Source organism: Strongylocentrotus purpuratus, unplaced genomic scaffold, assembly GCF_000002235.5.
Source record: "Strongylocentrotus purpuratus isolate Spur 01 unplaced genomic scaffold, Spur_5.0 spur5_scaffold_1, whole genome shotgun sequence".
NCBI classification, from domain to species: Eukaryota; Metazoa; Echinodermata; class Echinoidea; order Camarodonta; family Strongylocentrotidae; genus Strongylocentrotus; species Strongylocentrotus purpuratus.
This window is the reverse complement of record NW_022145594.1, coordinates 37,633,774-37,705,862: the sequence shown is the minus strand read 5'-3', so window position 1 is coordinate 37,705,862 and position 72,089 is coordinate 37,633,774. Positions and strand designations below refer to the sequence as shown.

Genomic DNA, 72,089 nt, shown 5'->3' with positions numbered 1-72,089 from the left:
GCGATATTTTGTATTCACCTTCTCCATTATGTTTGTGTTTGAATGCAATGTGGAACGGCTCTGTTTGGATTATATTCATATTCAATGTTTTGTTTATCACGGTCTGTGAAGAGTAAGGAGAGTGTTTATTTATAGAGTATACTCCAGGTAAGGTTTGGCTATTTGCACACGATACAACATCTTATTTCTTACGTTTACTTGCACAAATGAAAATCAATTAAAACTTCAGAAGGTTTACAGAGATGTGTATTCGAGCGAAATATTAACAGACTAACAAATAGTCTTACCCCTTGAGAATATTTCCATTTGTGTGTTTTTCATTACTAAAGAATAAAAGGTAGGCTGGTTGAATGAGGACCTCTGTTGCATACAATACGATATGAGCTTTAATATTTCACACTCTCAAACAAAACTTAGATCTGAATTTAAACATTTTATCAAGAACTTCAAAAATTACAAAGCTTGATAAGGGTATGAATAATTTAGTTGATAACTGCATGTATACTGGATCATTCGCATCAAATTTGTCATTAATCCACGTTCTGAACTCCCTTGCTAGTTAATTATTTATTAGACAAGGGGCATCTTTGAAGTGGCATCACAGGGACGAGTGAGGGGGCGAAGCAAGCAATGAAAAAAGTGTTGGAGGGGTGCTTCCTCCTACGGTGAGAAATTATTTCATTTTGATGTTTGTAATCGTGCACTTTGGATCGTATTAATGGTATGTTTTATCGACTAAAAAGGGTCTTTATGATTTACAAAAGGTAAAAGTTTTGCTCTATCAAAATAAGCTGTACATATTTCAACTCAACATAATCATTCAACAGTAGATTCCTCACCTTTTGTTTGTGTTTTTAAGTCGCTTATTTCGGGAAAAAATCTGCTTATTTGCGAGATGTTCAGCTATCCGTGTGTAATTGTGGTTAAATATAGATTTTTTTTTTAATTATACCCTTGAAACATGTTAATTATGTCAGATTTTATCTCTCTAACGATTGATATGGAAAGTGAGAGTACTACTAATAGGTGTTTAAATATTCAAGTCACAAATTGGTTATAAATACTAATAATGATTATAATAATGGCCCGGGCATAGTAGGTGACAAGCAGTAAACAGAAACAGACTTAAAAACAAGTATAACAACCATAAAAACTACTGTCGAAATCAGCCAAAAACACGACGACAACAAAGGATATTCCTAATAAATTCAGGTCAAGTTTTATGTTTGTATTTCCCTGACCGTATTTCAACCCACCTCCTTAGTATATACAGGGGTGTACTACTTTATGTAAAGCCGTTTACATCAATAATAAGGTATGATATATCTTATTTCTTTGCTCTCAGGAAAAACAAAATTATGTAATATCATCATCAATAGTGATCTGTCAGTATGACAGGTTCAGTGACCCAAAAGGAATTCTACATCAAGTGTCTCTCCAAGTAACTTGGTCTTGAGCTATCCGTTTTAGCATATAATATCCTGGTGCTCCACATTCTGCGATTAAAAATATAACACCATTATATAAGATACCAACAAATATGTCGTTTTTTATAATAGATTCTTATAAATAGTATTTGTCAATATTATTAAGTGCAAAGTGTTTCACTATCCTTCGGGGCTTTGGGTTTGATCATCCCTAATGATGCTCACCTCTACGCGGTAACTTCAACTGCCTTGTTTGCTGTTGACTTCATGCTTAGGTGAAATGAAATTCAGATCATTGTCGTCCCGTTAAAAGAAAAGGCGGCCCGATGTATGCAGGTGCATTGCATGTAATGATACTTCATGTGTCTACTCATGTGACTACTCTAATTGAGATGCAACTTATCCGCCGCATGTATATAATTGTCATAGAACAGCTATTATCATGGTAATAACCACAGTATATATTACGACTAAAATTACTCTTTTATTGGACTTCGTGGCTCGATATATTTTCGCCACATTGTTTTAAAAAAAATTGTCATAGTGATGGGACGATTGAAAGGTAATCAAATCGATTATGCCACCTAATTATTAAACGAAATTTGTCGATAAAATAGCCACCATGAATTCCGATGAAGGACACGAGGAGTCTATTCGAACAGGTGGTCGAAGCATGGGGGGGGGGCTACCAGAACCCTCCCTGTCCTAAGGTAAACCAACTGGTCAGTCGACTGAAACAGGAACAATAGAACTTGACAATGTGCCATTGAAACACGTATAAAAGAAGCGTTGTTATCTAAACCAGTCATGGCGGCATAAGTAACCGCCCTAAAAGAAGCAGTATTAGGGACTTTTAGATTTGTACGCAGAAATAGTGGACTGCTATACGTGTGACGTCATACGTGTGACGTCATATTAGTATCTATATCCAAAAAAAAGGGCACGGGTTTGGCCGGACACGATAGAGCTACGGCCACAGAAAGAAAGCAAATTCCCTGAACTTTAAAGGGCGCTTCTTCTTCTTTTTTGCATAGCCATTTGAGCATGAAATATGGCATGGTTATGTACAATTATGAGATAAGGATACTGTGAGAAATTGAGACGAAACGGAATTGGTATGAGAAAGTTGTGACAATTTTAGATTTTTAGGCGTCCATTTTTCAAGAATTTTAGAGATTTTTGATGGAGTAGGTTCCGGATTTGAAAATCGAGTATGAAGTTGGCATTTTAAAGTTGAGGTTATACATCGCAGATGAAAAAAAAAAACATCTCTCGGACGATCTAGAGGAATATGTTAAAAGTCTGTAGGATCTAGGATAGTGAAGATAGGAAGGAAGAAAGAAAGGCCTTAAAACGGACAAGAATCGGACAACTGGACGTCTGGACTGTTACGCATGAGTACTTGGGGGGGGGGGAATGTAGTGACCTAGATTGCACTACGAAGTTTGAAAGGAATCTGGCTTGTGGAAAGGAAATAACTAGAGAATAACAAGCGCTACGTGCAAAACGAATGAGATTTCCGGACGAGAACAAGAACCAGAAGAATATTAATATAGAAGAATGTAAACGAAAACAATGCAATGACGAAAAATTTCATTGCGATTATATCTAGCTTTAGAATATATTCGTATATCACGGTATTTATTACGGTTCTGCTACACAACATGATGCGTTTAGAATATGTTGGTTCTGTAAGGTGTCATTGCTAATAACTTCCAGATGCTGTTTCTTTGCAAGTAAGCTATTTGTTGCCTTTATGGAATAACATTATTACGTCACGAATTAAACAAATCACTTATTTCCTCCTTTTTAATGCAGGTGTGAATTGTGCTATACCAGATGGTTTTGTGTATACCGACTTACAAAAAAATGTGGAGAAAGGAGATGAGCTTGCTCTAAAATGCGAATTTTATGGAGCGCCATCTTCCGTTAACTGGACGATAGGAGGTGAGTCCACGAGGCCATCCAACCTGATCAAATGGGTGGAAGGGGGATCCACTTCCGGGACATGCGTTCTTGACGGGGTCTGCTATATGAACGATGACTTCTCTCTCATCATCAGAAACATTACAGTTTCAGATCAAGGAACGTATACATGCATAGTAACAAACTACGAAGGAATCCTGATCCACAATTTCACAGAAGTAAACGTCTTTGGTAAGCATATCATTCTGTGTACATTTTGAAGTATGACTGAGAAATAATCCTAAAGAGGGTTATTTCATAACAGTCTCCATGCTGTAAAGTAACACTACCCCTGCATGTTATCATGATAGTTGTTGAATGTAACAAGTATAGATGGAAGAAAAATATCATTTTTCATATACTACAATATTTACCTTTATATTAATAGTTATAGTTATATATTCAAGCTGAAAATTTAAATTAGAATAAATAGCTTTGTGTGTTACATGACAGTTCTCCTACATGAAGACATGATTTTCCTTGATAGAGTCATAGTGTACTATTTCATTTTCAGCTCCTCCGATGGAACCCTTTCCCCTTATCGATGAATGTCGAGGAATACTTCCAAATGATGCCGAACAAACCTGTAGTCTTTCAACCTCTGATAACATCACCATCACCTGCTCAGCCTCAAGCTACTTTCCAGACATCGATCTCTTCTTCTCACACGGATCTAAACAGATGGATGCAACTAATGTCAAGGAAGATGTTAACATGGACGGGACGAAAAGCAAGTCAATCTCCATCGTCGCTGAACCGAGTGAAAGTCCCTTTGTTTGTGTCGCTTCTGATATCCCGGGATCGCAAGACCAAAAAACAGTGACTGTGACCGTGACCTTTATAGGATCTACCACTTTATCTCTGAGTGGAGTTGGTAAGAATTCAAGACGAAATATCTTTGTTGTCTTTTTATTCGACCAGTATTCGACAGTTGATAAACAATGTAAAACTGTTGTCACCTGTGGTATCAGTAAACAGTATCCGCACAAATGTTGGATATTATACATTGAACTTAATTTCACTCATTTCAGATGACGTTTGACTGAATGTAAGCGGGTTTCACCGCATAAGAAAACATTAAACGTGGTTTTAACTGCTCATCATGCACTCTGAAAACTGTAGTGTGAAATCACAATTTTAAAGGGCTGAGGATTGACCACTTTTTTTAAAAAATGTCAGATCAACACTTTTACCATGTTATGTCTACGTGTAGAATCAACATTTATGCTGTAGGATCCAGAATGTTAAGAGTGTTAATCTAATTTGATCGAAATGGTGATTTAACATTTAAGTATTTCGAGTCTAACAGAAAAGTGATCGACGACAAGTTTGATTCGTTGACGATATTATTTAATCTATTTGCAGTTGTACCAGTAGTTATCGTTATCATTCTTATACTGGCTGCGATTTGGTGTGCAGTATTGTGGCGTAGGAGGAGCCAACGGAGGAGTCAAGGTATGTTTATATATATTTAGATATATATGGCTCGTCATCCCTGGGTTGAGTTATGAACACTTATCATAGTCAGTATTGGAAAGAAAAGAAAATATCTCGGAGTGCAAAACGAATGGACAGGGTTTTATTTGTATAGAGTTATATTTCCGATTTTTCTATGACTACGATGTTATTTATTATGGCGATGATGTTTGAATGGATGCAGTTATATTTTAATATGATACCTTGTTTTTGGCAAACCTTTGATCTTTACGGAATAGAATCTGAAACAAAACAACTTTGAAAGAAAGTATCACGCTAAAATGTTATGGGGTACTATCAATAGTTTCAGATTTCTTTATCAAAAGCCAAACACATCAATGAAGTAAATAGGGTGTGTGCTGCCAACATATTTTAGAGTCGGAAGTAACATCGGAGGATTCAAGGTATTTTTATATTGATGGCTCGTCATCACTAGGTTGAGTTATGAACACTCATCATCATCAATCCTTCAACGAAAAGAAAATACCTCACAGAAGAAAACGAATGAAAAATATTTATTTGTTATGGAGTCATATTTTTTTTTTCTCTGACTACAATGTAATTTGATATGGCAAAGACGCTCAAATACATAAAGAAATATACTATTCTGTTACGATGTATTTGGTGAGCCTTTGATCATCACGAAATAGAATCTGATTCGAAACTTTGAAAGAAAATATAATTCTCAAATTTTGGGGGGTAATATGATTAGATTAAAGCCTAATTTGCTTATCAAAAGACCAACAAATAAATGACATACGTAAAGGTCTACGAGCACCGAAATAATAATTCTATAAAAATGAATACACCAAATAGAATTGTCTTGAAACTTTATGGCAAATAAAAATGACAAAGAATGTTTCATTTATATATTGCATCATATCATACTTTTAATGCCCTTTACAGGGACTAAGATCAAATATACTTTTCACCGCGAATTTCTAAGGCTATTTTCCTTTAAAACTTTTCTTAACGTACAGGAGAAGGCGACCCAGAATCCATGCAACTACAAGTAAAAGGTAAATCCTTACATTTATCTATCATGAACAAAATTAAAAATGTAATTTCTTTTGTTTGCAGATACACACACAACCACACACATGCACCAAAAACACGCGCACAAACACACACACACCCTTGATTAATCAATTATGCAATGAACTGATATTCAAACGATGAGAGAGGAAGGTCATAAAGCAGGTACGTGCGTTATGCAGGATAAACATTTATATTGCCTTTCAAATCATTTTTAAAAAAACATAAGCTATCAAAATAATTTTGGACATATTGTCAATATACAATCGTAAGAGTTTTTAATTCATCACTTGCTTTTAAAATGGACTTGGATGCAAAATTTCTCAATTCAAAAGAAATTTGACTATTTATCAGTCCCAAATTATATTCGACCACACAACTCTCGATGTCTTTATAATGACGTGACCCGAATTGGCGGTTGAATAGAATTTGCAGTGATTTCGTAAGTTAACATATTGATAGGCGTCAACAATTATAATGATGATTACTTGTCCATCCAAGATATCCGTCTCTTCTAGGATCTATTGCCGTTTACTCCACATAGTTTCACACGTCCAAATTTCTTACTCAGTGTGTAAAATTGAGATATAACGCATTTGCCATTATAGCCGTTCTTCAAAGTATTCATATACAAGTATACTTCTGTATGTATTCAAATTCACAGTTAAGCCTGACAGCAACGGTTTCTACAAACAGACGATAAAGCAAGCTTACCCTTCTCAGGAGCAGCTGGACCCAGAAAAGGTTTCTAAAAATATTGCCTGACAATGTATGAAACTAAACCGAATAGATAGAATTCATTCCCATTAACGAGAACTGAATAACCTCATATTTGATACAAGGACATTGAATTGATAACAAGTTCAACAAACCATATTTCTAAAGATTGAGGTGTCATTTCCCCAAACCTCAAATCGACATGAATTTTCAAATTTTGAAATAAGGTAATGTACTACCTGCCAGACCCTGACCCATATATGTTGCTCTAGTCATGCTAGTCTTGTACCCTTTTCTCAAAAGTAAAGATAATTGCAGGGCCATGAACATATCCGTTCCTTGTCGTTTTCGTTAATACCTGTAGTTTGAAAACAAATCACGGAGTCACACAGTTGCAACCACACATCTGATGACCAACTTTTTGAGAACAAATGTAACCGGATAAACAAGGAGGGGCGTGACGCCCTGGTTCCCCGGGCTTCGTCTGTGACTCTTCAAATTACTTTTTGTGTTAAAGTGAAACATTAAACTCAAATTTCCGTTACAAAAATCTGAAATGAATGTAGTCGTGAAATAAAATATTTATATCATAATGGCCAATAAGGTTAGTTCATTGATTTACAGAATTGTGGCAGTGCTTAAGGGATTGTGTGCTTCACAATATGTACTCCATTGATGAGTTAAACATCCCAGCAAGCTTAGTCGAGGTTTAAACCTCCGTTATAGACTGTGTACTACGATCAGCACAGGACTTGTTAAGATAACGATAAATTCTGTAATCAATTATGTGAACACTATTTGCTGAAAATTGATCAATGTTAAAGGAAATTAGTTAAACATAACTTTTTATATATTACAGTGATATATAAATTCAAAAATATTTTGTCGATTTCAGAATTACAAAATGGACGATAAAGAAAAGGGTCTCATGTTCCTTTTTAACATGACTAAAGACAGGAAGGGATCAGATGTCGACGTTCGAAATATTCAACACGTGTTCACGGAAATAGGATATGAGATCGAAACCCATTCGGATTTGACAGCTGAGGTAAGAGCATGTTTTTTAGTAATCTAATGGCCTTTTATTGTTAATAATATAACTTAGCAACGTGAAACAGAAACAACTTAAAATCTTATTTAGCCTCAAATTTGTTTTGTCATAAAATTGGATTTTCTATCCGAACCATAGTTCTCCATCCCCACATGCAAACAATAATGCGATTGGAATTGAAAATGTGTCAAGCAGTTGATCACTTTTCTCCCCCAAAGTTGGAATACTAACCTCTCGTCATTAAATGATTGTGACAATTAGATGTATTACTGATATATAGAGATGTTGTCATTTCACAACTTAATCGATCAATAAAAATTGCTCAATAAAGATTCATGAATAAACCTCTGTGAGGATATAATATAATCGTATTTCTCCTAAGCAGAGATGAATCATAAGGATCAAATAATATGATATTACGACAAAATAAATGTTAATATGAATTTGCATACAGTTTTAGAAACTAGGAGAACCAATCCCGACTAGCACTTGTGCTAACTTTTGGTTCTCCCTTTAACAACATTTTAAGTTTTTAAGTTTAGAAATATCCTTTATTTGAATCACTTATACGTTATTGGAACTCTGTGAATTTCAATTCCAGCCACAAATCTCTACGTATTATTAAGTTATAGCTAATTCACAGGTTTTGATATGACATGATATATGATTAACTTAATTTGTATGGTTCAACTATGGATATTTTCTTCTTTTTTTTAACCCATGTACATGGATATGTATACGACATGTTATTTTTGTTACCCACTTGAATACATTTTGTAACATTGTGTTATGTTGTTAACAAATTCAAATTCAAATTCAAAATATCAAGAATAAATCAAATTATCACATAAAATTCATAAAAGGAGGAGAGAAATGTTGATTCGAATTAAATTGAATTGAAATTGTTATTTCAACTTCAGGGGCAATAATGTATACATTTATTCAAAGTAATAAATAGTTTGCCTAATTCTACATACATCGTTGAAATTTGAGTTCTAGGTAACTTCAATTTGAGAGAAAATAATCTTTACTTATGAAGGTAGACGGGTATATCACCTTAAACCAACAAGTTAGGTTACTTCTTGCTTAAACGAAACAAAATTCCCTTTATACAATAATGTAATTGGATGTTAAAAGGGAACCCAAACCTTTATACTAAGTTACTTTTTTGTAAAGTATAAGATATTTGAATAAAATCAGTGAAAATTTGAACGAAATCGGGCAAGAAATAAGTTAAAGCTTTTTTTAAATGACTAATCACTAGAGGGCGATATTCAATTTGATGACATCATTTGCGGACAACTCTCCATTCCTTTTGTACATCAAATTTCATGTTGTTCCTTCCTTCTTGTTATTGCGATAATCTACTTCCCGGAAAGCAAGGTACAGAATGAAAAATGATATTCTACTTCACATGTTAAGAAGCCGGATCAAGAACACAAATAAATACGAAGAAATCGAAAGAATTGTGAAATTTGATATACAAAAGGCATGGAGAGTTGTCCACAAATGATGTCATAAAATTAAATATCGCCCTCTAGTAACTAGTCATGTCAAAAAGCTTTAACTTCCTTATTCCTTGTCCGATTTTGTTCAAATTTTCACTGATTGTATTCAAATATCTTAAACTTTACAATAAAAGTAACTGAGTATGAAGGGTTTTGGTTCCCTTTAAAATAAATCTAAACTTCAAATTTAATCTAAACTTCAATGACTATTAAACGCTTTGTTTTCGTAAATGGTTATGCAGGACCTTCAAGACAAGCTAGAGACGTTCGCGGGTTATGCTCGCCATCACTACATGCCCTCTGCAGTGTTCGTGATCATGGGAAACGGCTCCTCGACAGGCATTCATTGCACTGATGAACCGGTTACTTATAAGTTTATCGAGAATAAGGTTTCTAGGATGAAGTACATGAAAGGAAAACCGAAGATGATTTTCTTCCAGGGTAACCGTGAAAGTAAGTGTCTACACTGTGAATAGGTTGGGCAATATATTTCCCACACTTTGCCCAACGTTGTGCCAATTGTCAATTCAACCATCTATTGGGCAATATTTTGCCTAGTGGTATTGGTAAACGTAAGTACCCTACTTCACACGTCTATAATTGTTTCGTATTTTGTCCAAAATGTGGGCAAACATATGACCCTTCAACTGCACGACTAAGGTAGCCTACTGGTTGGGAAAATCTTGACCTCCTGTCGGGCAAAATACGAAACAATTATGCATGTACTTAAGTTTATCAATACCACTGGCCAGAATATTACCCAATAGATGGTTGGGTTGGCTATTGGCACAACGTTGGGCAGAGTGATGGAAAATATTGCCCAACCTTTTCACAGTGTATGTCTTTAACTTTATATAAATGTCCCATGCTCCCCTACCCCCTTCCCTCTCTCAGAAGGTGTCAATATTTATCGAATGATGCGATCATGGTATTTGTTCATCACTGTGTTTCTATTATAGGTGCTTCATTCCCGGGTCTTTCAATTCTCTCTTCTCCAGCAATTTTCCGAATTTTCTAACCAAACTACTCATCTTCTTCTCCTTTGCTTCCTCGAGCCCTCTTTCCCTTGATTTTCCTGTCATTTGCAAGGGTTTCCAAGTGTTCTTCCTGTATCAAGCGTCCCATAAATCTCATCTTCCGAATCCGTACGTCACATATTCGTTTTGTTCAAAAGGCTCACTCACTTGTTTTCATTTTCTTTAGGCTTATACAGATTGTCGCTAATATTCAGGGATCCATTTTTAATTGACCACAATATTTTCTTTTTCTATTAAACGGGAAAAATGAATGGCAACTGCGCGCAACAGAGAAGCTATAAAATACATAAATTATACTTGTGACAATTTACGTCATCATAACAACAACAAAAAGGCTGTGATTTTCCCACGTCTAATCTAAACAAGCCTTTAGCGTTTGAAAAGAAAGTGTGTAGCTTATGGTCCCGCCATCATACTTGAATCACCATTCAAATAAATGCACACATCCGTGGTTTTTCCACCATAATATTTTTCCTTACCATGTCATTATACCTATGCAGAAGCAAAGGAAGAAACTGAAGCTGACATCGACATGGAAATATCAGACGCATCCGACCTTCTCGTTGTCCATTCTACAACATCGGGTAAGAAGTTTGATAATAATATAGATTGTAAAATTAATAATGATAATGATATTATTGTTTTATTATTACATAATGTTCATTAGAAGTTTTCAATGGTAATTTGTAGACAGACAATGGTGCGCTTAGAACAACCGTATTTAGCGCCTAATAAATGGTGAGTGTTATTATCATTACTATCAATAATAATTATAATACTAATAATAATAGTAATATTTGAATTCAGGGTTTGAATACCATGCAACTACGATGTATTTTAGCGGTTCATATATCTTGTATTTATTACACAAGTCTTTGGATTCAGGCTTTTCCGCAAACAATATATGTACATTCTCCACGCCCTGGAACTTGGAGAGCATTCCATCCAGGTGCAATGATACCGGCGCTATATAAATATCCATATTATTATTATTATTATTATTATTATTATAGACGCTCACTGTACTTAGATAACTTCAAACATTTTACCAGGAATTCTCTTACATCTTCCTGATTGTACCATCCTACTGTGTTCCCATTTCAGACCTGGGTGGGGGTGGAGATTTAATTAATGTCTTGCCAAAGGACGTTAGCAACGGGATGGGATTTGAATCCTCAACCCTTGGGTTGAGAGTGAAGTGAACGAACCACTACCCCTCGACTCCTCCTTTATTTAAGTTACATTTTAAATGAAGAGTCATCTACCACTATTGTAGAATCCTTTCTAATACATAGCGGGAAGTTATTTCTCTTGATTCCAGTTCATTATAAGGCTTGTTTGATTTTTACTCCATTTTGTCTTTAGTTTCATTACACAAAAAGTTTCTTCAATAAAACAAAAAAGATAAAGGATGTATTTCGATCAGCCACGTGATTCCTAAGTTTAGGGCTTCTGTAAATGCGCCTTATCTGAACATGCAGGATAATAACAGCTAACGTTTCCTAACGATTTTCGCAGGAAACGTTCCAGATAGAAGCGTAATCCGTGGTTCAAGGTTCATTCAGATGCTATGTAAGGAACTCCTTAAGAATGCCCATGTCAGTGACTTGTCTACCATGTTAGAGCAGGTAAGTTTCTTTAAAGCAGTAGAGTATATAAATTATGGACTATTAAGTTTGTTTAAAAAACTCACGCACACACGACAACACGCCCACATGCATGCAACCGCCAATGCGAACAACGTAAACACTTTAACATCTTAACTCTTTGGATAAGTGAGGAACAATGTTGACTTTCTGTTACACACCAACTAGTATTTGCCCAGCCCTGCTGACAGAGGGCGTTTACATGTGTCATCATGTGTTATAGCGATATAGCGAAAGGGGACATGACATGTCATTTAATGCAAATTTCTTTTTTAGTTTTTCTCCATCTTTCCAATAACATTATTAATCCTCTGGCTGGTCCAGTATTAGTGACAATCCGCTATTTCAGTTCTGGACGAAAATCAACTTTGGATTTGTCTGAATTATGTTACTATTAAAATCAATTAATGTATATATTATTATGATAGTTTCGTACAATTTGATGACTTCGATGTATTTAATATTAGACCTATCTGCACTTATCCTCTCCTTTCATAATGCACCGACTCTATTTTCTTTCTACAGGTAACACGAAAAGTCGGGAAGAAAACCTTCAACCATAAATATGATAAAACTCCAGAAGTTATTAAACAAGGGATCTCGAAGAAGATATATTTTCTTCCTAAATACCCCCCAGAAGAGACTGAATAGTCCAGCAGAATGGTGCTGAATATGGTAGGAATTGTGCACTTTAAAAAATGTTATGTTGATAATAGCATGACATTTGGTATGGAGATAACGACGTTAATGCTGAATAAAACTTGCCATTGTTTTGTTTGTGCCCATTCTTTTTTTAAATACGGTGCCGCATTATACGTTTCTTCGTAACCAATTATATGAAATAATATTATAGATCTACCTTGTTTAAAATGCACGCAAGTTCTTTAGGTGCCCATTATAATGATATCAATATTGTGTGAATATGAAAATTAATGAAATCACTGAATCGCTGGCAACGAGTTAGAAGTTTTTAATTATTGTAAGTCAAAATTGAAGTATTTTAAATGAATTAAAGATGTGAAAATGGAGATCTAAATAACTCCCCACACCCCGGAAAAATTAAATTTAAATAAGAGAAATGTCCAAAATATATGAATGTGCAAAAAGGATTTATTTACCTTTTATTTAATTCAATTATTGGTAGGGCACAATTTGAAGTGTTAAACGGGCTTTTGCATAGCACAATTTATGCGTTTTGGCATTGAAAAATCTAATGTGGTAGGGAAGAGTTTATATGCTGAAGGCTGTATTATTTCTTATTCTTTATTAATTGCTTTTGATATTGTTATGCACTTTATTGGAATCTTAAAATCTTACGATGTTAAGGCTATACCTTCGAGTCATTGTCTTTTCTTTAAACATAGCCATGGGCGTGAACAAGATGAAAATGTTGTGTTAAAACATTTGATTATTATATGCTTTGGAATGAAAGCAAGAAAAAAGGAAGATTTGTATATGCTTTATCATTATATTCATGTATTTCGTTCATGTTAAGTTCTACAATGATAAATGAAAGTTGTTAACATATTATACACTGACCTGTTTTGTATTCTAAAACGTTTGGCATACCAAATTATATCTTTATACTACGGTATAAGCATAAATAATCTCTGAAAACTTGTAAATGCAAATAGTCACATCTTAAATAAAACCGACGGCCATTTTTAATTTGACAGCCGTCTTCAAAAATAATGTACCATTCTGTAATTTCATATAAAACTTACCTATCTTCCAAACAATTATGTATATTTAAGCCGACGTGAACCTGACTTTGTTGAGAATCTTAATGAGTAACAAATGGAATTAATGAGAATTGACATTGTGTGGATTAATATATCAAAACTAAACTCAAAAGTAAACTTGAATTGATCAACAAGGAATGCTTAATACCCGGTGTTGGCCTTCAATTTATGGGCACGACGGATTGCACTGAATCAATAATTCAGGGACAAAACTTTATATGCATGCCATATGTAATGCTTTAATTAAATAAGTGCATAGTAATACTACTTAATCATTTCGCCTGACTCGACTCTGCACACAGAGTTGAACATCAAAGGTTGCTGCACCAACATTTGTTGTTATTTTATCAATAATCTGTTAAATATAACCATGACACTTTAATACTGTAAAGCTTTGTACAGATAAAGTAGCAAAAAGTAATTAGAAATGGAACACGTTATTTGTGTTTTTACAGTTTAATTTGGTTCTCCTTTTGTCAAACGATGCACATGAGAGACAGTCCATCTATGATCTCCTGTGGATTCAATTGTAAATAGCTTTAAGTAATGCTAAAACACGAATATAGCCATACATGTATATACACTGCCTTTATAAGCTAAGGCCATTCCACACCGACCATTCATTTTTGTTTGATTTTTTAAATGAGAAAGAGACAAAAAATTATAAAAAGATAGCAACTACTTCCGAAAATTCAACCATAGATAATTTCAGTATCCTTATGAGGCACCTTTTTAAAAGCGCGAAAAAGACAATGACGTATTACGGAATCTGGAATATGTTTTCTATGGGATGTACAGTAGGGTATTGACATTGCAACTAAGTTGATTATCTTTTAAATAGTTGCGACCGTATTTACAGCTGCTTAGTTTTGATGACTTCTTATTACTCGTTCTTAAAATGTATTATCAGTTATGAATAAATGTGTATTTTTATTGTTATTTAAGAGTTCACATTCAACTGCTATACTAGATTACATGTATTAATTTTGCATATTATCCAGTAATTTATTATCCTGTCCTATTTTTGTTTGTAAATATGTATATAACAATTTTGATATACCTAATAATGTCTTTCTTAATCTGATACATACCGAAATATGCTAATAGTTACCTTTCATCCGATTAAAAAAAATAACAATTACCGTCTATATTATAATGTTATATTAAGATATTATAAATATGCAGCAACGTTTCCTTAAACGAAAAAGCAAAACAAAACAAACCATTCATTCATTCATTACAAGGATACCAAATACTTTGCATATACGTTTATACATGTTCGTACTTATTATTTGCTGCTGTTTGATATGATTTTATGTTCATGATTTAGTTATTATTATTATTATTATTTGTTTCTTTTTTCTTTTGTTAACTATTGCTTCTTATTTTGTTTAACAAGGCCTCATGAAAGACTACCATTATTGGTGATAATGAGCCACCCTATCAAAATATAAGAAATAAATTAATTTATTAATTCTTTAAAGGCCTCGTTTAACAATGTTAAATCTGAAATGCACGGTCCTACGCCATACCTGTGTATGTTATATGGTGTACTATTGAAGCCCTAACAAAACCGCGCTTGAAAATGATCAAGAAGTGCCTCAAAAAAGTTTTAAAAATCGTTTTGCCCAGTAGACTGTAGTGTTAAGAAAACCGTTTGGCAAACGCAAAATTTGGTTTCGATTTCCAATCATAAATATCTTGATAATCAGACAGGCGATCGGCTTGTAAAAGTCATGGAGTTTCTGACTGACCTAAAGGTTTATGATTATCATTGCAACATGAGACTAATCCAGGATTTTGTTTTAGAATCTGAGACAAAGTTACCTGATCCCTTTATCTTCTATAGGGGAGCGACGCAATATAACGAACTACCAGAATACATCCGAAATGTAACTACATTGAGATCCTTCCATACCCTAATAACTAACAATTTTTCTTAACACACTTCCTAAAATTCAAATGATTTTTGCATAACCTTTCGTGTGTGTGTGTGTGTGTGTTTGTGGGTGTGTGGGTGTGTACGCGTATGATATTATTTTAGAATTTTTTGTTACTTTGGTATTTTAAAACAACTTGTATTTATGTTTTGTTTCTGTTTTGCTATATGTCGCTTTTATGTTCATATTGTAGTGTAAGGGCCCCAAGGAAGAACAGTAGTGTTCTATAAACACTGCTGAATTGGGCTTTCCACCGACTTTTGTCTATGTACATGTATACATATTTCATTTTGTATATTTTACTATGTATAATATTTGTATCTGATTTTGGAAATAAAAACAACAACAACAACAACAATTCAGAGAAATCTGACCAAAACAAATTGGAGGCAAAACAAAGCTATATATTTCACATAACGGAAGTTATATCGGGGTCTGCTACTTTGAAAGTTGACAATCGTATAACTTTGATAGTATCTTACATAATTATGAATATGGCTTTTCTAGTTTAAGCATACATGAACGTAATAAGGAATTCCATAAAATGTTGTAATCGCCACTTTTACGTTCAAGTTTATAGTTGTTTGGAAAGCTAAAAGTCTGCAGGAATACACTTTAATTTGACACTTTACTACACTTTACATTCCTTAAGCCTTGAGCAGAGCCTAGCTATGTCAGTCTCTGGTTGTGTCATGGGGGCTCTAATCATGGGCCTGCTGGTCCATGTTCTAATATTTATATCGAAGGATTGCACGCTTCGCGATAAGGCTTTGTTTGTAATCCGTTACTCGTATATCGCATAGATTACTACATTCGTCAAAATTATTAAATTGATTCCAGCGCTAGATATACTGCAAATACTTTTGTCAATTCAAGAAACAACCGAACTGTTAACAAAGGAAGAAAACAAAATCTGTATATACTGCTCTATCATATTCCGATTGCTAGTATACTCTTGTGCAAGAGACTTCTGTGAAACTCATCTAACGCTTATTCCCATCCCTATTCCATGTCGATATTTATACTGTGTTAAGACTTTGAATGTTAATTTTTTATTTTTTTAGTTGTCGTTTATATGTTCTAATCTATACAAGGATTTACAGAACATTCTTTCCTATCAGTAATCTCTGTAATTGAGGATGTATACTTTAATATTACTTAAAGATTATACAAAATTTTGGGAAATTTTGAAAAATGCCTGAATAGTGATTCTTTACAATTTTGATATATTTGGATGCCCCTGTGGATGAGATTTTAGCCCTTAAAACACTTGTGCTTTCTAGAAACTTGAATATAAAATAGCGCCTACGGCCATACAATAGTAGCTGCGACCATATATAACATAAAGAGCTTATTATTTACAATATCATCACTTCAGAGTCGATTTCAACCGCGACAACGATCACTGAATATTATAGGATCGCATATGCTTCCAATATTTTCATTTGAACCAAATTCATGACCCCATATCAAAACTTTGTATTACATTTAAAGAAATGTCTGTAAAATGTACTATTATGCTTCGTTAATTTTAAAAAGTATTATGAATAAAAGCAACCTGTCAAGCAATCATTCTGATAATTGTTTTTCTCTCGTGTTTATGGAAAAGGCGCTATTATTACAATTCCAGCCATTATTATCATTATTATTACACAAACATGACAAAGCAACCGCCCCTTGCCCAACATGTAGTTGTGTAATACATTTTATGATAATTTGCTAATATAATATTATAATCAAGGGGAAAAGTTCGATATAAGCATGATAAATGGCGATATTATCTAGGCTTCTTAACTATACATGAAAAGTGGAGTTTTAGAATATTTTGTATCTATTTGTTGTCGTAGCTTTTACATTTCGATTTGAACATTAATTAATCATACCCATTCCAAGATTTTGTAATTTTTAAAGACTTTTAAGAAACTGATTTGTCCCGATGTATGTTTACTGAGAATTTGGCAAATTAAAGATTAAAAGTTCAAGCGGTCCACCTTTTATTCTTGAGTTACAAAAAACACAAACTAATAACATTTATAAGGTGCAAGAATAATTCAGTTGTTAACAATATATATCGTTGTTATCCATGTCAATTAAGTTGAATGACTGCAATATTAATGAAAATTTCCTTATTAAACCCCGTCCATAATTCAAAGAATTCATATCAAATAACAGGAAAGATTGTCCACTATAAACACTTGTAACCCTAATGGTGTACCAAAATATTGATTTAATCTAAAAACATCGCAAGATCGCAGTAGTATCGATGGATGGGAGATGCGAAGATTGTTCCTTCTTGCATATGTTTTTTTCCTCACTTCTGATCCACTGGTCTGGGTACAAATCCTACAAGAAAATGGGTTGTGATTAAAATACAGAATCATAATTAGTGTAGAACTTCAAAACGCAATTTCATAGTGTGATATAATGTTGCTTGACATTTTTTAGAGGTAGAATATCAGGATGATGATTTGTAATGGATGTCCAAATCTATCTTTTCTCATCAGCAGTAGGAATCTCCGCCCCCTCCCTCTCCCCCTCATACAAACACACACACACATACACACTGCCACTTAGGCGAGGCGTCAAAAATAAATATACCAGCCAGCGGCAGCTAACTGCACTTGTGCGTCCTGGCTGCATTTTTTAAATTAGCTCAGCCGGCTACCGCTGGCGGTAGGAAATGGCATTCAAAAGCATGCGCCGGCTGCCGCCTTTCGAATGGAAACCGAGCCTCAGATCCCAGCCTGGCGCAAGCCGGCTGGGTTAATAAGTGAAATATAATTGCCGCAGCCAGGCTTCGGCCGTAATTGCAGCCTCGATGCGCCAATACGTAAGGCGGCAGCCTGCTGGTATCGATATTTTTGACGCCTCGCCTTAATTGTATTGTCCCGTGTTATACCAAAATTCATATCCAACTCTGGGTTTAGGTTTTTGTTCAAAATGGGGTTTAAGAAATGAATTCAGTCTCAGGTACACGTTTCCCTTTTGGTAAAAGTGAATTTAGATCACGATTTAGGTATGCAACTTGATATTAAAACCAATATCGCATGATAATCCAAATTATCTAACGCCACATTAATCATGTCCAATTGTCCATGTCCTTCATCTTCAGTAGTCTTACCTGTCATGATCTCGTGTGCAAAGTCATCATATCCAGCTCTTAAGAGTCGATCACTCAACTCCCTGCGTTTGTCTTGCTTGAGTGGGTTTTTCCTTAATTTTTCTTCCCAGGCTTCAAAGATGGATGAGAGCGAAGATGTCTTCTTCACACCAAGTACCTCGGCAATACGGCATGAGATGTCATTTTGGATAATATCCCTTTTCCGCATCCGGGTGATTTCTTCATTCTCCTTCTCCTGGCGATCGCCTTAAAATAAATTGCAATCGTTCCGTCATCTTTTCGATTAAAATCTCAATCTGACGAAATTGTGCTTGCCGTCTTATGAACTTAGTACTGTATATGAGATAAGTGTTTGAAATATCTTTGTGGCGTCCTGCAAATACGCGAAAAGGTGACAGGTCTGACCAGGGCCCCCGTTCCATAAAACTTAACATTGATGTTAACTTTGCCATTAACTGTAACTTCCATGGGGGCCTTGATTTAATTCACTTTTGAGTGATGTTGCCAGGTTCTTAAAATGGTACTTAAAAGCAGCGGTAATTTTTATGCAAAGGGGCATAGGTAGTTGAAATGCAAAATAACAGGGTCACCGAGTGGGGAGTGTAAGGCTGGGGTCATTTCATCTCCTTTTCTACGTTGCTATTGACTCCCCTCTAACTATCATTCTCTCTCATTTCCAATTTATTTTTCTCTCTCAATTTGAAAAACATTCTGGGAATGAGACTATAATGTTTTATGCATGTATTATAATCATTTTAGAGGCAATATAGCAAGGTTATTGAAATTACACTTAAATTGATTTGAACAAAGTCCTTGCGATCTTTTTCAACCAATACTCGTAAACTAGACAAATTATGATAGTATTGTCACTCGAAATGGATTCTTTGTCTTTTGTAATTTTCCAATACTTTTTATTATTAACGCTCCAAAATAGTTGATATTTATATTCCTTTTATATTAAAGTGTTTTGTAGTTTAAGGGGTTTTAAACGCTATTATTTTTCTACACTAGTATACGAATGTCTTAGTAGGTCATAATTAAACACCCTCACAACTTGGCAGTACATTCTCACCCTTCTTAATTTCTGTTGATAATCCCTTGAAACCCGCTACACTCAGCTTCTCGTAGACGTCCTCAGGAAGCAAATCATTCTTCACTTGGTCCTCCAGGGTGATAAGAACCTGTATCACGAGGTCATCGTCAACGGATGGGAGAGGGGCGTTGATGATTTCAGCAACACGGCATGTCTCCCTGAACAGAATTTCCTCTCGTAGAGCCCTGATGACTTTCTCACTAGGAATTCCATTTTGCCTCGATTTTCCTGTAGAATTTATTAAAGATGTGGGGAATTGAACAAGGACTATTGTCGTCCCTCTTACCAGTTGGTAACAAATGGAATGTAAGTAACATTCTAGAAAAGCTGCTTCGTTCAGTCATCGGGTATGAAAAAGTATATCCTCGGTAATTGGCCGTATATATCCATATATTGGGAACAAAAAATAAAAATGGGCGAAATTCTCTCGAAATATGTCAACATGCAAAATTATGCGAAAACACTGTTTCAAAATGTTGCCCTCCTTCAGAAAATAATTCTTCATAATTGGCCAATAGAATTCTTAATATTTCTTTCTAACTACAATTGTGTTTCTTTCTAACTTGCAGGAATAAGTAGAAATTGCCATTTGATTTGGTATTGCTATTTTAAGACATTTGTTTACCTGACAGGACAGCCAAGGCCTTCTCTTTCCCAAGAACAGGAAGAACAGCATCGGCCAAGGCTGTTCTGGGATTGTAGGTTGGAGGATGGACCATAGATATCCAATGTTTGAGCATGCTAACAATGTCGTCATGGTCCGCGGCTATTCCCAGGCTTTGTCGCAATTCATCACGCTGGGAGGAGTTTGGTACTGGTCCATACCCCAAAGCGAACATGTCGGCTAGAGATATTGCATATCCTGCAGGATGAAATGTGTCATCATGATTTCGATTTAATAATTCGTATACTCGGTATGAATGTATTTCTGCTGTATTTCTTAATCATATCCCAAAGTTGATATTTCCGATCGTCAATAGTATAATTGATATAACACTAACCATGGAGTTACTCCATGCACTCACCCTTTCGCACACATATACACGCACACAACACAAGCATATGAACTCACGCACGCATGCTACATACACTGGCGTGAAGTTTGGTTAAATGATTTTCATCATGTTCTGAATAAAAGGGAATATGGAGAACAGTCCTTGTTAAAGGAAATTTCTATCACTGTATTATTCTAAAGTTACCTAAGAAATAACGCGAATGTTCACACCAAATGTTCCCTCTTTACCTTAATTTAACCTTCTCTTCATGTTCTGAATAAAAGGGAATATGGAGCACAGTCCTTGTTAAAGGAAATTTCTATCACTGTATTATTCTAAAGTAACCTAAGAAATAACGCGAATGTTCACACCAAATGTTCCCTCTTTACCTTAATTTAACCTTCTCTTTGCGCGTTTAAACGTTTACCAGCCACACAACTCACCGTACTTCAGCAACAATGCAAGATCTTTGTAGCCAGCTTTGGACAGTGAACTGCAAATTTTACTTCTGTCGATATTTATCTTGGTGCTATCCTTTGCTAAAAGAGCAAGTGTTCCATTAGAGAGCTGTTTAGGTGTGACATCTATCCTGTACTTGATTAGTTTCTGATCGGATATTCCAAGAGCTTTGGCGAACGGTTGGATGTCGGTCATGAGAAGACGAGTAGTAACGTCAAGTAGTTCAACCAAACATGCCTTGTCTTTCAGTTGGAAAGGCATCAGCACTGTTGAAAAAATAAATTAAAAAAAGAATATAACCCTAACCTCTATAATGTATTTATCTTTTCATTTCTTGCAAAATAAATATCGAGCTTTACAAATACCCATTAGGCGAGGCGTCAAAAATATCGATACCAGCAGGCTGCCGCCTCACGTATTGGCGCATCGAGGCTGCAATTACGGCCGAAGCCTGGCTGCGGCAATTATATTTCACTTATTAACCCAGCCGGCTTGCGCCAGGCTGGGATCTGAGGCTCGGTTTCCATTCGAAAGGCGGCAGCCGGCGCATGCTTTTGAATGCCATTTCCTACCGCCAGCGGTACCCGGCTGAGCTAATTTAAAAAATGCAGCCAGGACGCACAAGTGCAGTTAGCTGCCGCTGGCTGGTATATTTATTTTTGACGCCTCGCCTTATTATTATCATTAAAAGGGTGAATAAATTGTACTGTCTACTATCAAATGGTTGTATAAGTTCGAACCATATACCTTTACACTACTATTTAAATATAAATAATGCTTCCCAACAAATACCTTGAATTTTAAATGGCTTGTTCGTAATATACGAAAATATAAGTTGTTACAGGAAGATTACACCGATACAAAACTTCAGATTCTCTTAAAATGATGATATTACTACATTGATACCACAAAAACGAAAACAAAGCGAAACATTATCATTACCTTGAAGGCCGAATTCTTTCATGGCTTCATGTACCCTTTTCCGACAGCCTCCGTCAGGATTCTTCTCGAGCAAGCGCTTGACCCATTCTATCACCACCTTCTCCGGGTCCGAACCCTCACCCAACTGCTTTAGTTCGGAGTCTGAGAGATAGTTTGCTATTCGACGCATTTCCAGTTCAGAAATGCCACCATATTCTACATACATGTAAGAATAGAAATTACGTGAAAAGGGCATGAAAATGGGAGAACAATGCATCGAAAAATTATCATCATTTTATCGAGAGTCAAATTTACTCTATCATATCGGGACTGTATAGAGGTTTCCACTAGATATATGGTTTAAAGTCACCAATATGTTATACAAAATAACAGTGAGTTGTGTGAGCTCTAACCATTTTTAATAGGATTCGTGTACCTGTATTATGTTTACATTAGAATATAAGGGGTTTTGACATAGGCTGAAACGCCCATTGTTTGTTTGAAATAGTCTTCAACATATTTAAAGATCCGAAGTGGTATCAAAGTACAACCACTAGAACACGATGAAATTTTATTTTCGTTTTAGAAAGTTTTTTTGAAAAGTAAACGCTATCAAAATGCTACACCATTCTACATTTTCGTTGTATTTTTTCCTCTTTTTTTCAGGACGTTGAAAGCATGTATTTCAATAAATTAACATTTATAAGTAAAAATACCGTACAGTAATGCATTGTAAAATATAATTATATTTACCTCGTGATATTTCGTTTGAATTCTTTTCAGCCCGTTCTGCATTTGCCTCTGTTGAATTATAGAGGTGCGTTGCTCCAAAGTGACCTTTCAAAATCAATTCGGTTCAAATAAAACACATTCCAAAACAACAACCTTATTTTTTCTAATTAGCTGACATGTATTTTAGCTAAAAAAATGTTTCCATTGAAAGTAACAACTAAACAAATATGCAAGTGACGTCATGCTGTCTGTTGGTATTGTTAAAGCTTATAACATGAAGGGAGCTTTTCATGTCAGAAGGACTTGAAGCATAAAGCCATCATTTATTTTTAACTGCTGAATCAGGTAAGTTAACACTGAGGTAATTAAGGTTTCCTCGCCTAATTTCTTCCAGCAGCTACTCCCTTGTGATCTTCTATTAGTATCTTTGTACGATATAATTTGCCACATTTCAAAAATGAATGATTCTCGGATCAAGACAAAACAAAAGCAATTGAACGTGTCTGTTACCTTTCAAATCATCACGACAAACCTTTGTCACCGCGACATTAAGCCTGTGTCTCTTCTCAAAGTTGCTGCATTCCTCTTTACTTATCCAGTCAAGAATCATTCCCTGCGTGTCGAATACGGGTGCCTTGTCATTCTCCACAAGAATAGCATTAAGAGCCTCCTCGGGCGTTCCGATGGATTCAGCTAGCTTTTTACAGTGCTTGCTTTTCAGTCGCTGGGTGAATCCAAGAACTTCATACTCGCCGATTTCTTCCAGCAAACCTTCGGGTACTGCAAAGAAAACGATTTAAAGAGAAGGTTGAGTTCTAGGAAGAGGTGAAAAATAATTTGTGAGCATATTATGCAAGTGTGAAAGAACATCAGTTAAGACATCTTCCCTGAAAAGCATGGCTCTTCAAATGCCTTCATATTCTAAATATGCATGTAACATCGTAAAAATCGGGGCCCGGCTTTTTACGCCACGTGTTCGTGTAGTCCCATATACATCTTTCTGTGCAAGTGTTTGTAACTTTACCAAGACTTGGCCAAGTTTCTTATCATTTTGATGATTCCAGAACCTTGCAATACACACAAATTCTTATATGCTAGATGATCAACCTTTTCTGGTCGTTTCTTTCACAATGCAATCGCATGACCAGAACTCAACTTCATCTTTAAATACCGGACACCTCACAAGAAAAAACTAAGCATTAACGAGTATTACACGTAAAATTTAATTAACATTTTTGCAATAAAGGATGAAAAGACAACATCTTCAATTTCATTGCAATTATCTTCAATTGTATTTAATTCATAAATCACATGAGTGTATAAATGTGTATTATACGTAAGGAAGTGAGGGGTGGTGATGTAACACTCGAAAAAGCAGATGCTTGGGATTAGTTGGTTGATCCACATGATTGACAATAGTAGTGATGAGGCAAATTGAACTGAAAATGGTTAAATCATACGAAAATAATGATAAAGCTTTTCGAAATTTAAATTCAAATGCCTTTTCCAACACCATTTGAAATGTGCCAACATAACAAAGAGATATTACGTATTCCTATTTAAACTTCATTTCTACATAGTCAATAAAAAGGTGCTGAAATTACCCCTAACTAGTTTTTTCGAAGCTAAATGCGCTTGTGTTACATACAGTCAACAACTTAATTATGCATACCCTTACCAAGTTTGGTAATCTCTTAAGTGACGACTGTTAGAGAAAGAAATGATTTGTCCCGATTTAGGTTTTTGGAGAATGTGACATTATAAAGCTTACATTTAAAACTAATTTAACCAGTCCACGGTTCATTCTTGAGTTACAAATAACAAATCACAATGGGTATGAATGATTTAGTTGTAAACTGCATGATAGGGGCAAAGTATTGTCTGCATAATATTGCCCTTATAAAGCAATGCCATTTCGTGTTGCTCTAGAATGCATATCCACAATATTTCACATAAGTCCAGCAACAAAGTGAGTGAGATAATAGAGAGTATGTACGGGAACATGATCAAGTCATCACAATCGTGAACAAAGACAACTACAGTGGTTTGGGCACGTAGCTAGATGGAAGAATAGCTTGGCTAACACTATCGTGGAAGGAGGAACTGATGGAAGACAAAAGAGGGGTAGACCAACAAGGACAAGGACTGTAGCCAAAAACATGACGGGCATGTCATTTGAGCAGCTGACTAGAACAGCTGAAGACAGGAAGTTATAAAGACCTGCGTCTCAAGGTCCATTTCCTTGTCGCCACAACGGTCGGCCTCCGAGCTATGGGACAGAGATATATGATACATAATGTAAAATGTAAAAGAATTCCTACCGGTAAAGAAATCTCTGTCGATAGGGCAGCAGGAAGTTCTCTCCAGGGATAGGCTTAACAAGACCATTGGGTTATGTTGAGGCGGTCCCTTACACCATTGGATGAGGTCTCTTAAGGCTTCTGCGACGATGTCCTTCATTTTTCCTGCAACGCTTATTCTTTGTCCTGGTATCAGATCGCCTAAGAACTTATCTATCCTGTCAGGGTCTCCAACTTGCCACAAGATGTGTTTTAGTGTGTCTTCAGAAGGCTGTGAGTCCTTACGGTGTCTTTCATCTGAATAGATAGTGTATGTCAATATTGCTATATTTCCATTTTTCGTTAAATTTTCTTGTCGGATTACCACTCGTGTTTTGCAATAAGACTCAAATAAAAAAATAGGGGCTAAAACCAACGCACTACAAAATAAAAACATGGAACAAATTGTGATTAATTTTGCAAGGTGTGTCATAATCACAAGATAATTCTTAAAGCATATGTCAACTATAGAAATGTCATTAGCCATGAAGTAGGTCCACATGTTATTAAGAAATTCGTTCTAAACATAAAGAGTAGCCATTCAAGATCTATACGTCTTTTGCTCCTCTACATATACATACGTTTACCAGTCTTGGAGTCCATTGTCCATGGAATTTGTATTTAAATGTGAAACAAAAATGGTGATATAATGATGAATTATCAGTTTCTGGGGAAATAGAACATATTTAGATAAAAATCAAAGGGGAAAGCAGTAGCGTTGCGGCGTTGCGGCGTTGTGGCGTGTGCCTGTAATCCAGCTAAAAGTGGACGTTACAAACTGATTCAGCCGAGGACGTAGGTTTGAAACTGAGTCACGTCTTTCGGGTGGTGACGTTTAAAAGTCGGTCCCCAGACGTAAATAATCATATCTGATTGGTACACGTCTGCAAAAACCAATACACGCACACACACACACACACACACACACACACGTAGCGGTTCAAGAAGAATTTTGGGAAGGGGGGGTTTCGAGGTCTTGGCAAGGGCTTTGGGCTTCTAGCATTCATTTTCTACATGTACCTCGCGACTCTTTTTGTGGGGGGTGCTTGATTCCCCCTCCACCCACACCCCCCCCCCCTCCCCTCTACACTAGAACCGCTCGTGGGAAAAGTTGCGTACCATATATCTCCTTCCACGCTCCATCAACACTCGCGTTTGCTAGGGCTCGTTTAAGATCCATTGCTTGGCTGTCCTGTTTATGGTGATCCTTCCAATTACAGAAAAGTTCGTAACACTGCGCTGCATTCAGACCATTTTCTACATCACTGATGCCTAAATGGCGGATTGTGTCACGTATCTTTTCCAATCTATCATCGTTATCCTTGCCGAAAATCAGGAACCACAGCTCATAGAACGATATGTTTCCTGTGACAAAGAAAAAGTAATGCATGATTTTTGTTAACCCATTGCTTACTGGAACCTGGTGGTCCCTCGTTATGGGAATTATATAATTCAGTAGTCAACGGGTTAATGATTTGCTTATTCTAATCGGCTGTTATGCCATAATAGGCAAAAAATGACGCTGTATCATATTTTAGCAGGTCGCGTTGAAAAGAAGACCTACATGACAATATTTTGATTGTCATAGAATCTTTAAAGTAACCTAGGCAGAATACCACACTATAAGTTTTGTTTTGGTAAAGGTGCACTGTAGTGGGATTCGAACCTTGGATATCAATGTTGTTAGAAACAATGAACCACCACAGCACGATGTTATCTATGTCATAAGGAAACATGAATGTGTGTTTTACCTTCGATCGTTGTTGAAAGCCCAACATCACCCTTTTCCACGTCACCTGTTCGTGAATAACCAAAATTCAGACCATTTATTTCTTGTATACAGCATGAGTCACAAAAATGAAAGCCGAATTCCACCCTAATTATCTTTGCAATCATTGCATAAACATTTAATCAAAGATGCTTTTATTTACTTTAAACTGACATTTTAATTGTGAAATCCGGCCACGGAGAGCTAAATAAAAAGTAGCAATGACATTGATCTATATTAATCTATATTTATCTATATGTTATATTGACCTCTGAATAAAATCTTAAAATGAGTTATATGAAATTCGTGGTCACCGTAAGGTTTGGTTGAATAATCCTCATTCCAAATTGTTTTCAAACGCACAATATTAACGCCACTCCTGAACATAATCACGACCAATCATCGCGAACTTGGACAAATGCGATTATTGCCAGCTTTATAAAAAAATGACCATCGCTCAGTCATTCTTATTCTTCTTCTTCTTCAAGATAATCTGCCTCCTTCAATACTGAAGATTCTTGCAGATGCCGTATACTCGGCCTGATTGGGGTGTGCAGATGGACCATTACACCATGGACTCCATGGAAGAACAGAGCCATTAGGTTAATGGCTCTGAAATGGACTATCCAACTGTTTTATCATTCTATCATTGTTATATAAGTCTTTGATTTTGTTATATTGTGTTATTGTTTTTTATGATGATTTCGGAAATAAAACAAACAAACACCGGGGTTTCACCCTTCTCTTATACGAATAGTGCAATGGATTCTTAACGTACAATGGTGGTGACTCTCCTGTACACGGAGCCTCCATTTAACGTCCTATCCGAGGGACGGAGTGTTTTCCACTTGACATAACCTGCGTCTATGAACAAGGGAAGGGGCACGTTAACACACAACGCAGACTTCAGTCATCCGCCTGGATGGGAGTCGAACCCGGAATCTTTGGTTCGACAGGCGGACGCTTTACATTCTGAGCCAACTCACCTCCTTGAACATTTTTTATGAGCAATCAATCCAATCAAAGACGACATTACCAACAATCATTTCTGCAATTCACGTTTTAGCGTTGATTTCTTTCTCGTAGTATATCATCATTTTGCAACATTTCACTTATGGTTTTGGTGAATCACGAATCCCCTTATTTCGCACTTTCATTTTAACATACCTTGGGAAGTGTGACAGGATATAAATCTTAACTCAAAGTATGTACACTGTCGCTCATAAAGGTGGAATATTTTTGTTTTAACCCAATTTATGGAATTATTTTAAAAATAATTTGAAAATAATAGATCTAGATAAAAGTATACATTCTCATTGAATAATAATTTGACAATGTGTGTTTTGCGTGACTGCTAAAGCATATGTATGCTTCTATGCTTATCAAATAGGGGACCTACGCCCTTAAGTCATAAATGACAGTAATGAGGATTAATGCCCCACAAAAGGGCACTAATATAGCACATCGACACGGTTTTGATCCTGGGGCCTCACAGTTACGAGGCCATTGCTTTGTCACTGAACAATGACTGTACGCAGCGGGGGCTAGTGTAGGGGGCAGTTTCCATAAATTAAAAAACACACAAAAAATGCAATAATTTTTCAATAATTTATTGCATTTTACCCCGGTCCCCAACATAAACAAATTCTCTGTGTGCCCATGACTTGAGCCATGATACATGGCCATCCAGAGGATTTGTTTATGTTGGGGACCGGGGTAAAATGTAATAAATTATTGAACATTTATTGCATTTTCTGTTTTTTTATTTTTTTATTTATGGAAACTGCCCCCTACCCCAGCCCCCGCTGCGTACAGTCATGGTTCAGCGACAAAGCAATGGCCTCGTAACTGTGAGGCCCCAGGATCAAAACCGTGTCGATGTGCTATATTAGTGCCCTTTTGTGGGGCATCAATCCTCATTACTGTCATTTATGACTTAAGGGCGTAGGTCCCCTATTTGATAAGCATAGTAGCATACACATGCTTTAACAGTCACGCAAAACACACATTGTCAAATTATTATTCAATAAAATCTGAGAATGTATACTTTTATCTAGATCTATTATTTTTAAATTATTTTTAGAATAATTCCATAAATTGGGGTAAAACAAAAATACTCCACCTTTATGAGCGAAAGTGTAAATGTAATAAAAGGAAAAACAAAGTTTTGACAATTTGGCCCAAAATGGATTCGCCGGTTCATAGGAACACCGCCGAGTTGTTACACGTATTTTATACTACTGCACATAGTAAACTGGAGATAAACGCTAGAGATGAAACAATAACTTGATAGTTACTTTTCCTTGCAAGCTTTTTCCGTCGAAGTATAGCCACTAAAAACACCAGTACAGCCACAAACAGTACGAAGAGGGATGGGGGTGCCGCTAAAATTAGAAAAAGTTAAAAGAAATGGTTCATGTAGAACATTTGTTAATTTGGTCACTGTGTTTCCTTTTTCTTTTGAGTCAATAGGATGACAGAATGTTAACATATGATAATGAATACTAAGAAACCATAATTGAAAGAAAAATACATTCAAAGTATTCAGCGGAAAATACTAAAATACCAGATACCTTACCAATAAATGTATACAGACAAATATGGGAAATTAGGGATCAGTTTAGGTTAGCCGCTGTCTTCCTTGATATAAACTTTTACTTTAATTAAACCATTCAATGATCTCAACTTCAAATCAACTTAGGTTTATAAAGATATTATTAACACGAGGGAGTGTTTCTACTTTAATGAAATTATGATTAATTCAAAACAATAAATAACTAAAAATAGACCAACAAATAAATCATACCGATTTCAACAATGTGGACTTTTTTTTCTCTCTCTGAGGAAACAGTGGAATGTGATCTCGTCAGTATATCATCTTTTACATCAATAACGACTATTTTTGCGGTCCTATGCTCAAGAGTTCCTGGAATGTCGGTTGCCACACAGACGTAAGTCCATTCGCCCTCGTCAGCCTCAATGATGATCGATTTGTTCTTCGTTCCGTCATCATTGACCAGTTCGTTGGTTCTTGATGTAGCCACGTTTTGGAAATCGCGGAGGAAGAGGAGATCAACGTCGGGGAAGTAGTTCGTCACAGAACAGGTGATTTCGATGGGGATGTTGGAGGTGATGTTGCAGAAGTCGTTAGGGTTGACGAGCGCCATCTCTTGACATTCGTTGATGACAGGGTAAGGTTCATTCGGAGGTGCTAAGAGAGAGAGAGAGAGAGAGATTGAAAAAAGCTAACTGAGTTTATACGACACTGCTGACAACAAAGACAAATTAAGGTTTTAGGATTACAGGTGCTGTTGAGTTGGAAAGCATCATGTCCTGCTATCCGTTGATGACACCACTCAAATGTTCGAGGACAAGGCCATGATAGAATCCTATTGTAAACAAATTATCCAGAACTTTAGTGCAATGAGTGGATTGATAACTTGCTCCTAGCTGCTCCGCGATAATTTCCTACACTAGTCGATTTCTTAATTTCAACCCTGGACCTGATACTTTAATATACCAGCCATTTCGTATCAAGCCTACATGCTTACCAAATATCACAACGTCAGTGAAGTTATGAATCAGGATCCCCAGGTAGTTTGAAACTCGACATATGTATCTCCCTTGATCTCTTATCTTAGCTTTCTTGATTGTGAGAGAATAATCATCTCCCATCTTACATGCCCCGTCAGGAACACATGACCCTGTGAGGGGTTCCCCTTCAACCCACGTGATCAGGCTGGGCGAGGTCGTGGGGTCATCTCCTCTCTTCCAGTAGACCGCGATTGGCGTTCCATAGAACTGACATGTTAGAACAACCTCTGCATCCTTTTGAACAGTCTTGTGCAGGTCAGTGTAAACGACACCGTCTGGTACTTCTCCATTCGTTACTGCAGCAACAACAACAACAACAACAACAATGTTATTTATTTAGTCGTAGTCCCATCAGGGAGTAGAAATGGTTCACATTGTATGTTTATGAATCCGATTAGATGGGTAATAAAATATGCAAAGTGCTCGGAAACGGTATTTCATATCAAATGCTATACCGTTCCAAATGATGATTTATATTATTATATTATTATTATTATTATGATTATTATTAGTTTTATTATTAATATTATCAGTATTGTTATTATAATTATAATTGTTATAAGTATTATTATCATAGTATTTATTCAACGTATTTTTATTATTATTACTATTACCACTCAATCTTACATTTTAAAATCGCAGTGTACGTATTGCGACATATCACATGTGAACACTGCTCCCTTTGTCTATCTAGTAAGGTTAGTAAATATATTTATTGGAAATGTAAGAGGACTGAAGTTCTCGTTATATGGATGTACTAACCCACCAAACATAAAGTATTTTACAAAAAAACAGTAAGCTTGAATAAATCCTGAAATGATGAATGTAATACTTGTATTTTGAGTTGACGATGTTTGCAGTAGGCCCACTTATCAAAACAGGCCTTTATTGTATTTTGGGGAAATACCTAAAGACTCTGGCCCGAATTCACAAAGGAGGTTTGTCGACAAACCTTGGTCTGAGCTCAAACCTTGCTTTGTGAATTTGGGCCTATATGTATGGTAAGTACTTTTTGTTGAATAAAAAAAGTGTTGCTATATTTCATAGCGTTGAATTCTTATATTGTATTATAAATTATTAACTTCTTTTTTTTTGGGGGGGGGGGTCACATCCATGAGCTGTCTAAGTGATTGAGATATGCTCAGCAAAATATAGTTTAAGTTCTTCTAAATCCAGAAACTGGTAATGTCTGTTGGTACAAAATACACAATATATTGCCATTTAATGCAACCAGTATTTATGAACATAGCCTCAAACTAAGTCCTTTTGATAGACATTAATCTACAGTTGCCTCTCTCCATCCAGGTAGGGTAAACGAATGCCTTGCTGGAAAAAAATTACTTGAAATGCTACAGCGCCATAAAGGCAGCCATGCTAAAGGTTGAGTAGTAGTTGTAAAGCGCCAGGAGTTCCAAGACTGGCATATGAGAGTTATACGAGAACCCAGTATTATTTCTATCATTATTACCATAACAATTTAATTAATATCCCTACAGTAATGACTATGCAGTAGTCACATAAATCATTCAAACTATCAATGACATAAATATACATGGATAACTTTTCACTTGCAGTTCCAATAATTTCTACAACACATTCAACTATAGTGCCTCTTCGATATAAAAAAAAATACCGAAATTGGAAACGACTTCCTTGATGCTGGCTGTGGTTTCCTATCTCACTAGCCTTTAAACAAGGCCACATGCCTGATAGACGCCGAGCGACTAAAAAGAGACTAATCGCGAGAACCTGAATGAACGCCAGTGCGAATTGTCCAGACCTGTGACATTCGTCACTCGGTCGCGCGTTCACCCGGGGTATCTAGACTCATCTCAGCCGCTTAGCCAGAGTAACGAGGCCTTGTCAAAAGGCTACTATCTCACTTGAACCGGATAGATCATTAGCGGGTCAGGGGGGGGGGGGTACAAGGGGTGTAACTTGGGGGGTAACATAAAAGATAGATGGTAGAGAGAGAGAGGTAGAAGAGGTCTGAAGGCCCCTTACCTTCCATTATTTTTCTTCTCTTCTGTTTTTGTTCTGGCTTGTCACACAATTTTCGGTCGTGTCCCCCCCCCCCCCCCCCGCTAGAGAATACTAGATCCGTCATTTCAAATGACACATACAATTAAATAATGTCTCATAAAGGCGAGTTTCCAGTGAAGACTTGGTATCAAATTATAATATAAAATTAACGATTAGCATGTTAGTAACTTACCCGATTCGGTCCACAGGATTATAAGAATGACGCCGACGAAAACCAATTGTATGCTGCTCGTCGCCATAGTAGAATTATTCACAGCTAATATTAGACTGAAGAAACTAAAGTTCTAGTGTCTAAGTGCTGTGGTACACTTATGTCATATAAACCACAAGTTAATAACTATATGCTTGTTTCAATAGAGCTAAACAATGTCTGTCATGTGACAAATATCACATGCGTGAGATCAATACAGGAAGTACTACATGTAGTTTTTGTCGACAAACACTTTCGCTTTTGGTTATATCGGATGCAATGGCATTGCTAGTTTACAATATAATGGGTCGCCATGGAGGCATGTGAAAGAACGAATCTCTCTCTCTTTATCTCTCTCTCTCTCTCTCTGTCCCTCTTTCTTTCTCTTGTCATTTTTTGTATTCTCCCCAAACTTTAGCACATGATGTTTCGTGATCAAATTTTCATGCTGCTAAATGAAAGGACATGAACGTCATTTGAAATTACCAGGGTCTATTGTAATATTTATTGCATTAAGAGGAATATTCGTTCTGCCAGGATCCATTTTCAACAAGCCAAAAAATAATTAGCTCTACTTTATTTGAAATTCTCTTTTGGATGGATTATGAGCATTGGGTCCTTAAACTCGTATTCTAGGCCTGAGGTGATAATAGGTTTATTGTACATTTTGAATTAGGCTAAAATTATTTATTCGGAAACCACTTCATGTCGTTCCTATAATGGCCCTCTGCTTTTAACTCTATTGGGAGGTGAAATAATAAGTTAAAGACTAAATCATATCACTATTGTCTACTTGTCAATATTGCTTAGCGATTAATGCTGCTCGATCAATGTTGATGAGTTGGCGCCCTCTTTCGACTACATAACTGTGCCGGTTCATAGATATGATTTGTAGATAAGCACATAAAGTTGAGGACCCACTGAGACAAAATAATTACAAAGTTAAATATGAAGCGTGTGAATTGTATAATTCGTTCATCAACCAACGGTGTGTTTTACGGTACGCTGTAGGAAGTATTCTTCTGAAAGTGTTTAACAAAAACTACATACCTTTGTCATTGTGGCTTATTGACTTATTGACCATATTATCATATCCATATTGTTATGATGTACTTTGTGACGGAAATATAATAAATGTGAACAGATAAGTTTGTCCATGCATGGGCAAAAGAGAGGGAAATGCCAACAACTGAACACAACACAAAAATTAAGTTCCCTCATGGGCAACTCCTCTTGATTTATGAACCACAAGACTGTCTTTTCTCTAGTGTAACATATTGTCAGGTTTAATAGTAATATTGCACGCAATCGATGCCATGAAATTTGATGTGTTTTTAAGAATCTAAAATGAATGGGTCGATTCGTTGTTTTAGTTTGTTTTGTTTCGTTCTGATATTGATGTTCAAAGAGATCGATCTTTGGGGAATTAATACACACGACAAAACAAAACAAAATACAAATCCTTTTTGAATGGATTGGACGCAGTGTTAGTTAAAGGCCTCGGAGTGACCGAAGTGCTAACGTCATATTCTGAGAGACAGTCAAATTCATGAATGTCGCTGCTATGTGTACGCATTGGGCCGGTTGATGATCTCCAGGCACCTTGTTGACCTTTAAAAAAAAATACTATTGAAAGCCCCACCTCACCACTTATAGCTACTTGCGCCCTCTATATATATCCAACAATGCCTAATCGGTGACCATTGGTCCCCATATGGTCCCCTTTTTATTATGTTAATTGAGAGCTGATTTGATGTCAGTGACCATGCAGGGAATTCTAATCCCTCCTCGCCAAACTAGTGCAGATAGGATTTAATATACAATGTCAGGAGATCACTTTTACAAGGTTTTGGAACCTCCTTCTCAAGAAATCGGTAGTAATGACACTTTTTCCAATAATATTGGAGTCTTGGTTATGGTTTCCTTTAAGTTTTGCTCAGTCAATCAGGGAATGCTGGCTTCGAGGTCAGCAGAGTGTCAGTAGATCATTAACCAGTCCAATACATACTGTGTTATGAATATGACTCTCATCGGGGAGGTAGAGAGGGCGTAAGAAAGTGGAGAAGACAGTGGAAGAGATGGAGAAAGGCGAGACAGAGTGAGGAACACATAGAGGGATTGGATCAGAGAGAAGAAAAAACACTTTGAGCGAGAAGGAGAGAGAGACTTTTTTCATTTTTATATCCAAGCCAAATTATATAGGTATAGTATCATCTTATGTTAATAAAGTTATTAAAAATTCAATAACGCAGTCACATAGATGCTTTTTACCTTTAAACAAATACAATAAAGATACTAATTAGATCTGTCTATATAAACAAAAATTTGTTGGATCTGAGAAAAATCGGTGTTGACGGCTCATTAGCATAAATCGGTGAAACTCAAACATTTTCTACACACGTACAGTGGGCAGCCCTTAAACGGAACCCATCGTCTTCAAGTATGCCAAATGAAATCAAAACTGCTTGTCCTTGTTTTATCAGTTATTAGGAGAAGGTCGAGTTCATATGTAAAGATGAACAATAATTTGTGAGCTTCTATCAGTGTTTTCGGATCAGTTAGGAAGTATATCATGATTATAACGCCCTCTAAAAATGTTTGCTCTTCAATTGCCCTCATATTCGAGATATTGCGAGAAATGACAATTAAGCTTCTATTCCATAAGTGTGTGTAGTCCCACATAACTATATCCGAGTGTAGTGCATGTAATTTTCTGCCAAATTAAGTCAATTGTTTCTCATTCTGATCATTCGAAAACATTACAGTATATATCAGTCCTCTTCAAGGACATAATGAACTCTCCTATTTGCTCTTAGACATCATTTTTCCAAAAGATATTTCCATGACGAGTACTCGACTTTTCCCTTAATCTGTAGGTTATATGTTTAAGTCAGGAATTGTACCGAAGAAAACAACATCAACACCAACGTCGAGTGTGAAATTGCAAAGTTTTGTCTGTGACGTGTACTCCTATCTCATTCTCAAGAGATCCACCAACCTGTTGATACTTCCAGTAAATAATGTGACAAAAGGATACCAGGCAAAGAGCCTGGGGCTCGCATTCAGACAATAGGCAGATTGTCTGGTTTCAATGGTAAGCATACATGTATATCGCACGCAATCCATACCATGAAATTTTATGTTTTCTTAGGAAAATGAATAGGTGGATTCGTTGCTTCAGTTTGTGTTATTTGTTGTTTTTGTTTTTTTAAATCTATTTTCAAAAAGATCGACATTTTGGGAAGTAATACACACGTACTGAAAACAAAACAAAAACGAAATATATGTTATTAATGTATTCGACGCAGTGTTAGCCATAGGCCTTGGAATTCCGAAGCGCTAACGTCATATTCGCTCGTTGTGCAGGTTATACTTTCTCAACAAAAGGGACTTTTAGATTTGCACGTTGACGTAGAGGACTGCTACGTGCAGGCGCGTACACAGGGGGGTGTTTGGGGGGTTAACCCCCCCCCCCCTTTGGAATTTTTATGTATGCAAACCCCCCCCCCATCACCACCCCCCTAAACCCCCCCCCCCCCCATCACCACCCCCCTAAACCCCCCCCCCCTCCCCCCTTTGTTTGTTTGTTTGTTTGTTTGTTTGTTTTTTAATTATTAAAAAAAAAAATAATAATAATAATAATTCCCATGGCCGACCTAAAAAGGTGACCTTACCCCCCCCCCCCCCCCCAGTGGAGCGAAATGTCAAATTTTCAAATTTCGAGAGTGTCCTCTTACCCCTTCTTCTCCCTCTGCAAACAAAACAGAAAACAAGGTTATTTAATAAAAGGACCATGCGACAAATAATCATTGTGATTCAAATTGATGCAAGGATTTTTTTTTTGAATAAGCAATGCTTTTCACCAGAATCTTTTTTGTAAAAACGACTTTTACAAATCTCAGCCATGCAATTCTGCCACTGTGCTGTAAGATCACTTTGAGATTAGGAGAAATGTATTATGTAATGGGTATTTTAAATTGAATGGAACGTCTCAACTCAGTAAGCATGGCTGAGATTTGTTTTTACAAAGAAGATTCGGGTGAATAGCAGTGCTTATTCAAACAAATATTCGCATCAATTTGAATCACAATCATTATTTGTCGCTTAATCCCTTTTAATGACCATGTTTTCTTTTTCGTTTGCAAGGGGAGAAGATATGTCACGTTAAAGACATCATAAAGATTAGTGTTGTATGCGTATATATTATATACACAGGCCAGTAACAGCTATGTAGCTTGTAAATTTGTAAGAGGGAAAATGCTGATTGAAATGATAATGATGAAATAGCACATAATTGAGGAGTATCATAGGTACCAATTCAATGGATATTTGTATAAAAAAAGCCCCCTTCAGTAATAAAAGAGCCCCCGTGAGAAGGGGCTCTTTTTTCGGGGGAAGAGCTCCCGTGGACAAAAAATTAATTTGAGCCCTGCTTGCAAATCATTAAAGTCCATATTAGAGCCCGCCCTGCAAATGGGGTTCACCGCGAAATCATTCAAGCAACGTGCTAGAGCAGGGAACATTCAATGTTTTGGGCTGGTATGATCACCACGCAATAGTGTAGCACAAATTGTTTAGAACCAGCAACCTTGACAACTTGGCTAGTATGACGTCACACTTTGGTACTGTGTTATGGTCGTTACAGATATATCATATCTAGTAAATTGTTCCTTTCCACCCAGGTGTTAAATGGTTACCGATTGGATGCGAAATTCAATGATAAGGCCTACTGTGTGCGCGCCCATAAAAAGGGGGAATTCGGCGGTTTTGTTCCCCCAAGGGATAGCGGAGAGCGTGCACTGTGAAGTGTAGAACATTGTTAGCACTTTGGTAGCAAACGTAACATACAAATATGGAGAAGAAAACAACAACAGCTAGAAACTGGATATACAGGAGAATGATGAAAATATCATATAGAAATATATGAAAACTAACAGAGAAAATAATACTCCGTATTACAGGACTAAAACTAAATTGTAGTAGCAATGTTGTTAGTAGTAGTATCAGTAATGGTCGTAGTATTAGTATAATAGTAGTACTAGTAGTAGTAGTAGCAGTAGTAGTAGTAGTAGCAGCAGTAGCATAGTAGTAGTAGTAGTACAGTGGTAGTATCAGTAGTAGCAGTAGCAGTAGTATTAGTATTGTAGTAGCAGTATTGTACTAGTACATAGTAGTATCATAGTAGTAGAAGTAGAAGCAGTAGTAGTTGTAGTAGTAGTAGTAGTAGTAGTAGTAGTAGTAGTAGTAGTAGCGGTAGTAGTAGTGGTAGTAGTAGTGGTAGTAGTAGTAGTAGTAGTAGTAGTAGCGGTAGTAGTAGTGGTAGCAGTAGTGGTAGTAGTATTAGTATTACAGTGATTTTTTTTTATCATGGCATTAAATGCACGCCATATAAGCATAGAGTCCGATTGGGGTCTCGATTCATATGATGCGCACTTTAGTACAATGACAGAGGCTTATGCATTCATGTGCGAAACGAACAATGTGCACTTCTCTGTGAACTTCATCCTTCCATGTCTCTGTCCACAATTGAGGTAGAGATATGTATTTTCGTCAAAGGGAACATGAGTAATCAAGCGTGTATTCCATTCATATCTGTATCTTCCTAAACAGAATATGGACTCGTCTGCCCAATAAACACATACGTTATTAACAAGAGAGGCCTCAGGGAGGGTGACATCACAGAAGCTCTAAAAGGTTTAGCTCTTGCTTCAGTGTTTACCTAAGTACTAACAAGCAAATAGAAACTGTAGCCCTACGAAGGAACGCTACTAAACATTCCTGCAACAATAACAACTTCCTTCTAGATCTCGAAGAGAAGTTGGTGATAGTTTCAGAGACTTTTTCGTCCTACGTCTGGGAAAAGACCGACTCGAAATGGAAAATGAGGTGACTCGATTCGGAGTATGGGACTATTTGGTCCTAGGTGGGATGCTTCTCGTTTCAGCCGTGATTGGGATCTACTATGCCTGCTCGGGCGGGAAGCAGCAGACTGCGACTGAGTACCTCCTCGCCGATCGGAAAGCGAGTCCCCTCCCCGTCGCCTTCTCTCTGGTCGCGAGTTTCGTCTCTGCCATCACGGTTCTCGGTGTCCCTGCTGAGGTGTATGCCTATGGCAGCAGGTATTGGCTGTTCGGCTTCGCTTTCATCGTGGCCGGGTGCATCACCAGCCTCACCATGCCCGTGTTCGTGAGACTACGACTTACAAGTGCGAATGAGGTAGGCCTATAACACACACGCCTCCACAGAAATAGGTTTTGTTGGTTCATTCACTTGACTCTTCAGTGAAGGTTGAGGGTTCGAATCCTACCCCGGCACTAACGTCATTTGGGAAGGCATTAATCCACATTTGCAAATGTCTACCCAGGTGTAAATGGGTACCTTGTATCAAGATGGGGAAATAATAATTGCAGGGCCCTCAGAAAGAACAGCTTCAAAGCTAATGGGGCTTCCTTGGGTAAATACAATTCGTATTATTTAAGAAAAACGTTATTACCTACCGTTTTAATACCATTGCTACTACTACCCAAAATTTGACTTACCAAACAACTGTAGGATGAGATTTTTATCATTATTATTATGATGATGGTGACAACGATGATGATGATGGTGATGATGACAATGATTATAATGATGATAATGATGATGGTGACAACGATAATCAGGATGATGATGATGGTGACGACGAAGATGATAATGATGAGGATGATGATGTTAATTATAATAGGTAGAGAACGAATAGTAAGTAAAATATCAAGATACAGAACAGGTACATAAAGAACAAGCATAACAAGAGGAACACGAAAAACAAGAGTAAATGATGTTTTAGATGGTGATGATGATGATGATGATGATAACCTACTATTAACTCTTTGCATTATTGTGCTCATCTGACCTTGATTACATATAATCCTATCAATTAGACACTTCAAATGTTACCAAAGCTTCACATGCTACCCAAAGTACGTATCACTATCACCTTAAAATAGCATCCAGTTATCAAAGTCTAATAGTAATTAACATCACCATTACCCTGCTATAAAAGTACGACCCTCATCCCCTCCAAGATGTTACCTGTACCAATCATCAGTCGATATTTCAATTTATCACCCCTGATTATAGTGCTCCTAAATTCTAAGTACAAACCATCGAGATTTACAACCAAAACAAATAAATTAACCCTATTTGTAAGTCATCGGGTAATACGTGTTTAACAATGGTTCTCTCTATCTCCCTCTCTCTCTCACTCTTTTCTCCGTCCCCCTTTCTCTATATCTCTCTATTTATCTCCCTCTCTTCCCCTCTCTCCCACTCTTTCTTTATTTCTCTCTCTCTCTCTCTTCCTCTCTCGGTCTCTCTCTCTCTCTCTCTCTCTCTCTCTCTCTTTCTCTGGTCAGATTTCAAGATTCTAGCCTCTCTGTCTATTTGGGCTATATCATTGGTGTTTCAGAGAGCAACCAAAATTGTGAACTTGTATTTACGACGGTTTCGTATAATGATGTATTACATATCTTGCATAATGAAAAGAACATAATAAAAAATGTTTTTTGCAGCGATCTTTAAACAGCGTTATATACAACTGTTACACATTTTGAGGCACATGGAGAAAGTTAAAGGCGAAATTCACATTACTTCAGAAGTAGCAATTACATGATATATTTATTTATTTATTTATTCAGTTTTATTTAAAAACAGGGTAGTCTTTTCAGTGCCAGAGGCCTGCTTTACAAAAGAGCCCTATATCAAAATATGATTCAAATACATAAAGGAATAAGATACGACAATAGAGTCTTGACGATACAAGAATTTGAGAAAGGTGTGAATAAATTCTGCATTGTTTGCAGTAGAAAATGTGTTAGGCTGTGCTTAAAATACTTTGTTTTGAACATGTTGATTCGTTTTTCCAAATTTATATTCATTTTCATTTTTATTCATCGCAAGTCAGTCATGAACGGGGAGGAATAATGTACAAAGTTCAAATTCAGTGCATATCAGATATTTTTTGAAAGATTTAGGACCTAAAGACTTCGAGTCGGATTTTCATTCTGAATACTTATCAGTGCATGACAAATGAGTCCATGGGAATTATCTCCATTAGATTTGTAGGTGAAATGTCGCAAAATATTTGCTTAACATTTTTCATCGAATAAATAACAAACCTGACTCGAAGATATATTATAAATGAATATATATTTACACTAGAGAATGCACGTATAGAGGCAAGTTTTATTTTACTAACTGATGTTTGTAATAAATTTGATTAATTGGGTTGGGTTGTCGTTATTGCATTTGTATATCTTTTATCACCCATATGTAACCCGTGAGTGTTTCACAAAGACTAAGATCGACTTTGAGTTGGACTTAACTATGACAGGCCATTCAAGCCACGGTTTTCTCTCACCATTGGTCTTTCAAGGGACGTCCCAAATCTACAGAATTTCCATTTGTTTGTATAGTTCATTATTGAAGTAAAAAACATCGTCTAAAGATCACTATTTCTAAGGTTTTTTCCTCTGTTTTTACATCTGGTTCAAGACTTTTTAAGGGCATGAACAGCCTGCCATAGGTAAGTCCAACTTAAAGTCGATCTTATTTTTGTGACACACCCCCTGAGCTCATATTCATAACACCTTACTGAGACTAATTGTCACCTGTGTACTAAGCCTATGTAATTATTTACTGTAGCTTACCTTAATGTAGGGGGCACGAAAAGACGAGCCCGGATACAAAAGCATAATAACTAATGATTTGTGTTATTGAAAGTTCTGCTTTTACATATCTGCATACCATTTAAGGTAACTTGAAGCCCAATCGAGGCAGGTCTATATCCAAATGACGTAGTTCTACCTTTTTGTGAAGAAATTATGATTTCCAATAATTGTGCTTTTTGCGTTCTTTTTGGCACTCTATTTCTCCCAGGTACAATAGAAAGGTTTTTATCGAATATAGACTCTGATTGTTAAGATTTTTAATTGTTCGATGTTGTTGTTGTTTTTGTATTTCATATAATTCCAATTCTATTCAAGCCACGGTTATCTATCTACAGTAAAAAAATATATTTTGTTAAACACGTCAAGATTCAGGGGTGCCACTTTAGATAGATGCCTACTGAATTCTCTTTTTTCCATACACTTTAATACAGGAGCCGTTCGGTTTCAGTAGGCAATAGGTTAGGCGATCTCTTTACACACATTTTCTTTCTAGAGGCAGACCATAGATACGACCTCTATAGACAGATGACTTTTACAGGGAAGAAACTGAGACAGGGTTTCACCAACTTGTATGCGTGTTTATATGTCGGTGTGCATTATCTATGAATTGTACATGCATTGGGTTTAAACTGAATTATGTTAGTATGATGGGGAAGAATTGTAGTTTGAACATTGTTTGGGGTTGTTTTGGTATTGAATGAAATAACCTTTTTTGTTTTAATACAGAAAAACAAAAAAAATGAGATAGATTGCATGTGTGTGTGTGGGTGCGAGCAACCTCGAATTGACAAGAAACCAACGAAAAACAATGTATATATACAAGAATAATAAGGTTCCTTGCTCTGTAGCCTGGACTATTATATGACATGTTATAGTGATGTACAATTATGGTCGTCACATTAATCTGATTTAACATACTCAACAGCTGTGTATGATTTCCCTGATCAAAGGGAATATCAAGCAAATGAATGACATAACAAATAATTTAGATACCATCGTGGGACTTAAACTATAACTGCTCTGTGTTAAGCTTTGTGTTCACAGGAAGGAGTATTTTGAGCAAGCATTATAATGAAATTGAATCATTAATGATTTTCCTTTTATTTCAGTATCTTGAACTTCGATTTAATAGCGCGATCCGACTGGTCGGGACAACGATAACCTTCTTTTCCATGGTAAGGAACACGTTTTTTGTTTTTAATTTTCCATTGATTTTAGATTTAATCATGTTAAAGGGATAGTTGAGTTCTGTTTTCAGATCGCAAATGCCTTCAAAGTGCATGGTTATTGCTTTTATTCTTATCTATGACATTTCAAGTGCCTTTTTAGAACCTAACATTACTATGAAAGTAATTTTAGACCCCAAAATGTGTGAAATTTAGCCAATACGAGCATAGCAATTCAGCTCTACTTTTAAAAAAACACGGTGACCGTTAATTAATTATTTAATTAAAATACCAATACATGGTCCGGCTGGTTGTGCGTAAAAGCAACACGAAAATGCCAACAAAAAACCAACATCGGCATTGGCTGAAATACGACGGAAAAGACATTATTTCGTTTTTTTCAACGGTTTTTTCAAATTTTTCACAATATCTAATACTTGTGGTGGTACACAAGAATTAGAAATCGTTATATTTCAGCCGTCACTAAACCGATTTCATTCAAACAAAGATGATTTTATCATTTAAATATTATGTTCTTTCAAGTTTGACACTCAGTTTTTCATTATTTTTTGTTTTAAATGATATTTTATTTCCTTCCTCATAATTTCACATAACAAGAAACTCACATAACAAGAAATTATCAAATTAAGCAATATAAAACAAGATCTTTGATACAAGACATTTCATGAGTTACATCAATCAATGAACATAGAAAAAAAAAGGGGGAAAAAAATTCTTGCATGTAACAGTGTATAATCAAAATAACAGTAGAGGAAGGTTTAAAGTGTAGATTTTTTTTGTTTTAAATGATATTTTATTTCCTTCCTCATAATTTCACATAGCAAGAAATTCACATAACAAGAAATTATCAAGATAAGCAATATAAAACAAGATCTTTGATACAAGACATTTCATAAGTTACATTAATCAATGAACATAGAGGGAAAAAAAGGGGAAAAAAAGAGTCTTGCATGTAACAGTGTATAATCAAAATAACAGTAGAGGAAGGTTTAAAGTTACATATTACCATCCTATCACAACACTCTCACACCCCCCCCCCCTCTAGCCCACCCACACCACATCCCCTTTCACACACATAAACAACCAAACAAACACAAACACACACTGCATGCAACCTGTTCCCTCCACTCACACCACACAGACTATTCACTCCCCCCCCCCCCCCCCCCTAGCCCACCCATCTCACACCCCCTTCACGCCGACACACACGCTGCATGCAACCTGTTCCGGTTTGTCCACCTGTACACGAGAGAGAATTAATAATAATAATAATAATAATAATACCCACATACCCACATAATACCCACGTCCATTAAGGTAAAAATGCATCGATTTGTTCATTATCTCACAACAAAATTGTTTTGTGTAGCGCCCTCAACTCAACTATTGCTCAGATATGACATGGTAAAACTCTGCAATAAAAAAACGCCGTTTTGTTTTGGGTTTGTACGGGTAAATGAATGGCAAATGATCGCACAACAAAGGTCATGCGTGTATTTACTGGCATCTGTGTTATAAGACACAAACATGTGACGTGTATGTCAATCTCCGTCATCGTAAAAAGAAACCGCCGTGGTTTTTGCCGGGTCATGTCTGAACAAGCCTTATATTACTTTATTAAAGCCCAACGCATCCCAAAGGATTCGGGGATTTATAAATTTATGACAGTGTTTGCCACATTATTATTTCAGTATATGGATTTAATTGAAATAGGAATTTTCCTCTTTTAGTGATGGAAAATGAATAATGTGCTTCCTTTCGAATAACACACAAAACAAATTATTGATAACATTCAGTTTAATACTAAAAGATGTTGAATTAACATAAATAAACATTTCCATTATATCATTACATCGGGAATACTGTTCAAAGAATCAGTCTATTGACTGCTGAATTGTGAGGCCTATTCCAAATTAGGATTTGGACACAAAATTAGTTTAATTGCTTGGGGCATTTAATTTATTGTCTAAAAGGTATCATCACTCTTGTCTGCTAAATGCATTTAGTTGGTTGGAAAAGTAATATATTTTTCTTTGATATGTCACACTTTGCTCCATAACAAATGGCGCATCCATTCCCTATTAAACAATATAAGGCCCAAAACGCCTGGCTGTGATGCTCCCCAAGGAGTGTAGAGCGTGCAACACGGAGTGTGCGGGCATGTTTTGAATCCAATGACCGGGGTAATAGTATATCTGTAAAGCGCTTAGAGACATCGTAGATGTAGTAAGCGCTATATAAAAGCGAAATATTATTTATTTATTACGTTCGTACCCGAAATTAAATGAACTTTGGTCAATTCATGCCAATTGTATATCTTCGTATATGGTAACATATCTTTCATTTCGCAGTCCTAAATCATTTGATCGTTTCATATTTGGACTATACTTGAGCATATACAGTTGGACTGTCAAAGAACATAATAATCCTCGTTCGGCGCAAGTTTTCCGAAGGTTCATTCAAGTTACTCTAACTGTTATAAGCTACTGACATCATTGTGTTTGATTGGCTGAGAGCAAATTTGTGATGATATTTTGCACTTGAACATTTGGAAGAAGTTTATGGAACAGGGTACAGGCACTGATATCAAAAATTTGATTTTTTTTTTTTTTTTTGACTTTTTTTTATTCTTCTTTCTCTTTCTATCTTCTTTCTCTCTTCCTCCCTCTTATCTATTTTTCTCTCTCCCTTTCTCTCCCTCCCTTCCTATCTCTCCCTCTCCCTTTCTCTTTTTCTCTCAATCTCAGATTTTCTATATTGCTGTGGTGATCTACGCCCCTGCTCTGGCACTTAACCAAGGTAAACATCTAAATGCTTGGAGGATTTCAGTGCTGTGTAAATACTAATTCATCGCAACCATTATAGCGATATCCAGGGACCTTTTAACACAGTTATATCGAAGGTCACACCAACGTAACCGACCACTGGACCAACAACAAACCGAGCAAAGACTTACCTTACTACAAATGACCGGGGGGTGTTTCATAAAGCTGTTCGTAAGTTACGCATACCTTTACGAACGACTTGAATATGGAAAGCCAAATGGGATGCTCAATCCTTTTTAATTGCATCAACTAAAGTTTAACTGTGCAGATACAGATTAACATTCTTATTATAACAAACATTTTGTAATGCAAAGTATATTTTTTGCCATCATTTAATTGAGGTTACTGGAAATATAGTCACACTTAAAACAACTGGAAAAACTTTGGGCATCCTATCTGGCACTTCATATTCAAGTCGTTCGTAAAGACAGTCATGCGTAACTTACGAACAGCTTTATGAAACACCCCCAGGAGTCAGTAATTGTGGAGTCGGTGTGGAATCGGTTAGACCGTGTGACTGAGGTATAAAAAACCGACACCAGACCGATTACAGGCGGAACATAATTTTACATTACCCTGAATGGCCAAGGATTGATAAGTCGGTTAAGTTGGTTTTGAGACGGTTTGGCAGTGAGATGTATACCCAAATCAAACCGACGAGACCGATGACAGACCGATCAAAAAAATTACATTGTCTAATTGCAATCCGACAGGTTCCTTCCCATTATGGGTACTGTAATTTTGTCTGTCCGGTCTGGTGTCGGTCTATAGTGTCGGTCTTGTCAGTCTAACTCGACGATCGGTTTGCAGTCGGTGTGGTCGGTTTCTTCGTGCGACTGATCGAATAGCGAGTCCAAACCAACTTCTTTTGTACTTTCTAATAATGTAATAATGTTCCCTTTATTCTGTCTGCTGTTGATGTTGTGCCGGTTGTCGTGATGATAATGCCACAATCCCACAGAAGAGACCAATTCCAAAACGACGAGTTAGAGAGTTAGGGTTTGGTATTAGCAACTGGATTTAGGTTTACAGGTGTAGGGCCATAGTGAAGTATCGTCTTTGGTCAACGGGTGAGGTCAAGAATTCGGTTAGTGTAGGAATTTAGTTGGAGTAGAAAGCTCCCTTTGAAGAGAGCTATATTGGAGATCGCTTTATTTGTAGTGGAATCAATCATTCTCGACAAGTTTATTCAACCATTATTATGGGGTACCTCTTTGCAGTATTGGATGTAAACATCTCCAAGGGAATCGTTCTCTAATAATTATGACTCAAAATAGTGAATTTCCATTCCTCTGCACTGAGCGAGTGGAATCTAACACAGATAATGATTACTGGTGCATTCATAAAGGAAAGGGTGATGCGTGTGAAGTCACAGCTATATTTAGGTCAAATAAACATGACAAGCACAGTTTCCAGGCCAGACCCCCACGTATTTACGCGTTCCAGTCGACGCCAGTGCACAATGTAGCCTGAGCAGACACCCCAAACAACCACGTATGAATAACCATAGTCATGATGATAGTTTTTAAAAATAATCTTTCACCTAAATGTGCATTGTCATACAATGGCCTTCACGATGGTTCATGCTCTAGATAATGAGATCGTTTTGTGTTTGTATCTCAGACGTTGGAATTCATGTTTGCGGAGTCAAGCTCTCTAAGTTTTCTTCTCATTTATGACAAATACATTTGAGCAATCATACTGAGTGAGAGCATATTTACAGAGATAAAGAAGCCAGGTACTGTCAGGGGATCAAGGACTACCAAATAGTTGCCTCCCACATAATTTCTCTTTGGGAGGGAACTATTTCGGCGCTCCATTGATTGAACCTTGAATGCGTACGCGGAAGCATGCATGTCAAAACTATCTCTCTCATTACGCTATGCATGAGGTAATCGAATATTCACGTAGATGTGTCGTTAGTGTTTTCATCACTTGCCTCTCAATCCAAGTCATAAGGGTTCGAATCCATGCCCGACACCGGCAAACGTTGACAATATATTAATCTACATTTGCCACTCCTAATCCAGGTTTAAATGGGTACCGAATATGCGAGAGCGTTACATGGAGCGTCACAGAGTGACGGACATGTGCGCGTTATAAAAAACACATTTATTATCATCAACCTTCAGAAACAAGAGGCATGCACTGATGAGATCATTATAAAAGAAAGGAGTCAGACATGAAAACAAGCACTAACAAAAACCAACAGAGCAATATGGTCGTATATCTAAATGACAATATGTGATGTCCAAAATAAATTGCAGGTGTAGAATGAGTAAACTGATAATGTGTAGAAAAAAAGAACATTTATGAAGAAATGATGGTGGGATTAGGGAGGAAATAAGTTTTAATGTACATGATGTACCTGTTTGTTTCAGTGTATGCACATGTAAATTTATACATATTACAATTATGACACGTTTTTAATGTCACTGCTCGAAATGTTGACGCGTCCTAACATCTTTAGTACGTAAGGTATACCACGAGTGATAATTGTTGATTTATTCTGTTTTCTTTTCTAGTATCTGGTGTTAGTCTATGGGGATGTGCCATTGCCACCGGAGTAGTTTGTACGTTTTACACTACAATAGTAAGTATTAATTTATATACCTCACTTTAGAAATCTAGCCATCTGATTGGTCGAAATTGGAGTCGTGATTTTGGCCATGCCCCACCTACCAGTCAATAGTCTTTTGAAAAGCGCCCTCGGGCACTTTTTAAAAGACTGTTGACTGGTAGGTGGGTATGAGTACTGCGACAGCGGTCCCCTTTGGTTTACGTGTTTATGAAGATTGAAATCGGTCAGATTCTGGACTTAGCCATGAGCTGTTAATAGTATTATGTGAATGAAACAGTCGATACACACATGATCGAGAAAGTTTCCCATATTGGGTGGTATTCTCTTAAGTTAAGCCGGGACTAAGTCCAGACTAAACAAGAATTTTAGTTCGCACTTCTATGGAATGCTAGGTTTCATCTTCCTCCTTCAATATTCATGACAAAGATAATCTACCAAGGACTTTGTTGAAATTTAGTTTATATTCATATTATCTTTTTCTTCCTATTTCAGTGCAAAATTAATTTTTTGGACACTTTTCATTGAAGGATTAAAATAATCTGTTCAGGGTAAATTAGTTCACAACAGGCACTCCATAAAAGTGTGAACTAACTAAGCACGCGCTAACTTAGTACGCGCTACCGGAATACCACCCATAGTTCTTAACTTAACAAACGCTAGAAGATTTCCATTTTACAGATAGTAGCCTAATCAACCTCTTTGTCTTTTTATGTTCATTTCTCATTAAATTTACCTGAATTATATCCCTAATGCGGTACGAATAAATTTTTAGTCTAAGGAATGCCAGTTGATCGTTACATAATTGTACCTCCATCGTTGCAGATCGTTGTAGATATTGGTAGCACTTTGAAAGTTACACTAAAATTACAAATAAATTTAACCATTATGGCACAAGATAACACTTGCAGTCAGATATTACTCTTAGGGTCTTTCTCTCTCTCTATCAATTATTTGTATTCATCGCTTATCGATCCCGCATTAATTATGATTGATGTAGCAGAGGGCAAAATAACATATTCACCCTTCTCCTGACAATTGAGAACTTGTGCAGTATGATCATACAAATGGATAATGATAAGCAATATAGCAATTCATACTTATCAATGATAATAATCATGAAGATAAATAATAAAATAATGATAAATATAATAATAGCGATTATAGTGATAAACATAATAATAATACAAATAATAATTATCATCATCATCATTATCATAGCAATAATGACCGACTCGTTCTCTCTGGGTACTTTAGGACTATAGTGCCCTCGAAACATCTATGTTGCCCTCATTTCCGTCTCGTCCTCTGAGCTAGTCAATATTAATTAAGATATTTATTTATTCATTATATCTATTAATGTTATTATTGTACTTATTATTACAAATGTCATTCTGATTAGTATTGTTGTTGTTCTTGTTATTATTATTTTCATTATTAGGAGTAGTAGTAGTCGGTGTTGTATCATTACTATTCTCATTTTCATCAATATTGTTTTTTAATAATATTATTATCATCAGTATTATTATTATCATCATTATTGGTGCTATTATTATTATTTTTATTCGTAGGGTGGAATGAATGCTGTGCTGTGGACTGATGTATTCCAGTCGTTGGTAATGATGTGTGGTCTCCTGGCCGTGATCATTCAGGGATCAAACGAGAGCGGCGGTATGGACAATGTCTGGAGCATCTGCCAGAAAGGAGGAAGGATTAATTTCTGGGAGTAAGTTATTGGAGAAAGTGCAGGGCAGATCACTAAAGCCATTACTACACCCAGCTATAAATGAACAACTTCGTGGGTCACGCTCTGTACAGGATGCTTCAGCAGACGTTTTGAATAAATTGCCTAAAATATCTTAAAGTGTGATATTGTTGACAATACTTTAAAACAACAGACCGAAAAGTAACTCTAGGGAACCATCAGAAAATTTGTTAGAATGCCAAGGAAACCCGGCCTGCATAACGGTCACCTTAGCCGTCGGAATAAACTATTTCATAACGTTACACAAGGCCCTCTGTCGGTCTGTTGGTTTATTTAGCAGTGCATTGACGGTCACCACTAACCCTTGCTCTTCCTTTTCCTGACCCTCGTCCTCTTTCTCCTCCTCCTCTCCTCCTTCTCATAATCCTCCTTCCCCTCCTCCTTATTCCCCTCCTCGTCCTCTTCATCATCATAATATACTCTTTCCCCTTGTCACCTTATCCTCTTCCCCATCATCATCCTTCTTTTACTCTTCCTCATCCCACTCTCCTCATGCTCATCATCCGTATCCTTCTCCTCTTCCTCCTTCTTCTCGTCTTCTGCATCATTCTCCTCCTCTTTCTTACCCCCTTCCATATCATCTTCCTATTATCCACCACCCTCTGCTCCTCCTCCTCCTCATCCTCCTTCTCCTCATCATTCTCCTCCGGGTCCTCCTCCTTCTTCTCATTATGGTGCCACCACTGCCCATTTACTTTCTTATCTTTTTCAATTCGACTTTCAGATTTGATCCCGACCCTACTATCCGCCATAGTTTCTGGAGCATTGTCATCGGAGGTGGATTCACCTGGGGCGCCATCTACGGCATATCACAAGCGCAGGTCATGAGATATCTCGCGTGTGGAAAAGTCAAAACTGCCAGATTGTAAATATTAATTCCCAACTTCAAGATCTGTATATCATTAATATGGTCATAACACTTGGATCGAATTTTTAAACTACAATAATTGCTATATATCAAGTGGACATATTCATGAAAGTAGGCCATAACCGAAATCCTAAAACAGCAAAAATTAAAAGGAGTAATTTGCATTATTTCTAATAGATGTCTTCTATGCAATCGTATTTTTTATGCGCTGTGCTTTTCTACTTTTTTCAGAGCACTTGGAATGGCGATTGTTGGTATGATCATCGTGCTATCTTCTGCCGTGCTTGCTGGGATGGTGATCTATGCACGATACGCTACATGTGACCCTTTCCGTACGGGTAGAGTTACTAGTGGCGACCAGGTAAACGAAATGTATAAGTTTTGAAGATTTTACAGTCGGACAATTAATGCGAGGTTAACTAACAGTAAATAAGTAGCACGATCGTGAGGACTTTCGAGAAATCATGTCAATGGAAACTGTGTTACCTTATTGTATATCACATAGGGTTGGTAGAAAGTATCTTCGAATGACGCAAACATATCATGTGATGTTATTAATGTGAACACGTTTCAAAAGATGACGAACAAGGCTAGTGACATTTTCTGCAAAGGTCTTGGCATTTGAGTGCCATGCACACTTTCAGCGCACGCCATGGCAGAGTTGATCGCAAGTACGCAAGAACCTGCTCAGCGTGGCAGAAACAAATGTATGTAAGTTTGGTGTGGTCTTGGAATAAAAATCGTAAATATATATAAGCCTAGATTAGTAAAGATGTTACTTGAAACTTCAATACCAGGGCAAGCGTTGGTGGGTGTGGGTGTGTGCGTATGTGCGAATGTGTATATGTGGAGGAGGTTCTAATAGCTTTAGCTATTCTACGACAATTAATAACAGAATCAGCCTGCATAATGGTGCACCAACATAACATGTGGTACTTAATAATTTACAAAAGTTGAAAATCTGATTTATTTATTCTTTCAGATCAAAGTAATATGTCAACATAAAACATGGTTTTCCTTCGCTTTATCTCATTTTGTTTCCCCAGCTGATGCCCTTTATAGTTTTGGATCTTTTCGGTGACACACCAGGCCTCTCTGGACTATTCACTGCGTCAATATTCAGCGCAGCCATGAGGTTAGTAAAACTTCGATGTTTTCAGTTCATCTTTCCGATACTCGGTTAGGGAGATAACAGAACTAAAATTTATAAGGCGTCGGGGTTTGTTTTTAATAGTAAAGCCTAGGCCTACTCTATGCTTAGCAAAAAGAAATACATATTGTGATTGCGTTTAGGTGTAAGTACGGTGTTAATTTTGATCAATCCTGGAGTTATGACGATGTAAATACTGGGTTTACACGGTGTGCTTACAGTATTTTCCGATAAAGATGGTTGCATGTCCATTTGAAAATAAAGCGCTCAATACTGATTTTTTTTTTTAAGCGCTGTACTTTTATTAGCCGAGCTACCCTGATAAGGCGATCTGGCGTTCGATGAAAATCTTCATACCAGGTACCCCTTCACTTTATCTGAGTGGTGAGTCGCGAATGCAAATTAATAGGGACTTTTAGATTTGCGTGGACTGATACGTGTGACGTCCATTCAAGGCAGTGCATTAAAGGACGTCGATCGTAGCAATCCCCATTGTCTTTATGCGAATCTAAAAGTCCCTATTGTCTTGCCAAAGGACATCAGCGATCCACAGTCCGGTGACGTATCCACTGGACCATTAAACCTCTACATCGTAGCCAAGAACTGCTGTATTAAATGTATTGGGTAACTTTTTTTATATTTTTTATCATAAGAACCTTAACTTTGACAAAGTTGTGTCACGACAGTAGCCAAGAAGGTCTGTGAGGGCGTTTAAATATTTGTCAGTGTTTATATTTGTTTACATTTTTAATCAAACAGTACGGCGTCTTCGGGTCTCAATGCTCTCACAGCTGTTACGACCGAGGACCTCGTGACCAAAATGTTTCCACGAGTGGGCAAGAGTGAAAAACTATACGCGATAGTCAGCAAAATCGTATGTAAGTAAATGTTTCATTTCATATATTATTTTACCTATCATCATCTAAATAGGGGAATGACAACATAACATGTAATGTAAATTCCACTAGGCTTTATATTGCATTGGTTGATTGAGGTAGCCTTATTATACTGGGCAGGAATCTCATATTTTATACTTGATGGATATAAATTTTATATAATTTTCGAGGATTTAGCATATTCATGTATGTGTAGAATTTGGCTCTGCTGCATGCGCTTGGTTCAAGATTACTATTACCCAGGCTGTAACTGAGCCGCCATGATAAATCGCAAAAGCATTCAAGGAATTTCTTCCTACCCAGTATCCATCTACTTCACCAGGGTGGAGGAGTTTAAAATACAGATTAATGTCTTACCAAAGGCCATAAGATCCGTGGCTGGACTCGAACCACGAACCATGGGGTCCAGCGTCCGACGACGCATCCACTTATCCATGAAACCTCTGCAATTAATCTCTTGATGATAATATATTAATATATTGTCACCCCTCGAGTTTGGCGGTTGCCTCTTTTTACATCGGTTATACAAAGCGTATTTGAATGATAATCAGTAGACCCAGTAGACGGCCGTTTGGGAGAAAATATCCCGATATTGATAAAATAAAGCAGATCAATCTTTGAAAATGAAATGACAGGATTGAGAAATTATTACAAAGTGAGAACTTATTTCAATTCATGACCTTCAAGTTACATGTAGAGATTTGTTCTCGTGTTCTCTTTTTTTTGTTCTTCTTCCTCATGCAGTGCTTTCATATGGAGCCATTTGTATTCTGCTGACCTATGTAGCATCTTACCTGGGAAGTGTTCTGCAGGTAGGAACAAGATCGAAGCTACGGGTGTGGCACTTGCCGCCTTGCCCCCCCCCCCCCCCCCCCCCCCCACAATCGAAAAGTAGAAAGAGAAGAAAACACAAGAAAAATGAGGAAAAAATATAGAAAGAACTTGGAAAATGGGAGGAAGACGAGAAATAAAGACACTTGGACCACCGCCCGCATCCTCCCTTAATCAGTAAGATTGTGCGGTTGCAGTTTCGTCCTCATCTTCCCAGTAACCCAGAGTTTTCTAAAAGTATAAATGAATCAGCTTTGTTCCTCAAATTGGCAACAATTATTTGTTTTGTACACTTTTTAACAGTTAAACAAATTGAATGGTATATAAAACAGTGTGAATGAGAAATTACTAAAAATCAATAAAAAATTGCCAATTTCTACACACAAAAAAAGGGATTATAAATTAGACGCTGCTTTGCCAATTTAAATACATTTCAATGATTATTTTCGATTAAAACATGAGCGGTTGCGGTGACTGGCACAATGTTTTTTTTGCAACAGAAACGGACTCGAATTTCCCAGTGATTTTTGCACTTCATGCAAATTTGTAATTCAGAGCATACAAGATCAAGATATTTATATTTAAAAAACATAATAACACGTGTCTAAACGGAGGCACCTAACTGCTTTAAGTTAAGAACGAACCCCCTCCTCCCTGTGCCCGTGCCCCCTTATTTGATGGACTTACGCTACATCACTGAGTAAGTTAATATATCCAAACGTAAGCCATGAAAGGGGATAGATATGTTAGTGTTTTTTGGGCCGAATATATTTTACAGTTATCCACTTCAACAAAATTAATCTTAACGAACAACCAATTAACTCTCAAGTGAACCAATCACATGAAGAAGAAAAATGTGTATATATACAAGATAGTCGGAATTTGGTTCTTTGCGCGCCATATTCCATGTGAGGGTGTACGCATGCGTTAACTAGTCTGCTCAAAGTTATGTTTCTTGGTTCACTTAAAATCATTTCAATTGCAATATTCCTTTGTAAAAGTAATATTTAGACCTCATATTTCAAATACAGTATAGCCACATGAAACCCCTTATATCAAGAGAAAAAAATTTATGGTGTGGGATTATGTACACTTTGAAATTGTAATAGGCATTATTGCTTTAATAACAACATGAGTTATTATGCTATCTTAGTGAAAGACAAATAAATTGAAGATAATATTGATTCATATACTATTTATAAGAATAATCATGAATTCAGTCTCATGAATCATGAATGAAGTTATTACAGTTTATAAGAATAATCAGAAATGTTGCTATAATAAGAAAAACTACAACAAAAGCTCAGAACACATTAAATTTGGTGACGCATTATTACGTCAATATTGGGCTATTGACGCAAGGGATAATTTCCTTCGCGGGCCCATTTGGTATCGGTAATAATCAAAATGGCGCCTCAAGTGCAATCTATATAAAGGAAGAATTATGGCAGTTTCAGAAGGCCCAGAAGAGAAAAAGTTTCATCAATGATCAACGTTTTTTTTATTGACGCAGTTGACGCTTAGTCTTGGTGGAATGCTTGGTGGGCCTGGTCTTGGTTTGTTCACCCTTGGAATGTTCTTCCCATGGGCAAACAGCAAGGTAAGAATTGGCATTTATATTAACAAGTCGTTATGATTTTGTCATGTTACGGAGCGAAACTCGATTACAGCTTATCCTTGAACTTCTTTCCCTGACCAAGTATAATACTTTTGATCTGTCTTTCTTTTGTGTCACATTAAATTTGGTAATAACAGTTCACGAAAAATCAGATGAAATCTGTGAATCAAAATATATTTCAAATGTCTTTTTTGGATGAAAAATTTGCTTAAATATAATCTTCCTTTTTTGTAACCAGTACAAGTGATTATATATTTTTCTAAAGGCATCAGCTGATCGCAAGAAGGCCATTTTAAATGGCAATGTATTCAATAGCAGTAACGATCACTTGCAGGCAGGCAACGAGTTAGATCTGAAAGTAACAATGGCGCAACAATGTACAAACAATACCTCGGCTGTATTCGGGGCTATAATGAAGATTCGAATGAGCTTGACGTTTATGATGATGTGGGCGAGTGCAGGTGGGTGTGGGTTATCTTTTCATTTGTTTCTGTCTAAAATATCAAATTTTGTTTGAAAGCCCCCGCCCCTCCCTATACTCTTTCCCTCTATCTCTCTCTCTCCCTCTCTGTTTCTTTATCTCCCCCAATTTCTGACTTTTTCTAACTGTCTGTTCATCCCTCTCCCCCCCCCCCCTTCTCTCTCTCTCTCTCTCTCCCTCTCTCTTTCTCTCTCCATCTCTCTCTCTCGCTCTCTCTCTCTCTCTTTCTCGCTCTCTTTCTCTTTCTCTTTCTCTTTCTTTCTCCCTCTCTCTTTCTCTCTCTCTCTCGATATCATTGGTGTCTGTTTCCCTGACTCCCGTACCCTTGCTGATCCGTTTCTTTCTATACGTCTGTTAATACCTCTTCCTGTTTTGATTTCCAGGGCGCTCTTGTAGGAGTGCTTGTCGCTCTCGCCTGGAGTCTGTGGGTTGGTGTTGGAACATATGTCGATGGCATCCTCTATCCCCGAAACCCTGGCTTTCTCCCGCTCGATATCTCCGGGTGCCCTGCTCCTCCGACGGTAAACACCACCATGACGACCCTGATGATGGAGACGACATCTTTGCAAATGACCTCTGAGATGATGCTGTCAGTCGCGCCGCCAATGTAAGCATGGTCTATGTATTTACATGTTTATGCAACTTTATCGTCATCTTCAAACCTTGGGCAGATGTACCCTATGCGTTATATATCAAATTATACATTCACATCTACTTCATCTTCTTCAAATTTTGTTATTTTATGATCCGCTTTTCCTGATAAATCACACTAAATTTACTCTGAACATTTACTTTTATTTTTACCCTTACTTTTAACATTACAATATAAAAAAGGAAAAGGAAAAGTTAGTTTGAATTTTTTTTAATTTCCTACTAAGTTTCTTTGTACTTACTTAAAGTTTTAATTTTCATTTACAATACTTAACCTTTAATTTTACTTTTACTTATATGTTTTGAAGTATTTTGCCGTTTACGCTTTTACCTTTGTAAAATGTCAATCTAACCAACCAACCAACCCTTACTTTTAACTAACCCTTACTTTTAACTTTACAATAAAAAAAAAAAGGAAAAGGAAAAGTTGAAAAACAAAATGAACTTTTAATAAGAACTTTTACTTTTGCATTCACTCTCGGTTCTGCCAATTACTTTTACTTTTAATTTTCACTTTGACTTTATTTTACTTTAGTTTTTGTATAACTTTTACTTTCACTTATACCTTCACTTGTACTGTTATTTCTACCTTTATTTCCACTTTCGCTTTTAAATTTCCTACTAAAGTTTCTTTGTACTTACTTAAAGTTTTAAATTTCATTTACAATACTTAACCTTTAATTTTACTATTACTTATATGTTTTGAAGTATGTTGCCGTTTTCGCTTTTACCTTTGTAAAATGTCAATCTAACCAACCAAACGAATTTTGACGCTTTCGTTTCATTAATTTTTCCGTTGTTATTTGTTTTTGTTGTTGTTGTTGTATTTGTTTGTTTTCATCTTTGATGTCTACACACAGGTCTCCCCCGGAACCTCTTGGAATCTACAGGTTATCTTACATCTGGCTCGGTTTCTACAGTTGGATGATTACTCTGGTTCTGGGATTACTTGTCAGCTTCATAACAGGTACTTACCAGCGTATTTTACGGAGGGACAAGGGAGACAGTTTGCCCCTCCCGTCAGACTTCTGAAAGGAAAAATGCATCCATTTTTATCATGTACTATTTCATATACCTCTCTTTAGACATCTAGCCATCTTATTGGTCGAAATTGGAGGCGTGATTTTAGCCATTTCCGTAAAGAAACGAACAATGCCAGTAACGGTTAATAGTCCACTAGTGAGATTCCCTAAAGATTCCGGGTACCTCGGTACGCCTCGGGTTAATATCAGGATACAACGTCCCCTTGAGCCTATAAAACAACTGTCCCTCTTATAGCAGTCATTATAATGCAAATATAGTCTAAGACGTTTAATGTCTATATATTCCTAAAACTATTCATAGACAACTCGAAAAGCTGAATTTCAAAATCATCTTCAGGCACTTTATTATGTTTAGCCTTTACCACTGAAAACACAGTATTAGGACCATTATGCTGTTTCAAAATGGATTGCTGATATTTCGTCCTGTTTTGACATTTTTTTCTTTTTCGTCAGGAGCGACGGATCCGCGAAAGCTGGACCCGGCTCTGATTAGTCCTATCGCCGATTGGTTCTTCTGTTGCTTGCCTGCCTCGTGGAAGTCTACACTCAGATGTAGGGTAGGGAAGCATTACAAACCGGACGAAGTGAGTACTATGGAAAATCAGAATATATTTACCGTGGGGCATTTCAATAGACATGTTTAGTTTTAGAACTGTATTTTAATATACCTGTTTTAATAGAGTAGTCTTGTATTTCAATGTATGCATATTTCTTTCCTTAATCCCTGGTTACCAGTCATTAAATTTACGTGCTATGGATAGTGACATCTCTATATCGATAGAATCCACTTTGCATACAGTTGTGGTTGCTATATTGGGCAAGCCTCTGGCAAGCATTTTAGTTGGTAAAAGAAAAAATTGTTCAAAAATTTTATGTGAACAATTAGTAAACAGGTATATTGGTAACTGAAAACACACGGTCTTGAACTCTTTCATTTGCTGGAGATGATTGCTAATGCCACTTTTATTGATTCGTTTAATCCTTTTTTTTTTCTTCAGACGGACCTTGTGAAGGGTGAAGCCTGCGAAGTCAAAGGTCATGAAAATGGGATTGAGGTGAGCATATGTAGCATTAAAAGTAACGACAGGTATATAGATCTATACACTATTTTATTAATCCTACTGGACAAGAGAGCCAACACAATTAAAAAGAAACGAAAAAAACGCACAAAGGTATCGTTAGTAACGATGGCAACGCCGATAAAAAAATAAGTAGTAAGAACTACACTGATCTCTAATTTTCATTTACTTCTTTAGATTATTTTACAGTTTGAAACGATATATATATGTGTGTGAATTTGAATAACCCAGTGGCTGGTCTTCGTAATAAGAGAATAACAGAGACAAACACGTGTCGTGGTCCAGTGGATGTCACCACTGTGAATCGCATGATTTGCAGTTCGAGCCTTTTGGCAAGACATTAACATACATTTGCCACTCTCGACCCAGCTGTTAAATGGATACCCGGTAGGTTGCGAAGGTTAACATGTGGTTAGACAAGCGGCATTGTGTGCGCTTGTCAAATGGTGCCAGAATACTCCCCAGGGAGTGGGGCTTATGCACCTTATGTGTATTAGCAATGGAATCCAACTACCAGAGTAATAGTACTTACAATGTAAATTAAGCGCTAGGAGTCGTAGTATTAAGCGTTTATTTATCAATCCTCTGCTTGTTTCATCTGTGAACGTATGTTTTTGGGTTTTAATTACCAATATAAAATTATCTCGTTTTCTCCCTAGTCTGGTTTTGCTGTGGATGAAGACGAAACAAACAAAAACTCAGAACATCAACCGCATAAGGTTAGACCATCATGTTTAATGTTATTTGGTGTTACCATTTTAATATCATAGTAATGATTACAGCTATCAATCACGTTAAATAGGGACAAATTTCTATGGATGGGAAAACAAAAGTAGTATTATGAATGGCATTATGATATTGATATAATGTATACTAGAAAAAGCAACAGAGGCAATATATCTCTAATATTTATAAAAGATTTCGGAAATCCTACTTCCTATAGTAACAAATGGTTTGTTATCCAGCTCTTCATAAGTGAGGATCGAAATGAGCACCGATTGTTGTAGTTGATTCGTGTGCGTATTTATACTGCATTGTAGACTACTCTGGCGAGCGGTGGGCAAACCTTTCCGACAACACCTATCTGGAAAGTGAAGGGTTTATGTTATTCATTAATTAACTTTAAACACATGGAATGGATGTGCCCTTTGAGCAAAAGTTGGTTTCCGAAGGGTTCAACAAAATAATAACCCCCCCCCCCCAAAAAAAAAGACAGTTACCAGTCGATATTTACAAACATGAGAACAAAGAGGCAAAACAAATGAACAATAAACAACACATTAAAATAATAATTAAGATGGTATAGGCCTACAGTTCAATTCATTTTGGGTTCAATTGGATAAGAGTTAACACGTCACAGTTCGAGTCAATTCCGAATAAAATCCCTAAACATGTTTCTGTTCTCATGTTTCTTTATACCTCAGTATGTTGACAATCTGCCACCAAGTTATGAGGATGTTGCCACCAGTCCAACAAATGACAAGGGAACACAAGCCATGGATGATGAGGATACAAGACTTTAGAATCAGTGGATGATGTGAATACAAAACTTTAGAGCTGTAGACTACAACAATGTCTCTGAGTATCGCTATATGTGTCGTGTATATCTTGTTGTCAAATACGTATCGCTTATTATTGTTCTGATATTTTATTGAAGCTACATAATGTGTAGTAGTTATTAAAGGGGGTCCATCTTGATTTAAGTTGGTTCCGATAGAAGCAGAACATGAGAGGAAGAGGTCAGTGATTGTTTGAGCAATATCCTATTTAAAATAAGACAGTTATAATTTTTTTTAAAGATTTCATCAGTGATACACAAATTGGCAACACCGTGACATGTCTTGCGAGGTCCTCTCCAATTTCCTCTGTACAGAGAATTTCAGAAACGTTCATTTTCTTACTTAATGGTGACGGGATAGAATTGTTTTCAACAGATAGAGGAGGTATAAAAACGTATTTAATTATAAGTATATTTTGGGTGAATGCATGATTAAACATTTTCTCAATGAACAGGGCGAAAAAGGGAGGGGATCTCGCAAGATAGGTCACAGAGTTACAATTTTTTTATTACACTTTGAAAAATGTATAACTTTCTTATTTTTAATCGGATTTTGCTCAATTTTTCATTGATCTGTTTCTTTTATTTATCCGCTTCAATTTAAACCAACTTAATATCAGCCTAAGGGTTGGACTCACCCGATAATGTGTTTGATGCTGAAACTAAGACAGTCTATTGCCAAATATACAATCGCTTCACGATACTTTGCAAACATCACTCAGACGGGTATAACAATCCGTTCAAAATGTTGATTGCGTGGTAAATAACAATTAAAAAATGTAATCGCTTGGTGTGTCATTTTATGTTAGACTTTAGAGAAATTAGATGAAACATAGTCGCAACTATTTTCGGAAAATCAAATGAAGGGCAATTTGAAGACCCTGTAGTATATTACTTAGAAATCAAATTCGGGTTCGCTGTCTTCCTCGCACAATATGATACGTGATGCACAAGGTTATTTGTTTTTTATTTCAAAATAGAACATAATCATATACATAAAGTAACAATTATTTTTTAATTTTATATAATTATAAATGTGTAAGTACATTAAATAAGTTGCATACGAACACATATATTTTTCAATGAAAAATGATAAATTTAACTTTCCTTTGGTTAAATTTGTTTGTATGTAGTTGCGATTGTGTTATACAATCATTGATAATACAATGATGAATATATATATCATTCTGCAAAGACACTAAGTTAGAAAAAATCGCAAAAAAAAACACTTTGAATTGAAGACAGTCAGATGAATGAAAATAAAACAGCTACAGTGTTTTTCAAAAATATGGCTTTTTTAAATTTGCTAATACACGTACCTTTGAATACCTGAATGAAAATGGTATAATAAATGCAACTTCATATACATTCATAGTATAATTCCACATTAGAACATTTCAAAAGCACTTAATACAGGGTAAATAGATGCAGAAATGTGTTCACGTCCTATAGCGAATAGAGGTGGACCTACTCCTTCAGGTCACAATTTTGTATATATTAAGTATACACAAAGTAGTCAAAACTTGAATAGATTTTGTATGAGTATCTTATCAATTAACATCACCGTGTTTGCATTTATTTTTTCACTAACTTGCGAGTTTATCATATTTGTTATGTCGGATGACTTCATCGTGTTGTGGTTATTGTGTTCATTGTACTTTAATTAACTTTTTGAATCATTTTTCTCTTATATTCTGTTAAATCATCTTAAAATACAGAATACTTGTACTATACTGATGCAATGCAGTACCCTATCAGAAATGTTGGTATGGAAATGATATCTGCCCCCAAAATAGTATTTTATAATACCTTTGTTACTTTATTTTATCAGCTTCAAGCAGAACATTATGTTAAGAATCTCTAAATTTGGGTATTGTCAAAGCGTGTAATGACCAACATGAAGTGGTGAAGTAAATGTGTATATGTAAATAAACAAGGATATATATTGAATTCATTCATATGTGAATATGATCTATATTCAATTTGTAATATCTCGAATTCATTTAGTACTTTATGTTAGGTGAACAGAGGGCCAAATAGAAATGACATAAATTACCAAAAATAATTAATGCTGCAATTGTTTTCTTTGATAATGTTTTTCTTCATCTTATTTTATTTGTGTACGCCTATTAATTTCGGAAACCTTAGACTTGTTTGTGATACTGTGTATAACCCGCTAGATTAAACTCTTGGAGTTTTTCTGCTTCTAGACAAAACAGTTGGTTTTAATAACAACCAGTATAATTTGAATGTAAATCAATCAATTTTCCTCATTCAAAAAATTATGTCATGACGACCATCAATTACGTGACTTCTATTTAATTTTGCCATAATACAATGGGTTTACAAATGATTTATGATATCGTATGTATGATATCGCAGGCATTGCTTGTTTTTAACTGACAACTAATTATAAAGATATGTTATATCATCCCTGGTTTTGCTGTTTTGATGATTGTGTTCATATTAATACCTTATGATATTTTGTTAACTTACAGTTTTGCTATGATTATGATATGTACTTTTTATGTTGAGAGAACGAAATTAAAAACTAAAAAACGGACTGATATTATATTTGTGAAGTATTATCTGATCAATTATCGCACATCGTGTTCAGGGTAACAGTAGGGCGCTTTAGCAACGCGACAGCAGGCAACGACGACGGGAGAAATCACTCAACCTAGATCGTCCTGTACTATGCTCCAGTCTTCATTTGTAACCTGTATATAGAGTGCTTTTGCAAACACGACGGAAGGCAAAGACGAGGGGAACCGAGGAAAAAAATCAATCTGCCCATGTGCGTACCAGAATTTTCTCCGTCTTGTTGATTTTCACGACCGTTCTCAGCCATAATAGCGTTCGTTCCCTAAACTCGACAGAAGAGTTGTTTCGCCGTACAATAGACCATTTTCGTAATGTAACCACATTTAATGCATAAGTCTTTGTGAAGTGCCTCAATAGAAATTATTTCATTCACCTGATAAGAATAACAGTATTTCAATAGACAGAGTGCCAACTGCGTACATTATTTGATCTCGGTTGAGTGAATTCTCCCGTCCTCTTTGCCTTACGTCGCGATGCTAAAGCGCCCTAGTATGCAAACACCCCCGCCCTAAAGTAACGTTTTGTTAAGGCTACCAGCAGTATGTACGCTTCTTTCACTTTACAATGGTTCTTCTCATGATATTTGTATACATTTCCTATAGTCTAAATAGGCTATTAGAGGTGTCATTTTGTTTGATCCACCCCCCCCCCCCCGTCGTTGACTAAAAAACACCTCTTTATTTAATTATTAAAACAAATTACAGACACAAAATCCCAGCCTTCCACCGCTTTAAGAATAAAGTTCCTAAAACTTTTTCTTTTGTATTTGTTTTAACGAATAAGAGAATAATGAGCTAAGATTTTAAAAAGATTTATTTTATAATGAAGTTACAAGCCGATGCCTAAATAGACAATACCTAGAGCAAATGTTCCATATTAGGCTCACAGTATCCTCTTGTCCTCAGTTTAACGACCTACCTAAGAATAATTAAAGTACATGTATATAGCTTTCATTGTACGTGACGCACACCTCAGAATGTCAGGGTACGTTCAGGGTCATTTAGATTCAGATTCTTTTTATTGGTCCATTTTGAAATTCACTTATTGGCATAACATAAAGCACATGAACAATATACAATAGAAAATAATATGCACAAATACATAATCCACAGTAGCAAAGTTACATTGACATATTCATATGGAAACACCGATATAAATTGTTTTTATATAGATGAATAATATTAGGTATAGCACACCAAAAAAAAGTACAACAAACATATGTTATTTGATGATTGCAAATGATCAAAATTTATGAAAGCTTCAAAAAACAAAAAACAGAATTGAAATCGGTCAATGCGTTGTGATTTTATACCACTTTTTTCAAATCACAAAATTACCGAAAAACATGCCAGAAATGGTCAAATTGGCAAAAATGGCAAAATTCGACAAAGTTGACATCTAAATTTATCCCTTTCTTGGACACAAATAATAAATGAAATTATCAGACACTAAAATATCATCTTTGTGGTAAGAAACACAACAAATAAAATTCATATATCTATTACCGTTTTGAAAACAGAAGCCAACAAAATAAGTCATTTTTGCCATTTTTGCGAATCTGCAGATATGAACAAGTTGTGAAAATAACTAAGTCCGCCTAATTAATATGCACATATGTAATCAAATCAAAACCGAACATGATACATCAGTGAAACTTATGTATATCAGACAGGTATGGAAATAAATTTTATTTGAAATAAAAAAAGAAAATCATGAATATTCATCAAATATGCAAATTAGGTCATTTCAGCTAAGTGTATATATAAAGGAAAGTCAGACTGTCCATTTTGTTGGCATTTGTTAAAATCATTTATTTATAGATCGTATTTACACCAAATATTAACATTGAATTCCAAATATTTTTGCAATGCCAATAAAATATGGCGATGGATATTACTTGGATCACGGTCATAGCTATTTCCTCATGTGTTTCACAAATAATTCAGAAAAACCTATCAATTGATAACAATTTGCAGATTTTTAGCTACATCACAGTATATGTTTCTTTTTAAAAAATGTCAGATTTGAGGATTTATGATGATTTTCCGAGAAACTATTCAACAGGACATAACATTCTACAGGGACTGAATTTTAGAGTAAAAACTAATTTAGTGACCCTAGTATAGATATGGCTACCCTGAGTGTAAACAACAAATTGATTCAACGAGTGAAACACATGAGGATATTGAATTTTTTGTAGGGGAGTTTTATACATTGAGGTGCATTTTCACCACGCAGAATAGCAGCGCGATTCAATGAGCGATCAGCGGGCCATGTCACACATGGCTGAAAAGACAATATTCTAAATAAATAATTTAACATATTTTCAACATGCCTATACAAATGAAACTATACAGAATTGTAGTTAAAGGTATGCTTGAAATATATATGAAATACAAATACAAAAATATTGTTTAGTTTGTTTATAATAAATATACAAAAATTGCTATTTCTACCAAGTGACTGCTGTTGTCTGTGTATGTTCGCGGGGCAGACTGTGTGCACAGGCAATGTGATCACCCTAATATATAAGAAAATAGATAGACTCACAACACTATTGTAAATGTACGATTGCATACAATTCGGAAATAGCATTATTATTATCTTTGATTATTTTTTCATTTGTTATCATTATTATTATTATCATCATTATTTTTATCATTATTATTATTGTAACTATTATTGTGGGGGGACGTGCAAAAATACAAACACTTTTCTTCTAAAAAAACACTGCCTTTTTTAAACGATTTAATCGCTTCGCTTATGTTAACATTCACAATCAAAGACAGGGGATGTCAAATATTGGGCCCAGAGAGTGTAAATGCTTCTGGGTTTGTTCGAATCTATCAGATTAAACGCACTTTACTAGATAGATATGTTTGCATGATAATACGTCACGATGAGATCTATAAACACGAGATTGTATTTTCTACAAATGTTTGTTTCTTTTTACTCTCTTTTTACTTCCCTCCCCCTCTCCATTTTTCGCGATGATTTTTTTAATGCAAAATTCTTACGCTGAAATTGTATGACTATTTTTTTAGAGTCTTGCGCATCTTTTGATTTTTTTTTTTCTTCTTCGAAATCGAACCTACCGTTACGTAATCACGTGACATTTTGTCTTTGTATGTCAGCCCGAAAATCGCTCATTTTCGTGATTTGTGTACAAAAATATGGAATTCTCATTTTTCGAGAAAAAGAGATATAAACGTTGGTTATTTGATCTTGTTTATAGGTAAGGTGTTTATTTTGGGGTTCAAATGGGGTTCTTGTATAACGGTGCCTGGCCAGAGTACTTCATGTCCCCATCAAGTCCTTATCAGTTTTTTTTATATGCTACTTCAAAGGATGACGGACATGGCAATTAAAATTGCATAAGGGTTCATTATTTAATTGAAAGTCTTTTCAAACCTATTAAATGTAGTCACATTTAGACATATTAAGGTTAAATCATTGCCTCCAAAACAGGCAGCTTTGATCTTCAATATAACTTTTAGAGAAGCAATCCGGAAAGTCTTGTTGGCAATACACAAGATTATAGGGTTCCAGATTGTATTAAATGCCATGAGAGCTATACTAATATCTAGAAGCCAAGTTATATTATCTACTTCGGCCCATAAGGTGACAAGAGGTAGGAGCCACGCGATGACATATGATATAGTAATGGCGCTGATGGTTCTGAGACCCTTCAGTGCACTTGCGGCAACAGCTTGATGATTTCCTTGAGGATTGTTCTGATCGGGTTGCCCATTGTGTTGAAGTACATTACGTCGTATTTGGGCGATCTTTCTGGCCTGTTGTCTGGAATTGTATCAAATGCCACTGCTGGTAAAGACAATCACAATTAGGCCCAATGTCATTGGCGCGCTAAGCAGAATATTAAAAGCTAAATCTGATATTTTGCTTTTTCTTGGAGAACCATCCCGACATACATGTTGCCGTAAGCTAGTAGGAACGCTTAGGTCATTAACTACTATTATCAAGACAAACATACTAAGTATGCCTACCAATAAAGCCAAATAGAGTCTCCTTGACGTCACTGAGCACATATGATTTAAGGGCCACATAGTCATCCAGAAGCGATTTATATTCACGAAGGCTATCATAACGATGGAAATATAGATTACAAATACAGTATAAAGATATGTCAGTATGCATCCTTTTGTAATTCGAAATATAAGGATTATAGAGAAACCTGCCTGACTTGCAGGAGCGTTGATATCACTTACAGCAAGTGCTTTGTAAAGGAGACTTTCAGTTTCGTGTAAAGAGTCAGTTCTGTCCAAGACGTACACGGTAAAGGTATTTGTCATTACCGATAGAGCAACAGCTAGGATCGACATGCACAAATAAAATGGATAATCCAGTACCGCTTCAGACATTTGATCGAGATCATAAGAGTCCGTTATATTTGGAGACGATAAAAGAGTAGGACCTGGTGAAGATATAGCGGCCATCGTTATAAATCAGTTAAGGATGCGAAAGAGAGATTAGAGCTTACTGAAGTTCAGTTTAAACCTGGATGGAAACTACGAAGTAGAGCACACTTTCGTTTGAAACTTGATGTGTATTTGTAGCAATTACTCGGTGGCAGAGTGTTTTTTGTTTTACAAGATGCGTTTGAGTGTATCTAAACCTTTTGTGCCCCTGTTGAAAAGGATGTTTGATTTTCTAATCGACGAGAACGTTCTCGCTGTCCATTCAGTTTTCTGGCATGTAGGACAGCTAGTAAAGGAAGGTCTTCCCGTGTTTCGTTTGAGAGCTTCTCTTCCTCTGGATACCTTACCAGATTACGTTCAGTTCTCTTATGACGCGGTCTAGAAAAAAAAAGTGAAGCTCTCATATTGCCAAAATGTGAACTTCAATTAGCTGTACCTATAGACAGAAGACTTATCTGCCAGAGATGAAAAATGAATTTATATTAATTTGCCAAAAATGTCAGCTCCCCTGAGTTTTAACTGAGGCATGTTAATGAAGAGTGAACAAGTCTGATTTCAAGAGCAAACATACATGACACAAGTCATAGAGATAAAAAGGAGAAGCGTTTGATCTTTTAGTATGGATTGGCAATATCCTGGACACATGAAAATAGATATTTTTTTAATGACGATTCATAGCAAACAAAACGGATTAGTATAATATTGGTCATTCGTCCTTTGCCTACAAAATTGGCCTAATAATAATAATAATAGTTAGCTCTTATATAGCGCATTTAATTACCGAAGGTAATACCAATGCGCTTTACAAATGTAGAAGAAAAAAGAAATAAAGACATATATAGAAATAATTACATATAATTATGATCAAAACTTACAAGTAGGAAGGCATACGTTATACATTAGAAAAATCGAAAGTAGCTTCTATTAAAGGTGATTCATGTAATATTTGAAAATTATTATAATGGTGAGGAAGGCCCAATACAACAATATAAATATGAATAGATAAATAAACATCAGCATTCAGTCAGTCACAAAGATGGTATGTGCTGCACCGACCCTCTGGAACCAGTACAAAATTAAAAGGAAATGTTGAAAAAATATGTCTTGAGTTCTTTCTGGAATATGTCTATGTTTGATTGAGCACGTAGAGTGCTAGGAAGAGAGTTCCAAAGGGCTGGTGCAGCACAGATAGTGTGCCAGATAGTGTGAAGGGAAAAATTGAAGAGAAAAAGAAAGAGAGAGAGAGAGAGTGTGTGGATGTCTCACTAAGTACAACAGAATTGAACTGCTGTAAAACAGTGTCTCGAGTGAGGGGGTGTACGAGAAGGAGCCGTGTTAATTGCTCTCGTCATTTTTCTTTACCCATTTCTTCTCCAGTGACTAATTTACTCAGCCATGACTACCCCCATGAGTCAATGAAAATAATAATGATGATGATAATAATAACATTAATAATGATAATGATGGTAGTAGTAATAATAATATTAATGAGACTAAACATTTGTAATTTATATTACCAGATTAATCCACGAAACTGACACTTTTACTATTGGCCATCCGTCTATTGTCTATAACTTTGTCTATTGTCTATAACTTTGTCCATCCAGATAGCAGGAATGGAAAAATTGAACAAGTAATTTTGGGTCAGGAAAGAAAGAGTGAGGGAGAAGATGTCTCATTGAGTGTTTTCTTGTATAATTTAATAAAAACATTAAAATATGATAATACATTTGAAATCAAACATTACATGAAATTAATTAAAAATTCGGTAAATTTCATGATAGAATAAATAGATATATATAAATATATATGTGCCACAATATTTTCCTCTCAGATATTCATAGAATTGTTTGTCATCAGAGCCGGCTATTAAAATGGTTGTAAAAGATTGGACCAGTGAATAATTGTGTGATTTTTTAACATATTGAAACAACCAGTAAATTGCAGTAATACAATGGAATATTAATTCAAATTGATAGAAAAATAGTTAAGGTTCACAAAAGAAAAAATATAAATATACTTATAATATTCATGGAATTTGTATGGATGATTATGCTGATCTATTTGTAAGTAGTGCTAGCTTTTTCAAATAGTCAAAATAAAAAATACCGATGGATAATAGGTGGGAAGGGGAAAAGAAGTTTAGCAGTTACGATGGATACAGCAATAATTAAATATTTTGCAATTAATCGGTAATAATTCATTAACCAATATGATATTGCAGAATTGCAGAAAGGAATTCATCTTTATTTCATTCATCATAAAAACATCATAAAAAACATATAAAATTAACATAGCGTACAAGTTAAAGAGAAACATTTACAATAGAATACAACAACAAAAACATATATGAATGTGGAGACAGCTAGGAAAGCCAAAGGCTCTATTGGTGCTGCCACCAAAACAGTAATAAAGTACAATACAGTATTATTATTGTTGGTTGAGAAAGTGATCGAAAAAAATATGTATTATACAAAATAAAATAAAAAACAACTAATGCCTAAAAAGAGGGGGGAAACAAAAACTAAAACCTGACCGTGTACAGAATTAATCTTTATTTATTTTGGTGGATTAAAAATGATTTATATCTCCTTTTAAAAACGTTAATTGATGGACGGTATTTTATATCTCGAGGTATATTATTCCACAATCGTGGCCATTTAAAAAATATATATTTCATTGTTATATTTAGTCTTACTTTATTTAAATGGAAATTGGAAAAACTTTGAGTATCATATGAATGTAATACAGAATTAAGACAAAATTTGTTGGAAAGAGTGATTGGTATGAAATTATTAAAACATAAGAACATAAATATTGCAAAACTATAATTACAAAGATCTAGGACATTCAAAAATTAGAATTTTTAGAAATAGAGGTTTAGTATGAGCAAAATATTGGCATGTAAGACTAAACGAAAAGCTCTTTTCTGTAAGTATATTATTTTCACATTGTATGATCAGTTGAGGATCCACAGGCAAGGTTACAATAATTAAAAATGATTAATATCATTTTGCAAACTGGTAAAGATTGAAATATTCGAAGAAGTGAACAAAATTGGCAAGCGTACGGGTGCTTGTAAAAAGTAGCCTGGCCGGAGTACTCCCCGGAGAGCAGAGCGTGTGCACTATCACGTGTAATGAACCTGACGACCAGGGAAATAATTAGTGCAACTTAAAGCGCTTAGAAACGTAGTACTAATCGCTATAAAATGTGATTATTTTTATTATTATTATCATTATTATTATTATTAATTTTATTATTATTATGATTGTACAGCAGATTTTCGGTCTCCTGCACGTACGCTTTTCATCCTCATTAAGTCCTTATCAGTTTGTGTCATATGCAACTTCATAAGATGATGGACATGGCAATTAAAATTGCCTTAGACTTCATTTATTGGATTTTCCCCCGATCGTGATATATATGTAGGCTCAATTTAGACCGATTAAACTTTAATAATTGCCTCCACAACAAGCAGCTTTGCTCTTCAATATCACTTTCAGCGAAGCAATCCGGAAAGGCTTGTTGGCAATACACAAGATTATAGGGTTCCAGATGCTATTACATGATATGAGAAAAGAGTTAATAATTATAAGCCAAGTTGTATTATTTATATTGGTCCATAAGTAGACAAGGGGTAAGAGCCACACGATGATGTATGAGATGGTAATGGCGCTGACGGTTCTAAGACCCTTCAGTGCACTTGCAGCAATGGCTTGATGATTTCCTTGAGGGTTGTTCTGATCGGGTTGTCCATTGTCTTGTAAGACATTACCTCTCATTTGGGCGATCTTTCTGGACTGCTGTCTGGACTTGTATAAAATACCACTGCTGGTGAAGACAATGACAATTAGGCCCAGCGACATTGGCGCACTAAGTAGCAGATTCAAAGCTGAAACTGATATTTTGTTTCTTCCTGGAGAACCATTCGGACATACACTTTGCTGCAAGCTAGTAGAAATACCTAGACCATATAACACCATTATCAAGACAAAAGTAATCAGTATGCCCACCAATATAACACAATAGAGTCTCCTTGACGTTACTGAGCGCGTATGATGGAAGGGCCACATGATCATCCAGAAGCGATTGATATTTACGAAGACTATAATAACGACGGAAATATAGGTTACAGATATACTATACAGTTGTATCAGTGTGCATGCTTTTGTCATTCGTAAACTACTTGATATAGAGAAACTAAATGCAGCGTTGATGTCGCTCATAGCAAGTACTTTGTAAAGGAGACTTTCGGTTTCGTGTAAAGAGTCAGTTCTGTTCAAGACGTACACGGTAAAGGTATTTGTCATGACCGATAGAACAACAACTAGAATTGACATGCATAGATAAAATGTCCATACCGCTACATTTGTACGATCGAGATCATTAGAGAACGTTGTGTTTGTAGGTGGAGAAAGAGTTAAACCAGGTGAGGATATGGTTGCCATCTTTGTAAATCGGTTAATGATGCGAAAGAGAAGTTAGAGCTTACTGAAGTTTAGTCTAAATCCGGATGAAAAAACAAAGTAAAGCACATTTTTATCCGAAACTTTGATGCGTTTTCGTAGAAATTACCCGGTTGTAGAATGATTTTTGCTTTACAAAATGAGTTTGAGTATGTCTAAACGTTATGAGCCCCAGTTTAAAAAAGATGCTGTGAATCTCTCATCGACGAGTAATTGCTTGCTGTCCTTTCTGTTTCCTGGCAATTAGGACAAATAGCAGCGAAGGTCTTCCCGTGTTTGGTTAAGGAGCTTCTCTGCCTTTGAACACTTCACTGGATTATGTTCAGTTCTTTCATGCCGCTGTCTAGAATGAACAGTGAAACTCTTTATATAGCAAAATGTCAACTTCAATTAGCTGTACCTAGAGAAAGCAAATCCATCTGCCAGGGATGAAAGTGAATCGATGTTAATTTTGCCAAATACGTCAGCAAAAATCTAATTTTAAGAGCAAATCCAAAGACACAAGCCATCGCTAACATTAGAGTGCCGAGATATAATGGA

General features: G+C 36.1%; 3 protein-coding genes across 3 annotated transcripts; 2 read left to right on the top strand and 1 right to left on the bottom strand.

The window, feature by feature from the left end:
* Positions 1-3,279: 3,279 nt before the first annotated feature.
* LOC100893613 (caspase-3-like) lies at positions 3,280-12,910 on the top strand. The gene is made up of 9 exons (XM_030978765.1): positions 3,280-3,584; positions 3,907-4,266; positions 4,758-4,847; positions 6,568-6,647; positions 7,516-7,668; positions 9,422-9,632; positions 10,717-10,800; positions 11,735-11,844; positions 12,388-12,910. Exons 1-9 carry the CDS (start codon positions 3,461-3,463, stop codon positions 12,511-12,513), a joined length of 1,338 nt encoding a protein of 445 aa, XP_030834625.1. The 5' UTR covers positions 3,280-3,460; the 3' UTR covers positions 12,514-12,910.
* Positions 12,911-16,979: 4,069 nt separating this feature from the next.
* On the bottom strand, positions 16,980-32,968 carry LOC105443955. Its single transcript, XM_030978764.1, has 14 exons — positions 32,782-32,968; positions 30,524-30,862; positions 29,779-30,183; positions 26,956-27,000; positions 26,324-26,569; positions 25,187-25,462; positions 23,376-23,645; positions 22,887-22,970; positions 22,155-22,349; positions 21,197-21,478; positions 20,384-20,620; positions 19,738-19,986; positions 18,666-18,911; positions 16,980-17,887 (listed from the first exon to the last, which is right to left on the bottom strand). The coding sequence occupies exons 1-14, from the start codon at positions 32,846-32,848 to the stop codon at positions 17,856-17,858; spliced, it is 2,973 nt and encodes a 990-aa protein (XP_030834624.1). The 5' UTR covers positions 32,849-32,968; the 3' UTR covers positions 16,980-17,855.
* Positions 32,969-38,268: 5,300 nt separating this feature from the next.
* Positions 38,269-58,884, top strand: LOC115921357 (sodium-coupled monocarboxylate transporter 1-like). The gene is made up of 16 exons (XM_030978763.1): positions 38,269-39,015; positions 42,617-42,682; positions 45,394-45,493; positions 48,045-48,112; positions 49,669-49,823; positions 50,587-50,727; positions 50,962-51,091; positions 51,777-51,865; positions 52,640-52,758; positions 53,521-53,588; positions 55,121-55,207; positions 56,090-56,313; positions 57,218-57,324; positions 57,854-57,984; positions 58,399-58,455; positions 58,849-58,884. Exons 1-16 carry the CDS (start codon positions 38,674-38,676, stop codon positions 58,882-58,884), a joined length of 1,920 nt encoding a protein of 639 aa, XP_030834623.1. The 5' UTR covers positions 38,269-38,673.
* The last annotated feature ends 13,205 nt before the right edge of the window (positions 58,885-72,089 follow it).

Bases quoted from the DNA above. Each gene is read 5' to 3' on its own strand.
- LOC100893613 (XM_030978765.1), top strand. From the start codon at position 3,461: ATGAACGATGACTTCTCTCTCATCATCAGAAACATTACAGTTTCAGAT. The intron at 4,848-6,567 runs GTATGTTTATAT...TCAAATTCACAG, and splicing joins GAGCCAACGGAGGAGTCAAG to TTAAGCCTGACAGCAACGGT. The intron at 11,845-12,387 runs GTAAGTTTCTTT...TTCTTTCTACAG, and splicing joins TGTCTACCATGTTAGAGCAG to GTAACACGAAAAGTCGGGAA.
- LOC105443955 (XM_030978764.1), bottom strand. From the start codon at position 32,848: ATGGCGACGAGCAGCATACAATTGGTTTTCGTCGGCGTCATTCTTATA. The intron at 30,184-30,523 runs GTAAGCATGTAG...TCTCTCTCTTAG, and splicing joins CACTGACGTTGTGATATTTG to CACCTCCGAATGAACCTTAC. The intron at 27,001-29,778 runs GTATGATTTATT...ATTCACGAACAG, and splicing joins AGTCCACATTGTTGAAATCG to GTGACGTGGAAAAGGGTGAT.
- LOC115921357 (XM_030978763.1), top strand. From the start codon at position 38,674: ATGGAAAATGAGGTGACTCGATTCGGAGTATGGGACTATTTGGTCCTA. The intron at 45,494-48,044 runs GTAAACATCTAA...TTTCTTTTCTAG, and splicing joins TGCTCTGGCACTTAACCAAG to TATCTGGTGTTAGTCTATGG. The intron at 49,824-50,586 runs GTAAGTTATTGG...TTCGACTTTCAG, and splicing joins GGAAGGATTAATTTCTGGGA to ATTTGATCCCGACCCTACTA.